The following is a 68,146-nucleotide window of genomic DNA, read 5'->3' on the forward strand; positions in this document are numbered from 1 at the left end:
TGCATATAGCAGCTCATATCTGGGGGCTGTGAAGCCAGACGCCCTGCTCACTGGGCTTTGAGACCCCTCCTGTGCAGAGCGCCTCTCCACACCCACTGGGGACTGGCCACTGTGTTAACCCTCTACCTCATCCTGTTCTCTGAACAACTCTGTTGGCCATTCACTGTAAGTTCCCTGAAGGCAAGAGCCGCGCCTGCATTGCTCATCCTGCACCTAGTAGGTGCTTGGCTCCCAATGGGTGCTCAGGACGGACTCGTGAAGGCCAGCTGTGGCGTGCGTGGCCGGGCATTGGTGGCATTCCCAGCCAGGCTCAGGAAAGTTGCACAAGTTGCCTAAGGATGCACCACTGGCGAGGTAAGGCAGGGGTGGAGCTCAGGTCTTCTGACTCTGAGTCCAGTAATTGCTCCTTCATAGCATATTTACCTTGTGTCCAAGCACCATGGAAACTTGTTGCTGTGGTACCCTCTGCCATGGGTGTTTTTTCCAAGAATAAATCCAGTTCTGTCTGTAGGCTCCCCACACCCCTCTGAAGCCCAACAAGGGGAGGGAGTGTGGAGAAGCCAGGTCTTGTTGATAGAGGGGGGCAGTGACAGAAAGGTGGGGACAGGGACAAAAGGGCAGGGGGTGAGACACAGGCGTGGCTGATGGGGGAGTCCGGAGAGGAGGCCGCAGGGAGCAAAGGGGCCTGGAGACAGGGAGGGCAGGGCTAACGGCTCCATGTGACCTCTGGCTCACGTCTGGTCCCCAGCCCCTCTTCCTGTTTCCTGCACCTGGCAGAGCAATGCTTGAGCCAAGGCTCTGGGGAAGGGGTGGAGGGGGGACAAGGGAATAAAGATGCATTTGGCATCTCTTAGCGCTCCCACACAAGGCTCTTTTGTGAGGGGGTTGAGAACGAAGTGTGGAGGGGCCCAAGAATGAGAGGTCTGGGGGTCGAATGTGTGCCAGAAATAGACCCCCCGAAGCCCTCCAGCTGTGGCTGCAGAGCCCAGCTCCTCCCCCATCCCCAGCCCATCCATCTGTGTGCCCAAAGCAGAAGCTCAGGCCTTCCCACACCATTGCCTGGGCTCCTGGTCACTCCCCAGCCCCCACCCTTGTCCCTTGGTTTTGTCTGAACCAAGAGAGATGCTTTCTCCTCAGCTTTCTCTTGGGCCCAGACTTGCTTCTCACTGCATCCTTCTCCCCTCTCTAACGAACCCCACACTCACCCACCTTACTCTTGTTTGCCTCCTCCTCCTCTCGCCTTTCTCAGCTGACCTATTTCCTCATTCCCTCTAACACGGTCCCTGCTCTAAGGATGGAAGCTTCTTCCTTACGCCACCGACATGCCAGCCACACCTCTGTATTACCACGTCAGAACGTGAACACCTCCTACGGAGCAGGTACTAGGGACACTAGAGAGCAGCAAGCTAGGGAGAGCAGCTCTTTGTTCTCAGGGGGTTAGAGACCAGCAGTTTCCCTTGACTGCAGGGCTCTGTTTCGTCCATTCGGTCTCTCCTTCATCTGAGATTTGGCTCACCCCTCGCTTCCTCTGCTCAGCTCCCGCCTGTTTCTACCATCTCCACCTTCTTGGGGTTCTACGGCAATGCCAGCTTGGGCCACCGTCTCTCCCCAGGTTCCGTGTTGACGGAGTTTCTTAACTGTCGCTCAGGTTGTTATCTATCTTTCCGACTAGGTACTAAGCTCCTGGGTGATCGGGAACCTGGTTTGTCACTGTTGCGTCCTCTTCGGTACCTAGCACGGTGCTGACTGTTCGTTGGTGTTCGGTGGCTACACGGTGATTGCAGGGTTCCTGCGCCTGGTGTTTCTTGAGCGTAGGCCCTCGATCTCTCCATTCGTTGCATCCTAGCATGGCCTGTTTCTTGGCTTATTCCTCATACTTTCCCGATCTTCTGCTCGTGTCGAGCTCTTGCCCATCTCAGCGATGCCAGCTGCTCTCATACATGACTCCATGTACCTCGGTGGATGCTCCTATACTGTACTAGAATCCCCGATCGCTGGAGAGTCCTGGGGGTAAAGTCACGTCCAATTTCCCTCCTATATGACGTCACAGGAACCAGACTTGGTCTTGGCTTGAGGCTGCTGGGGACCGAGACAGAGCAACAACACAGAAGAACCTTCAGATCCCTCTCCTGCAGAGCTTCGTTCCTATCTCTGGTCTACTGTATTTCCTGTAGATGGAGAAATCGTATCTCAGACAAAAGAACGGCCCAGACCCCCCACATTGCTAGGGCCAGAGCTGGGATGGTTCAGCAGGGTCCTGATTCCTAGCTGTCTTTCAGACTCCCGAATGCCAGAGCGTGCAAGTGGGGGCCACCGATGCCCACGTGTTGCAGCACCTCACGGTTGGGTCTTCGGCCTTGTGTAAGCAAGAGCATACCCAGGTGGGCCGGAGTTGCCTAGGAATCCTGCAAATCATATTTTCTATGAATGACGCAGCCCTTGGCAAAGTGAGTGATTGGTGAAGACTGATGGTCTCATAATGTGTGGGGCCTTCATAAGGAGGGCTGTTATTAGGGTACCTGAGTTTTGTGGACAAATTTGATGCCAACAGAGAACCTCCTTTCTGCATTCTTAGATTAAGCCACAGAAACATGAAACACGCCCTCTTTGAGATTGTTCGGAGCTGTCCTGGAAAGACAAGAAGAAAGAGGGAAGGGTAAAAATAATAATAATAATAATAAAAATAAAAATAATAAAAATAAAATAAAATAAAAAAAAAAATAAAATAAAATAATAAAAAAATAAAAATAAATTAAAAAAAAAGAAAGAGGGAAGGGGTTGGGATGGCTGAGGGGACTATCTATCTGGTTTTCAGATAGACTAATCTTAAACTGTGGACCCACTTTCTTCCCTGGGCAAGAACTTGTTCCCTTGTCAGCCAGACAAAAGATGAATATAGTGTGGCTAAAATTCCAGGAACTGGTACCTGTGCACACACATACGGCCAGGGCAGATTGTGGGGGTGTCATCTCCTACCCCCTCACTGGTGTGCTGTATCTACTATATGCACACGGTGGCGAGGGCACTGCCCTGTCATACTGGCCCTCGGTAATGGGAGGGGTTCTGATAGCCCCTCTTCCCTGTGCTTGGGGACTCAGCTGGATGAGATACCATAAGGTGACCCTACAGTGACCAGAACAAGGGCTAGATGTGTCTTTGGGCTGGTCACCACCACCTAACCAAGATGTGGCCTTTAAGGGAAATTGCAATAGAATAGGGAAAGTCTGGATCCTCTGAAAAATTTGAATCAGAAGTCAGTTTGAGTTTTATTAAGACAAAGTCTTGAGGAATTTATTTTTGGAGAGGGCAAAGTAGACTGTTAGAATAGCTACTTGTGTCCAGAAAAACAATTCGTGACCAGAGGCCACCTGCCCAAGAGTCAAGCAGTGATCTGGGCGAGAAGTAAGCCAAGCAAGGGCGCCTGTAAAATTCTGTGAGCATTTTGAGCCTAGATGGAAAATTCTTAAGATAAGAAGGCTTGAGAATCCTGTAAAGCTTTTCTCCACTTTTCCCGTATCAGATCTTAAGATTAGATATTTATATTTTGGAAATCCAATTTCCTTTGTTTATTTTCTTCTCTCCTTCCAAGTTCTTTTAGAACATGCTGACTGGTCTCTGGTGTATTAAGAGAAAACAAGGTGAGAGGATTTGCTTCACACATGGGCTAGACTTTTATAAGGGTCAAGCTTACATTCCTCTGTGCCTGGGACTAGAGGCAGCAGCTTGAATTGAAGTGAGAAAATTCTAAGATCTAGCGTTTGCAAATCCTTTCTTTTTTAGGGATTTTTCTCTAATGTTCATTTTTGTCTTAATTTTGGAAATTGTGTCATCTCCAAGTGGCTGCAACATGACCGGCCTCCCACCCCAATCCCATGAGCTCTTCTTACAATGGGATGTGGACACTGCTGCTGTAGGGATCTATACTCTCTGCCTTGAAACTGGGGCAGAGTTTTGACTCTTGCAGCAGGAGTGACGCTACCGCATCTTCTAAAGTTGGACATAAGGGTAATACATCTTCCCCTTGGATCTGTTGGGATGCCAGCTCTTGGAACCTGGCCTCCATGCTGTGAGGAAGCCCAAGCAGCCTGTGGAGAAGCCCATATGGAGAACTACGGCCGTGCCTACAGCATTGGCTACCGGCCAGCACCACCTTGCAAGCCGTGTAAGTGAGGCGTGTATCCTGAGATACAACCTCCATCCCCCAGTTGGTCAGATACAAGAACTGCCCCCACCAAGCTCTGTCCAAATGGCAGATTTGTTAGCAAATAAATGACTCTTGCTGTTTTAAGTCACTACCTTTTGGGGTGTGTGTGTGTGTGTGTGTGTGCGCGTGTGTGTTTTATATGGCAAGATAACTGATACAGTTCTTTGATTATATAAACACTAAACATGCTTTCTGGTGCTTATTTTGGGTAAATTGCTTTGACTTAGAGCTGCCTCTCTTCCTCACAAGCAGCTGTCCCAACAACTGTTCTAACCTAGATTCTACAGAGACGTCTAGAACTGCTGAGGACACTAAGTGGTGACAGGTGAATGGAGTCACGTTTGATGATGATGATGATGATGATGATGCTAACTTTTCCCTTCGTATCTCAATTTTCTTCCTTTTTCTCTCTGCCTTTGCTCTCTTGTTCCACTTCATCTCCAACAGTCTTATTCAGAAGAAGTTTAGTCTTGGGGTATCTGGGTGGCTTGGTAGGTTGAGCGTCCGACTCTTGGTTTCAGCTCAGGTCATGATGTCGCCGTTGTAGGATTGTGCCCCACTCCCAGCTCTGTGCTCAGTGTGGAGTCTGCTTCAGATTCTTTCTCCTTCTCCCTCTGCCCCTCCCTGCTCATGCTCTCTCTTTGAAATGAATAAGGAAAATCTTTAAAAAAATAAAAAAAGAAGAAATTTAGTCTCTTTTTTATTTTATTTTTTATTTATTATTATTTTTTTTAGTCTCTTTTTTAGATAGTTCCTTCGTACACCTTCCTAACCCAACTCCTGCTTTTAAGCTCTTTATGTGTGTGTGTTCTCTCCTATTGCTAACCTGACAGTTATAATTCCCTAGCGGACTTCGAGCTGCCTAGCAGCTTCTGCCTAGCAGAAACCACCACACGGAGTAGGACAGACTAGATGACCAAGCAGATACAGTCAAGATGGTGGCTCCACCTTTTCCCTGAACTCTGAAGGCCATTGGAAGAATGGTTTCCTGAGCACAGATGCTCCCCACTCCTCTGCCTTCTTGATGCAACTGGGGCCAGTGCTTGGGAATCTACCATTTCTCTCCACGCCAGTTAGTTGCTTAGAGGTTTTGGGAGGGGAAGAATTCTGCTATCACTGCTTCTGCACATGGATCCCTGTAAGGCTTTACAGCCCTCGAACCCTGGGAAAGTATGTGTATGTGTGTTTATGGATATGTCAAGGGTGAAGTTGTCATTCTACGGCATGCTGGCTGGAAATTAGCCCATCAGTGGGGACTCAGAGCTTCTAATCCATTTCATATTCCCAAGAAGGGCATCTGAGCAGAGAAAGAGCCTACAGCAAAGGCTCAAGGGGGGGCTGTCCTCAGTGTTTTGCATCTTGGGTTTGCATGACTGGAGGGGATGGGCGGGGTCGGATGTTCTGGTTCTCCAGGTTACACCCACAAGCTAAAACTTTACCAAAGGGTTTGTTACTCTGCCGGGGGTCCCAATTTTCCGTCTCCTGGCTGACTGTGAGCTCAAAGGGCTCAGGTTTCAGGGAAGGCAGTTCCTTCAGTACTCAAGGCCAGTTCTGATGCGTGTTGTGTGTGGACGTGTTTTCCCAGAAACAAGTCCCCTTCTCTTTCTTTTAGGAGCTTCAATGCCCTAAAGCCAGTACTTTGTGACCAATGTGTGCTTTAAGAGGGTGAAATTCCTGAACTCTTCCTTTGCTACCCCTACGTCTTCCTTCCTTGGCCCATAGCCCATCCTAGGGAACGGTGCCACTCTCACATTGCTTTCGCTCCTTGAAAGAACAAACATCTTCACTGCAGCCTCAGAACACTGGTGTGAGGTGATTGTTTATAGTAGATGTTTCCATGACACTCATTTATTTCTTCTGCAGATACAACTGTGTTGGGGGAAGGGATGAGAAGTTAGAGTAGAGAGACCGAGAAAGATGGAGACCTTCCCGTCGCTTCTTCACCTATCATCTTCCTCTGTAGGGATAAGTCCATCTGCCTGCCCCTTTCCCTGGGTCCCTCCATCTCAAGGCCCTAAACTATTCCACAAATCCGTCTTGGCTTCCTGATGCTGAGATGCGCCTAGGTGCCCAGATGGGTGGGGAGGGGAGGAATTTTGTGCATAAAGAGGCAGGCTTTTTTAAGAGAAGGGAAAGAAAAAAAATAAAAAAAAAACTTTTATTGCCCAAAGTAGGGATTTAGTAATGATGAGCAACGATGACCTCCGCTGGGGGTGGCAGTGTGAGTACGTGTGTTCCGGGGGGGTGGGGGGTGGGGTCTCTGACACTCCCTTAGCTGAGCCAATGACTCATTCTACATCGGAGCGACTTTTGGAGGTCATTTTAGTCATCCCCCTGCCTTCGGGGCCGGATGGAGTTGGACTCCACGGCATCATGTTTGAGGGTGGGAGGGGGTCGACCGCTGGGGCGGGGGGGGGAGGGGGGGGAGAGTGTCCTTGCGTGGACAGGAGTGGGGCAGGGCGTCGTGTGACCTGGACGCGCCCCAGCCCTCCCGCTCCGGGGCTTCCCCATGCCTGAATCAGCATCCTTCTCCAGGGAAACAGCTTTCTGCAGGTGGAGAACCGGATGTTGGGTTTCCGGGGTGGGCGGGGGCGACGTCCCCTCGGGCCCGGCCGGGGAGACTGGGGCATTCCCGGGGTCCCGTCTGCAAGCCCGAGGGGCCCCCGGCGCCCCCCGGGTCGCCCAGAAACTTGCCCTGCGGCGCGAGCCGAGGAGGGAGCCGCGCGGAGACGCCGCGACGCCCTCTCCCTGGCAATGCGCATGATTCTGCGGCTCTGGGCTCGCCACACTTCAACGCACCTTGAAATGGGCTCGCCTCCTGCGCGCCGCGACGGACGGGCGGCCGAGCCAATGGGCTGGCGCGCTGGCGGGCGGCGGCCAATGGGCGCGCGGCGGGGGCGGGGCCGGGGTCCGGCCCGCTAGGCTTCACCGCGGCGAGGGCTGCGCTGCGCCCGGGCGAGGAGTGCAGGTGCCGCCGCGCCGGGGCCGGAGGCTGCGCGCCGAGCGAGCCGAGCCGCGCCGCGGAGGATGGGGAGCGGGCCGCCCGGGCTGCAGGGGCACCGGCGCGGGGCGTAGCGGGCGGGGCCGGGGCGCGGGAGCGTTCGGGTAGGATGAGGCTCCTGGCTGGCGCGCGGTAGTACTATGATTTGGTATGTGGCCACTTTGATAGCAAGTGTGATCGGCACCCGAGGTCTCGCGGCTCAAGGTGAGTTGAAGTGCAGCGCCCGGCCCGGCGCCCGGCGCCCCGCCGCCCCGCCGCCCCGCCGCCCCGCCGCCCCGCCGAGGTGGGGTCCCGCGGGGCGCGCCCCGGCTGCACCCGCGCGTGCCGACACCCGGGCTCCGGCGGGGCGCGCCGGCGGCTCCCCAACTCCGGCCGCCGCGGGCCGGGGGAGTCCGCGGGCCGGGGCGGCGCAGCAGCCTTGCAGCGGGGGGGCGCCCCAGCCCCGCGACCCCTGGCGCCCACGGCCCCCGGAGGCGCAGCGGTGCCCGCCTCCCGCTCGCCGGCGCACGCCCCCCGGGCCCGTCCCGGCCGCCGTGTCCGCGCGCCCAGCCCTCCGGTGCCCGCGCCCCCTGCCCGCACCCGCGCCCCGGCCGCCAAAGTTCCCCGAGCGCGGGCCGCGCAGGGCCGACCCCGCCGCCGCCGCCCGCCCGGGCGCGGGACCCGCTCCGCTGCTGGAGAGGGCGGCGGGGCGCGCGGCGGGCTGGGGTCCCCCTCCCTCTGCAGCATCTCGGAGCCCGGGAGCGTTTTCTTTCTGCGACTTCCCCGGGTCTGAGCCCGGGATGCGACGGCCGGGAAGCCGGCGAGTTGGGTGCTGCGTGCGTGAGCGCGCGCGCGCTTTTGCCTGGAGACGGGCCGAGCGACCCGCAAGGCTCCGGGCGGCACCGCAGGCTCCCGGCCCCCCGAGGGGGTGAGCGGAGCGGGCGCTGGGACTCCGAGCTCACCGTCTGCAGCGCACGGACGCGACCCGGCTGCGGGCAAGTCCCCCAGGCCCCGAGGAGGGGACAGGGGCCGAGAACCGGCGGGGGCGGAGGTGGGCGCGGAGGGCAGGGGGCCTGGGCGGAGAGGACCCGCGCTGGGGCACAGCGCTGGCGAGGGGCGCCCCCCCGCCCCGGGGCCCTCGGCTCCTCTGGGCGGTGCAGGGGGAGAGCGGAGCGATCGGGAAAGTTTCTAGGATGGAACGTCTCCCGTGCTATTCGAGGAAGGGAGTGAGTCTGGAAACGGAACCAGAGGAGGGCCAAGGAAGGGTGATTTGGTGAAACGCTATGTCGACACGGGTGGTCTTCAAACTCCATTTGTCAGTTGGGAAAACTGAGGCCGGGGAGCCCCAGGAGCGTGTGGGATGGCGGTGGGTGTGACGTGGGTCGGGCCGTGTGTGAGAATCTGCCCTTAGCTTCAGCCTCCTCCGATCCCCGGTTCCTTGTAGTCTTCCGATGCCCTCGTCCTCCTCCCCTCCAGGTTTTGGTACGTTCCTGCTATGGGACTGTCGCTGAAAGCACAAAAGGAGCTGCTGGGGATCTTTGAATAAAAAAAAGAAAAAAGAAAAAAGAAAAAAAAAAAAAAAACAGATACTGAAAGGAGGCTCTGAAATAGCCTCCACCCTGAGAAGTCAGGGTGAGGGGAATGGACTTTGGGCAAGTTTAAACACAGATTGAAGGCAGGTGGGTTTATACCTGCAGCAACACACAGAATGGCCAGACAGAAGGAAGGACTTCCCACCGTCGAAGGTTGTTGGGCATGAAGCTTATGGGTGTGGAGAGGTCCCTCTGTCGGGGCTGGCTTGACATGCACCCCTGAGCCTGCCCCTCTTGTTGGTCTTGGGGTCCTTTTAGCTTAAAAAGGCTATTTGCATATTAGTCAAGGACCTAGGTACAGAGGCAAATGATCTGGTTCCAAGTCCTGGCTCTGCCACTTGCTGGCCCCGTGACCTTGGACAAGCTGCCCAACCTTTGAAATGTCATTTGCCTCAATGGAAGTGTAGGGTTAACAGTATGAGCTTGTGGGGTTTTCTGGTGAACGTTAGCGCTGTAAAGAACTGAACGACTACCTGATGTATATACTAGGTGCTCAATAAATGTTAACATGGCTATTATTCTTATATTCGGTATTTCCGGGGTTCCCGGCTGCTGCTCAGTTTCTGTCCCTGCGGCCAGTCAGGGCATTGGGACCTGGGAGTATCTTGGGGGAAGTTCAGAAGGCTGCCTCTGTCAGGAACCAGGTAGCGGCTGCGGCTGACCTTGTCTGAGGAGAACCTCTTGTTCCCCTGAATCCCAGGGAGGTGTGCCGAGGGCGTGCTTGGAAATCCTTTGAAAGATCTGCAGAACTGCGAGTTGTATCCGCGGTCAGAGGCTTGTGGGAAGGATGCAGGAGCTCGGGAGGCACGCAGCCTCTGGAGTGGGGGGGGAGGGGGGGGCCTGTGTGTCAGGCCTTTGCTCACACGGGAAATGCCAGCCACTGTTCCACGCTGGCTCTGGGTGAGAGCTCAGCTGCTCTCTGGCTGGCTTTAAAGGCGACTTCTGGGGAGATTCCTGAGAGCCAGGGGCTTGGAGATGCCCCCTTTAGGGCTTGGCTGAAGCAGAGGCTGCTCCAACAGAGGGGTAAAAGGGAATGTGGGTTGGGACAGTTAGGGATGGGCTCCCCTTTTGCCTTAGAACGTGTGTGTGTGTGTGTGTGTGTGTGTGTGTGTGTGTGTGTGTATGGTGAGTAGGGTCCCTGGAGAGGTCGGAGAGGGTACGGAGAACATAGGTATCTGGCGTCTGGGAGATAGATGGTGCCTGGCTCTCGGCATTCCAGGCTGAGCAAGCTCAGGGGGGACCCTGGGCCATGCCTGGGTGACTGTGGACCTGCCGTCGAGGTCTTATTCCCAAGGCCGCCGCCTCCTGTCCACCCAGATGCTGCGGTTGGGTTACCCCTGCTACGGTGACCCCACACCCACGGGGGTTCTGACTCCCATCCTCCGGGTAGGGTACCTCTACCTGCCTGGCCTTGACTCTCCCTTCTTCCCTTTGCTGCTGAAGGTGGGAGGGAGGAGATGGCGACCAGGAGGCTCTAGCAGGACCCCACGGGCAGTCCCTCCGCAAAGAAGGACTCTGTTGGGCAAGTGGCCAAGCGGTCCGTGCGCGCTCCAGTCCCCTGCACACGCGCCAGAGGCAGGGGTGTGTCTGGCAGCCTGCACCCCGGCAGAAGCTGAGGACGGGATGTGATGGAAAGGGCACGGCCCAGGGGCAGTGGGAAGACTCCGCTTCCAGCTCCTGGCCTGAGGCCCAACGTGTGCCAGACTTGGAGTGGGCAGGTCCCAGAGCCCGGGTTTCGTGTTTATGGCTCGGAGGCGGAAAGCGGAGGTCTGGTTACCCGAGGAGCAGAGGCTGCGCAGCTGGGCGGCGCCGAAGCTCAGCATCTCCCTCCTCCCTCCCTCCTGGCTCCTGCTCTGCTCTCCTGAGGCCCGCCTCTCCTCCCCCTGGCCCGCCCGGCCAGGGTGCGGCTCTCTCCCTCTCTCCTCTCCCTGCCCTGTCCGTCTTGGGCCTGCAGGCTGCTGGCTTCTCCCCCAGCCTTCCTGTGCTGGGGTGGGGGTGGGGAGCTACGTCCCAAAGGGGGCTAGGCCTGAGATTTAACACACTTCTCCTCTCGGAAGCCTCCTCCCTCCCCAGACACTTCCTGTGACCTTCTTAGGCTGGGGCCCCGGTCTCAGGGGGCAGTTTCTGTCTGTCTGCTGCCTACGATGAGTTCAGCAGCTTGACGAAGAGTGGATCTGAATTATGAGAAGAGCTGTAATTGGTGTGAGCCGTCTGCGGTTGTGCGCACATGCCTGTAGAGGCATGTGTGTTTGCACACGTGTGTATACATGCCTGTGCTTGCGTGTGCATGCACTGTGTCTGCATGCACATATGTAGGGGGCAGCGGGACGGGGAGGGGAGGCTCCATGTGCGGAGGCCCTCCCCTCCCCTCCGGGTGCTGTGGGTGGCAGTGTGACTACACTCGGAGCAGACACCTCACTCTCCTCACCCCTGCTCTTCACCTGAGTCGAGGCAGCCCAGAAGTTTTCCAAGTTGCAGGCTCAGCCCAAGGGCCCGATTAAAAGATGCCTGAGGTCCCAGAGAGAACGACTGAATGGGGGCAGAGCCGGGCACTGGGGGGCCAGACCCCGAGCTCCAGGGGCCCAGGAGCTCCAGCGGGCCCGGGTAGAGCAGGGGCTGGGCCCTGGGGACAGGGCCACGGCTCCCGGGGCGCACAGGCAGCTGTGGCCTGGCCGCCCAGGGGCCCTGCCCGCGGGGCCAGCGCGGTCTGCCCCAGGCAGCTGACCTATTTTTCCTAGGAATCTTCCTGCTTTTCTGTTCTCTCTTGCGTGAATAAGCAGGAGCCTGGTGAGCAGAGAAGGGCCTCCATCAGGGCTCTGGACAGCAGTTCCATGCGGGCCAAAGCCAAAGCAAGGAGGGAGGTGCCCGCAGGCTAGGGGTCCTCCTGGGAGGAGGGGGCACTGGGCCAGGGAGGAGGGGGACTGGGCCAGTGCCCTCAGCCGACATGGCCTCCCCCGTGCCCTAACCCGTCCGGGTCACAGGCGGCCACAGGGAGCTCGGGCCGCACCTGCACATGGGCTCTGGGACATGAGCCTCGGTCCTCATTCTCTGGCTTCAGCCCCGGGGTGCTGGGCTTCTCCGGGAGTAAGCACGGGCTTAGGTGCCCACAGGCCCATCTTGTCTTCCCCAGGAGCCCCGGGGCCCTCACCTGCCTGTCTGCGGGCCCTGGGGTACACGCGTGCGCTTGGCCGCGGGGCTTGCGGGGCGTGTGCGGGGCGCGTGCGGGGCGTGTGCGGGGCGCAGGCTTCCTGGGCGCGTGCGGGGCTTGCGGGGTGTGTATGCGGGGTGCAGGCCTCCCGTGGTGCGTGCGGGGCCTGCGGGGTGCTGCGGGGCTTGCGGGATGTATGCGGGGCGCATGCGGGGCGCAGGCCTCCCGTGGTGCGTGCGGGGCGCGTGGGGCGCGTGCAGGGTGTGGGGCGGGGCGTGGCCGTGCCCTTCCGCGGAGGAGCCCCTGCAGGAGCCGAGGTTGAATTACGACTGCTTCCTGCCAGGGGCTCCTGGGGAAAAGGCTCTTGGAAATACAATCTAGCCGAGAGCAAATTAAGGTTGCTAATAGCAGGGCTGCAGCCTCGAGGGCTGCGGCGGGGAGCAGGCCCAGCCCGGGGTGAGTGGGGGGCAGCCCCAGGGGAGGCGCCCTCCGTCCTGCCCTCGGTCTGGAGCCCTGTGGGGTGGGCTGGGAGCCAGCACCCTGAGAGGGGGAGGGGGCGGGGGCGGGGGCGGAGGACTGGAGCCCGCCTGGCCGTGGCCTTGCTGGAGGCAGAAGGGTGGCCCCGACCTCCAGCCCACCTGCCTCCTGTCACCTGCGCTCTGCAGTGGTCCCTGCTCTGGGCCGTGGGGCGCCTGCCCCTGCTTCCTCAGGCCACCCCTCTGGGTGTGTGCTGGTGTGGGAGGCTCCCTGGAATCTCCTGGAGCCTCCTGGCTTGTTGGGGAGGAGTGATTGGGGGACTATTGGGGGCTGTGCCTTTTTTGGACTCAGCAGGGATTATTTTTAGGCTGGCAGATGGAGGTGGCGGTGGCTGTCGCTGGTATTATTAGACAACAGGCCTGTGGTTTGGGAGTCTGGTGCCCAGAGGAGGAGGGGGCGGGGGGACGAGGAAGAGGAGGAGGAGGAGGAGGAGGATCAGGAACAGGAGGCTCCGGGAGGACCTTGTACTGGAGGATGATGGGGCTGGTGGCCCCTCCGCCCGTGCTCCCCCCTTGTCAGGGCTGCTACCTGCAGAGTGATGCTGAGCCCAGGCCTCTCGAGGCCAGCAGCTGCCTTCTGCCGGGCCCACCCTGTCTCCTGTGTGGCTACGGGGCCCTGAGCCACAGGGGGTGGGGAGGGACCACCCCTTGGCCGGGTAGGGTGTGGGGTGCCGCGGGGAGAGGCCTTGGGGCCTGGGCCTGGGCTCGGCAGGGGGGTGCCCCCCCCCCCTCCCGAGTGAGTCCCAGGTTGCTCCTTAGTGAAAAGGAGCCCATTGCGTTTTGTTCAGGTGGGCATCTGGACATCGGGGGACGTTTGTGGCCTGGCCCAGGGCCTGCCGTGCGCTGGGTACTCAGGACGCGAGGTGGCTGGCGTGGACGCTGCCCTGCCCTGCCCTCCTAGAGCTCCTGGGGTGCGCGGGGTGCTCCTCCTCTGCCAGCCACTGGGCAGGAGCCCATCCTGGGGCAGGACTGGTGGGGCCAGGCTCCATGCACCTGGATCCAAGCAGCCTGGGCCTGGCCGCCCACTGGGCACCACCTGCGTAGACAGGGGACTGGTCCCCTCGGGGTGCCCCAGAAGGTCAGCCAGACCACAGGGGCCACCTGGTCCCCCCTGCTCTCCTGCTGCTTCCCCCGGCAGAGCCCCAAGGGGCAGGCTTGTTGCCCTCGGTCCGCAGTTTCCTGCCTCTTCCCAGACCCACCGCGGCTCCGAGGGTCCAGGGCAGCTCCTGCGCCCTCAGCGCCACAGCCTCCTCTCTTGGCTGCCCAGGCTCTTTGCTGGGAAAGGGGCCTGCCCCCCCCCACCCCTTGCAGCCCTTCCTCACCCAGTCGCTCTAGGTCCTTCCTCCCCCTCCCTCTTCCCATACCCTCCCCCATCTCCCCTCCCCTTTCCCATCCCCTCCCCCTTCTCCTCTGCTGCTTCCCATCCCCTCTCCCCCTCCCCATCCCCTCTCCTCCTTCCCCCCTCTTCTCCTTCCCTCCTCCCCTCCTCCTCTCCCCTTCCCATCCCCTCCCCCCTCTCCCCTCCCCTTTCCCATCCCTTCCCCCTTCTCTGCTGCTTCCCATCCCCTCTCCCCCTCCCCATCCCCTCTCCCCCTTTCCCCCATCTTCTCCTACCCTCCTCCCCTCCTCCTCTCCCCCTTCCCATCCCCTCCTTCCCTCCTCCCTTCCTCCTTTCCCCCTTTCCCATCCCCTCTCCTCCCCCTTCCCATCCCCTCTCCTCCTTCCCCTCCCCTCCCTTCCCCTCCCTTCCCCTTCCCCCTCCCCCTTCCCATCTCCTCTCCTCCTTCCCCCCCTTCTCCCTTCTCCCTTCCCATCCACTCCCCTCCTCCCTTCTCATCCCCTCCCCCCTTCCCATCCTCTCCCCCCCTCCCCCTCCCCCTTCCCCCCCATTCCTGCTCTCAGTTGCTGCAGGCAGCCCTGCTGGGAAGAAGCCCACTTGCTTCCTGAGGAATCCTCCACTCTCTCCCCTCCCGGTTCCGGGTCCATGAAGCCCGTGTCTCTGTGTCCCCTGTGCCCGGAGTCCTGTGTCCTGCCCTGGGCCGGGCTCTGCCTGCGTCCCTGCCTCTCTCTCCTGGTTTCTTGAGTCCCTTTCACTCTTAGGTTTGGGTTTGGTGTCCTCCTGGGTTACAGCTCATCTCTCTCCTCCATCAAGCCCCTCTTCCCTTTTTGCTGCCAGCTTGTTTACTTTTTTTTTTTCCTTGTTGGAGCTTTTCTGGGGAAAGTGTTTTATTAGACATGCTTTGGCTCGGAAAGGATCGGGCTCAGGAAGGAGTGCTTGTAGGTGTTGAGTGAGAGTGCTGTGTGTTGACGAGTTGAGGAAGCTGATAAATATTTTAGGGCTCAGCAAACCAGGAGCGTTGGACGGAGTGCAGAGGCTGGGGCAGGGCTCCCACCCCTCCGCTTTCTTCTTGGGAAACTCTCTCCTTTTGCTTTCCTCAGAATCCTTGGGGTGCTCCTCTTGCCCTTCCCCTCTGCCCCTGCTCGTCCAGGCCGGAAGGGGTCCTTCTGCAGAGATGCCAGTGGGGCTGACTGGCTTGGGGGCAGGTCTAGGGTCGGCCTTGGGTGGGTGCTGCGTCCTGAGCCCCAGGCAAGCTGGGGAGGGGATGGAAACCTGGAGCCTGGAGCCTGGCGGTGCTGGGGGAGGTGTGAGAGGCCGCCTCATTGCTCTGTGGTGAGGATGAGGCAGGCATTGATTGTACTGTGGGAACCCGCTTCCGCGCCCACCCACCTCCTGGCATTGCCCCGCCCCCCCGCCCTCAATCCCCTGTAGCTGGGGAGCTACCGAGCTGCAGACCCCAGCTTCCCCGCTAAAGGGGGCAACCGTCAGCCCCTCTGCCTCCTGTCTTCAGATGTAGGGCCCGAGCCCTGGGCAGGGGCCCCCTTCCATGGTCAGCCTCTGTCCCCCATGCCGGGTACCCAGGCCCTGGGATAACTCCTTCCTCTTCCTGAGGCTCCTGTCTTTCCTCTTTTCACCACCTGGAAAGTCCATGCAACACACAGTCCCGTATTCACAGGCACACTCACATCCCCCCAGGCACACACTCACCCGTGTGGTTTTGCCAAGAGCTCACATATGCATCATGCACACACATACACTCCCCCGTGCACACACACATGGCTCCCCCTGCTGGCTCCTGGTGCCTGCCGTCTGTCCTGTCCTTCTGGGTCCAGGATCAGCCTTTGTGCTCCTAGAGGCGGGGAGGCAGGCTCTGTCCCCTTCTGGGTGCCCCTGGGGTTGTGGGGGAGGGGCCTGCGGCAGCTGAGCCCTCTCCTTGCTTTCCCCGAGGGGCTGGAATTCAAACCTAGCCTGAAGCAAGGTTGGGGGTGGGGGGAGTTGGGAAACCTGCTGGGCCTTAGGCAGGTGAGTGCAACACTGTGCTCTGCTCCAAAAATACTCTGTGATCTTAGCTCTTTCTCTAGAAAACAGTGATGTCACCAGTAGCCAATCAGCTTCTAGAAGAGCTTGCCTCCTCCTCCTTCCGCAACTTCGGGAGGAGAGGGAGAGGGGGATGGGAAGGGAGAGAAGGAGAGACACAGAGATGAACAGACAACATGTAGGCAGCCGCGGAGCGGGATGCAAACATAGCAACCCAAGCACACGGAGGTCCCTCCACAGAAAAGCAGGCAAAATCCCTCCCCGGTGCAGAGGGACAGGAAATCCACATATTTCCCCCAACACAACACACACACACACACCCCACACACTGATGGAGACATGAAAACCGAGAAAGACAGACCAGTATAGAAGAATTCACACAGGGTGGGAGCTAAGAGGAAAAGACAGAGACACAGAGACCTGAAGAGAGACAGAGCAGCACAGAGAGACCCAGAGAAGGAGCAGGGGAGAGAGGGACCTGGGAAGAGTCAGAGAGACAGACGCACAGCAGGACCAGAGACACAGAGACATGAAGGGAAGCCAGAGACAATAGGAGACAGGGACACACGGGGGGTCAGAGATGCAGTAAAAGTCTGTGTGAGAGGCCCCACAACAGATGGGAGGCTGGACAGAGGGACGAGGGACTGAGGGACGGAGCCCCCCCCCCCCCCCCCCCCCCCCCCCCCCCCCGCCGGAGGCCCTCAGCTCTAGGCTTGGCGCCCCAGCTGCGCAGCTGCTGTCCGTGGTGCTGCCCGTGGTGCTGCCCGGAGCCGGGCTGGGGGGAGGCGGAGCCGGGCTGGGGGGAGGCGAGCTGAGGGCCAGCCGAGGCCTAGGCCCAGCAGCGGTGGGTAGTGTGGGGAAGGGGCCGGAGAGCCTCTCCAGGGCCATCCCTTTCCCTGGGAAGCCAGCTGGACAAGGTGACTTTGTGAGCATGGAGTCCTTGTGTGGGAGGGAGCAGTTTTGGGCTGAAGTGGGGGTGGCACGCGTCCTGTGGGGGCTCAGGTGTGGTGGCCAGGGGCCGCCAGGCGGGAGTAGCTGCACCTGAGCTGACCTGTCCTCTGTGTCCTCCAGCTCAGGCCGCGGCTGGGTCCTCCACTCTGCCTCCTGCTGCAGGGTGGGGGGGATGCACCCTTGCCAGCTGTGTGTTTGGTCATCTGCCAGAGGTGGGATGATCTCCCCTGAGCAGGCAGGCACAGCAGTCCCAGCGTCCCCGCGTCGTCCCCAGCATCCTGCCTGCCTGCTGGGGATGCTGGGCTCGGCAGTTGGAGGGCTGGAGGCTGCGCCTGCGCCCCTCTCCACAGCAGGTGCCAGTGGGGCAAGGGAGGAGGGGCCCAGAGAGGCCGGTCAGGCCTGCGGGCTTTTCCCTCGGGGTTGCCACAGCAGCCTGAGCTGGCTGGCTCGGGATTCCCCGCTCCTGGGTGGAGTACTCGTGTTTTGTGCTGCGAACCTCCTCAGGCTGAGCTGGGGGTGGGGCGTGGGAGGAGGCTGGCTCTGCGGCTCTTACCAGGCTCTGGTGGGAAGCCTCCTGCGCAGGGAGGCATCGAGTATCTACTCCCTGTGGCCCAGGCTGCGGCCCCTCCACTTCCTCGGTAGCCAGAGTCCTGAGAACTGTTGGGGGCTGGGGGGTGGGGGGGGGACATGGTCATGGCTGTGCTCCTCGGGACTGCGGAGGGAGGATTTGGCTTGCACGACTGGATGGAACCGCTTCTTCCTCTTCCTCTCTCCTTCCACCCATCTCAAGTTCTTGGGTGCCCGGGGCTCCAGGGCCCCCCGGAGGTGTGAACAGAGGGGGGTGAGAGGGTTCGGGGGCACCGGGACCCTCTGGGGGGTGACGGAGCTCTTAAGGGGGCGGCCTGGGGCCGTGGGGAAGGGTGGGGGCTAGAGGGCCTGGGACATGGTGGGGGCTGCTGGAGCGGGACCTCCGCCCACCTCCCTTGTGCACTCCCTGTGCCACCCGCAGCTGCCCACGGCCTGCGAGAGGAACCTGAGTTTGTGACCGCGAGAGCCGGCGAGGGCGTCGTCCTGCGATGCGATGTGATTCACCCCGTGACGGGCCAGCCCCCGCCCTATGTCGTGGAGTGGTTCAAGTTTGGGGTGCCCATCCCTATCTTCATCAAGTTTGGCTACTACCCACCCCACGTGGATCCTGAGTATGCAGGTAAGGGCTGGGCTGCTGTGCGCCCGCTCCTGGCTCAGCCACGGCCTGCCTGCCCTTGCGGTCGTGGTCACAGTTGCGGTCACGGTCATGGTCGCAGTCGCGGTCACCGTTGCGGTCACTGTTGCGGTCGAGGCTCCTCCAGCCTTCCTCTCTGTGGCCGCTCATCGTTTCCCGACTGGTGTGTTACCTGTTCCCCATAGTCCCTGCCTCTTCCATGCCCTCCTTTGGGCTTCAGTAGGTTTTCATTAAGTGGGAGTTGAGGGAGGAGGGGCCGCAGATGGGCGTGGGGGGGTGGGGGGGTGGGGGGGCCCGGAGGGGAGGCTGCGCCAGGGCCGTGGTGGGAGCGCGCAGCATGCAGGTCAGTGGGACAGAGGGACAGCAGGAGAGAGGGACAGCGGGACAGTGGGAGAGAGGGACAGAGGGACAGTGGGAGTATGGGAGAGTGGGACAGAGGGACAGCAGGAGCGTGGGACAGAGGGACAGTGGGAGAGTGGGACAGCGGGAGAGCAGAACAGAGGGACAGCGGGAGAGCAGGACAGAGGGACAGCTGGAGAGCGGGACAGCGGGACAGTGGAGAGCAGGATAGTGAGAGAGCGGAACAGTGGACAGTGGGTCAGCGAGAAAATAGGACAGTGGGAGAGCGGGATAGAGACAGCGGAGAGCGGGACAGTGGAGAGCAGGACAGCGGGAGAATGGGACAGCAGGACAGCGGAGAGCGGGACAGCGGGAGAATGGGACAGCAGGAGAGTGGAGAGCGGGAGAGCAGGACAGTGGGACAGCAGGAGAGTGGGAGAGCAGACACCGGGACAGCGGGAGCGCGGTATAGCAGGACAGCGGGAGAGCGGGACAGTAGGAGAGCGGGGAGCGGGAGCACAGGACAGCGGGACAGTGGGAGAGGACAGCGGGAACACGTGCCAGGCTGCAGGGCAGCTGTGCACAGGAGGGGCCGAGGCACAGCCCTGTGCCCTGGGCCAGGTGGCCTCGTGGCTGACACTTTGCTCTCCCTCCCTCGGCGTGAGCCCTCATGCCCTCAGGCCGGGCGCCCCATCCCGCATCCCTGGTGGTGGTGCACCCGCCCTCTGGCCCCTCTGCACCCGCCTCCTGTCCTGCCCTGTCCTGTCCCGGGGTGTCTTGCTCGGGCTCTTCCTGCCAGCGGGGGCCTCTCCGGGAGTCACTGCCAGCGTCTGTGTGCCAGTCTGCCGGCGAGGAGAGCACAGGGCCTGAGCCTGAGCACGTGAACCTGAGTGTATGTGGGTATGAGCATGAGTGTGTGAACGTGCGAATGTGTGAGCGTGTGTGTGAGTGTGAGTGGTGTGGGAGCATGTGTGTCGTGAGCGTGTGTGTGAGCATCAGCATGTGAGCATGTGAGCATGAGTGTGAGTGGGAGCATGTGTGTGAGCGTGTGTGTGAGCATCAGCATGTGAGCATGTGAGCATGAGTGTGAGTGGGAGCATGTGTGTGTGAGCGTGAATGTTGTGCACATGATTGAGCAGTGTGAGCACGTGTGTCCTGAGCATGTGTGACCATTAGTGTGTGAATGTGAGTGTGAGCATGTGTGTGAGCATGCGAATGTTGTGAGCATGAGTGTGTGTGAGTGCTGTGCACGCGAGTGAGCAGTGTGAGAGCATGTGTGTGAGCATCAGTGTGTGTGAGTGAGTGTCTGAGTGGGAGCATGTGTGAGCATGTGTGTGCATGAGTGTTGAGTGTGTGTGCAAGTGCTGGATATGTGTGTGTGCGTGTGTGTGCACGTGAGCCTGAGTGTGACCATGAGGTGTGAGTGTGAGCGTGTGTCTAAGTGAGCATGAGGTGTGCAAGTGTGTATGTGTGAGCATGTGTGCCTGAGTGTGAGAGTGTTGTGAGCCTGTGTGTGAGAGCGTGAGTGTGAGCTGTGAGCGTGCGTGTGAGTGTGTGTGAGCAGGAGAGGTGTGTGTGTGTGTGTGCGCGCGAGTGCTGGGAGTGCTGGGATGCTAAAGGAAGGCAGGGAGATGGCAGGGCCTTGCTTCTGCATCTACTTCCCTTTACCCCGTCCTCCCTCGAGGCCCACCATGCGCTCTCTCTGTCTCTGTGTCGCTCTGGCGGCGGTTGGTTTTGACTCTAGTTTTTGAGTGGATTGTCAGTGTTGAGATGGGCGGGGTGAGGGCGGAGGCCGGGGGGAGGCCCGAATACAGGGTGAAGGACGAGGACGACTGGAGGGCGGAGGACAGGGTCGAGGGCAGAGGATGGGGTGAGGGCCCAGGACGGGGTGAGGGAGGAGGACGGTGTAAGGGAGGAGGTTGGGGGAAAGGACCAGGATGGGGTGAGGGACCAGGATGGGGTGAGGGAGGATGACGGGGTGAGGGAGGAGGTTGAGGTGAGGGACCAGGACGGGGTGAGGGAGGAGGACGGTGTAAGGGAGGAGGTTGGGGGGAAGGACCAGGATGGGGTGAGGGACCACGATGGGGTGAGGGAGGATGACGGGGTGAGGGAGGAGGTTGAGGTGAGGGACCAAGATGGGGTGAGGGACCAGGACAGGGTGAGGGAGGAGGACGGGATAAGGGAGGAGGTTGGGGGGGAAGGACCAGGATGGGGTGAGGGCCCAGGACGGGGTGAGGGAAGAGGTTGGGGTGAAGGACCAGGACGGGGTGAGGGCCCAGGATGGGGTGAGGGAGGAGGACAGGGTAAGGGAAGAGGATGGGGGAAGGACCAGGATGGGGTGAGGGAGGACGACGGGGTGAGGGAGGAGGATGGGGTGAGGGACCAGGCCGTCGGGGGGAGGCAAGGAGGCAGGACGAGGGCCCCAGGCAAGGCAGCGCACCGTCTCCTGTGCCCCCTGCCACCGGGGGGTGCCAGCCGCTCCCTGGGGGTCTGCTGGCGGCGCCGTGACGGCCCGTCCTGTCCCTGTCCCTGTCCCACAGGCCGGGCCAGCCTTCACGATAAAGCCTCCCTGCGGCTGGAGCAGGTTCGCTCTGAGGACCAGGGCTGGTACGAGTGCAAAGTGCTCATGCTGGACCAGCAGTATGACACCTTCCACAACGGCAGCTGGGTCCACCTCACCATCAACGGTGCGTCCGGGTCGCTTCCTGGGGCCGCGCGGGCCGGGGCCGGGGTGGGGGAGCACGGTCAGGGGAGGCCTGTTTCCCGACTCTTCTGTCCCTGCTGCGGAGATGAGTCGGCGGGGCTGGGCCCTGGTCAGCAGCTCCCACTGCCTGCCCCCTCGGGGGTCTCCTGGGGCCTCTGGGGCCCGTGGGGTGCACAGGATGGGCTTGTTGCGGGTGGGCGTCCTTGGAGGGAGCAGGGGATGTGGCTCGGGGAGACCGTGCCAGCCCAGGGGTGCCTTCCCGTGCTAGTGGCATTCTTGGGGTCCCAACACGACAGGGTTCCTTCCCAGGTTACTATTTTGGTTTCTTGTTCAGTATGTTCACGTGAGCGACACGTGGTGAGCGTCTGCTGTGCACTAGCGTGCACGAGGCGCTGGGAGGCGCTGGGGGAACGAGGGTGACGCAGCCCAGACGCGGTCCCTGCTCGTCCCGGGTTTGCCGTCTAGGAAACTAGGAATCCTGCGGAGCGTCCCCAGCTTACCGGCGCCCGGCGTTTACGGCGCCCACGAAGCGGATCCGCTGCGTGTTGACGATGCTTTTTGAGTGTTTGGACAAAGGCAGCAAAGCGCTTTGTGGGGGCGCCGGCGGCCTGGCCCCGAGCCTGGCCCTGCTGTGGGCGGGGGTGGGCGGGGGCCTGGGTCCGAGGCTGTGACCCCAGCAGGCGCTGGGCCCTTGTGTGTCCCCACGTGGGGAGTCTCGCGTGTCCCTGGGAGTCCTCCCTTGGGCGGAGATACTCCGGAGGAGCCAGGAGAAGCTGGAACCGTGCAGAGAAATCTGGAGAAGTGGCATGTGTGCTGTGGATGTGCCACACACAGCTTGGGTCCTTCTGGGTTTGGTGTCTGTGACTGTCGGCGCTGTGGGTGGGAGGGAGATTGCTGTCGCTCCTGGCCCGGAAGCTTCTCGCCGTGTCAGTCTGCCCGAGGGGTGGCCCTGCGTGCCCTGGCGCGTGGGCTCGGGCCGTGCTCCCCGGCGGGGCAGCCTCTCGGGGGCCAGGGAGGACGGGACGTGGCCGGGCGCCGGAGGCCCAGGGCTGATCCGGGCTGCCCGGTCCATGGGGAGCACTTGGCTCCTGTCCGGCGCCAGCGACTGATCGGAGGCTTATTTTAAGTCTTTGGTGCGCTGTCCCCACCACACAGCAAGCGTTTGAGTCACCTCCTTTTGATGCCAGCTGTTGTGTGTGCCGAGAATGAAAACTCATCTTAATATTAGCCCAAGCAAAACATAATTAGGAAGGTAAATCTGTTGCTAAAAGCTTCACTGACTGAACGCCGCGCCAAGAGGCCCCACGTCGAATCCTGAGGCTCTCGCGCCCCTCCCGCGCTGGGCTGGATCTCCACGCCCTTTCCCTTGCCTGCCTCCCGTCCCCCCGCAGCGTCCTAAGCCACCTGGTCAGCCACCTGGGTTGCGGCCGTGGCGGGGAGGCACTCCCACACCTGGGAAGTAGAATTTAGCTGGAAGTTGCGCGTCGTGTTCCCGGCCCGTCTGGGTTCGCCCGCGCGGAAGTCGGTTCTTGGAAGATTCCTGATTGCTCTGGCGGGGACGAGTGTGGGCCGGGACCCGAGAAGGTTGGGTCCAGGGCACGGAGTGAGAGCCGGGTGATGGCAGGCGGCCATCTGCAGAGGCGGCAGGAGGACGGGACCGTCTTGCGCCGCGTCTGGGCCGCGAGTTGCCTGTGGGGCTGACGCTGGCCCTCCTCCTCCTTGGGACAGGGAAGCGAGGACCTCAGAGGAGCACGTCGAGGCCGGGAGGCCGTCGCACAGGCAGGTCTTCAGCGTGGACCGTGCAGAGGCCTGCGGTAGTGTGAGGGTGCTCGCGGCGCCGGTACTTACGCCGTGGGGCGCAACCTGGATCCTGGCTTTTGGGGTTGGCGTGAGTGACCCGCACACCTGGGCCTGGACACGGGGCTGCAGTGCTCTTTGTCTCATAATGAAATGAAGTAATGCACACATGCCCACGCACAGATACACGTGCACACACATGCATGTGTGTACACACCCGTGGCACATATGCACACATACGCACACATGCGTGCACACAGCCCACACATAGATGCATGCACACACATGTGTGCACACGCGCACACACATGCCCATGCACAGATGCACATGCAGTGCACACCCACCCATGTGCACATGCACACTTGCATGTACACACATATGCAGGCCCATGCACACACCCATGCACAGATGCACACGTATAAACATGTGCGTGCACACACGTTCATGCACAGACACATGCACACTCAAACGCACACACGTGCACACACACCCACGCACAGATGCACACGTACACACATGCACATGCGCCCATACAGGAGTGCACACACCCACGTGCACACAGATGCACACGTACACACATGCACATGTGCTCACACGTGTGCACGCACAGCCATGTGCACACTCAGATGCACACGTACACACCTGCACATGTGCTCACACATGTGTGCACACGCCCATGTATGCATGTGCCCACATGCATGTATCCACACGTGTGCACACCCACCCACACACAGATGTGCACGTGCACACACGCACATGCCCACGCGCTCACACGTGTGCACACACGCCCACACACAGATGCACACGTACACACACGGCCATGCAGATGCACATGCATGTGCACACACGCAAACTCACATGCACACACACGCCCATGCATAGATGCACACACACGCACCCCTTGAGTGTTTCTCCTGTGGCAGGCTGTGGGGATACAGCAGTGGGGTGGGTGGAACCCAGACCCGGAAGGCCGCACACAGTTGCCGCAGGGCCTTGGGGAAACGGGAGGGGGAGCTTCCGTGAGGGGGCCCTTGCGGAGAGCGGACTGGGGAGCAGGACTTACCCAGCTCAGGGCTGGCAGGTGCAGAGGGGCCTTCCAGGCAAAGGGAACAGCGTGCCTGGAAGCCCAGAGGAAGGGAGTCGGTACTCCGGGAAGGCGGCCAGGCTGTTCCGAGGGAGGTGTCGGCGGAAAGGCTAAGGACGTGGTGCCCTCTGCCGCAGGCGCCAGGACCAGGGCCCGCACACCCTGGGACGCCTTCCCTTACCAGGAGCCCAGCTCCCAAACGGGGAGAACACAACACGCACCTTCCAGGTGAGGGCTCTCTCCCTTCATCCCCCTCCTCCACCCCGAGTTCTGAGGGCGAATATTTCCTTTATGGGTGGAGAGAGCCTGTACTGCCCACACACCGTTGCTTCCAAACCAGAATGCTCAGTGTCAGGCATTTTCTGACGGAGATCACCTCTGGAAAATGAAAGGCCCGTGAGAAATTAGAATTACAAATGGTCTCATTCTCCGTCTGTGTTTTCCCGAAGACCAGTTGGGTGGAAACAAACCCAATTATGCCTTTATCACATAGAAAATACCCCAAAAGCCCAAGCCAAGTCTTGCTTTAGGTTGGTGAATTACTTGGAGGAAAGGCCAGCCTATTTCTAACCTGCACTATTAATTATAGGGCACTTGTAAAAAAAGAATTAAGCCTGGAAATGCAGCTGGCACGCTAACACCTAATTCTGTAAATAATCGAGAGTCAAACCATTATTTTCCTGAAAACTCGAGATTGTTCAGAGTACTTTCCTGATTAGCACCTAAATAATAAAGTAATTATGTAATTAGTAATTAATTTGTCACTTCAGGACGTAATTTAATTTATTTTCTTTTCTTTTAAGCTTGACACCGGAGGTAATAGAGGCTGTGGCTGTATTAACTGTATTTTGAGGGGCGGGCTTGGCAAGAGGGGCTCTGTTGGAGATGCACACGTTCCAGGGCAGGAGGAGAGGCCTGGGAGCTGAGATTCCTGAATCCCTTTGTCAGGATTGGGAAGGCTGTTTGCCATCATTTTTATTAGATTAGACGTTGGATGAGGATTGATGCACTTGAAGGGCGACCGTTGTGTGAGTTCTGTGCGAGATGAAGGATGCTTGATTCACTCAGTATCCACGCCCGCCCCGAGCCCTGGAGCCCCCGCGTGCCCCTGCGTGCCCCTGCGTGCCCACGCTGAGCCAAGGGCTCTGGAAGTGACTGAAGAAAGTGGTCATGTCACGGTCTGGCCCCTGGGAGGTTTTATGGGTTTGAACGTGCGTGGTCTGTAGGTAGGTGTGTGTCTGCGTGTACGCTTCGTCCGTCCGTCCCTTCAACACGCATTTGCCGCGTGCTCTCTTACGTGCCAGGAACTGTGCTGGAAGCTGGGCGTGCAGTGAGATGGACAGAAAAGCTCTTTGTTCTCAGGGACAGTCCATGATCGTGGCTTTAAGGAGAATTAAGGAGTCCAAGGGGGTGGAGAATGCTGGAAGCTGGGTCACGCACGTAAGGCAGAGATGGCGTTCTAGCAAAGATTTGCCTGAACCAGAGGAGCGAGGTCTGGGTACAGACAGGACAGCAGAGGCCAAGGCCCTGCGGTAGGAAGACCAGGATGGCCGGTGGGCTGGTGCGCAGGGAAGGGGGTACGCGGTAGCAGACGGGTGGGCGAGTGAGGGGCGGCGGGACCCAGTCTCAGGCACTCCGGCTGGTTCTCTGGAGAGGCCATAGCGCCTGAGCGTCCCGGAGGTCTCAGGTGTCTGGGGAGGTGGTGCCGTGAGAGTGATGGTGGGAGAGCCAGCCTTCCACGCCTGCTGACGTGGGGAGATGCCTTTCACACACTTTGTCTCTTATTCCTCCCTCGATCCTGGAGGGCCCCCTGTAGGTAGAGCCCTGGGGGGGCCGGGAGTAACGTGCCGGCTACCCCACCAGTGGGGCGAGCACTTTAACTGGGGCTTGACCTCAAGATGAGCTGCACTTGTGCCGCCCCCGCCTGGCCCGGGCCCCAGGGCTGGGGTCCCCGGTGGGGCCTCCTGCTGGTCCACAGGGGACGTGGACCCGGTTGACTCTCCAGGCAGCTTGCACGGACGAGCTGAGGCTGTGACAGCTGCGGGTGCGTATCTGAACCGGGTGGAACTTTGGTCTAAGCTCCAGTCTGCGCAGGTGGAGGTGGGGGGACCAGGTGCAAACTCCGGAGAGCGCTCAGAAGGGAGTCGCCCTGTCTTTTTGCTGGATGTTGGGAGGATGCTGGTAAGGGAGGAGCGGAAAGGGAGGATAGTGCAGGATGCTCACGGGATCCCCCACAGCAGCCAGGCCGGCGGTCGCTGTGGGCCCAGGGGGAGCTCAGATAGCAGGTGCCTTGGAAGTGGGGCCTGGTGGGGGGTGGGGGTGGGGGGGGCGGTGGGCATGTCAGGGGGGACGGGGGGAGGACCAGGGAGGACGGAGCTGGTGTGCGCAGGCTGCGCGAGAGCTCCTGTCCGTGCGGGGCACAGAGGCTCAGCAAACCCCTGGGGGCTGTGCATCAGCCCAGTAGGCCCGGCGAAGGTCAGCGATGTGCACCCCGCCAGGCGCACTTTAGACTTTGGGTCTTGCCTCCCTGTGTAAGACTCCCGGGCACGGGGCTAGCCTGTGTCCCCGTTCCTCCACGTGCCCCAGCACCTCGTGAGGCTCTCGTGGGCACATGGCGCGGTGCCGGGCTAGCGCCATCCTGCGTCTCTCTGCAGCCCCTCCCACCTTCACGGAAACACCCCCCCAGTACATCGAGGCCAAGGAGGGTGGCAGTGTGACCATGACCTGCACAGCTTTTGGGAACCCCAAGCCCATTGTCACCTGGCTCAAGGAGGGGACACTCCTAGGTGCTAGTGGGAAATACCAGGTAAGCGTGGTCCTCCTGGCTTACCCTTCCTTCGCCCCGGCCCTCCCTCCACGACGGCTTCCCACTTCCCGTGACCTGTGTGCTCGGAGGGAGAGGGGCAGGAGGTGCCTGGCTCCGTGTGCCCCCAGTGCTCCATGCCCACCTGGGACTGGCGTTGCTGGGGCCCCACGGGGGGTACTGAGCTCCATCTCCCCTTGGCCCCAGGTGAGTGATGGCAGCCTGACGGTGACGTCGGTCAGCAGAGAGGACAGAGGTGCCTACACCTGTCGTGCATATAGCATCCAGGGGGAGGCCGTCCACACCACCCACCTGCTTGTCCAAGGTGAGAGCGCTTTCTCTCCTCTCTGTGCCCCAGACCTTTCGCAGGGCCTCCCGGCCCATCTGAGGTGCTCTGGGGTTTCCCCAGGGCACGGCTGGGGTGGCTGGAGAGGTGGGCAGCCCGTGGGGACCGGGGTGGGCTCCCCCTGACTGTCATGTAGCTCGCGGCAGGTGGCACTGTGTCGAGTGGGTTTTGGGTTTCCCCATCTGTCCACATAGTGTCCTGCTGTGCCTCACTCTTCCCGGGGGAGGGGGCGTCCCTCAGGCTCCCACCCATGGGTGATGGCGTCCGTAAATCTAGACAGACCCCAGGCGTTTGGACAGTACCGAGGGCGTGGGCAGAGCCGGGGTCCGCACGGTCAGCCCCGGGACGTCGCCATGTGCCCCCCAAGAGGTGGATTCGGGCACTGGGGAGGCTGGCTGGGCCGCCAGGGCTGCCGGGGCCGAGTCCTCTCTGTCTCCCTCAACTGGCAGTGCCACCCAGGTCCCTCTGCTGCCAGGAGAGCCGCCCCCTCAGGATGCGGCCAGCGCCAGGAGGCCTGGGGTCTCCCCCCATCTTGACTCCGCTTGCCCCTGCCTCTCCCCCCATCTGCCTCCCTGACCTCCGGCTGCTAAGCGGCACCAGCGTCTTCACTGCTTCAGAGGCCAGATCCTTGCTCAGGACTGAGAGGAGTGGCCTTTGCCCTCCTTTGAGTCCCCCGCTCGGGTTCTGGAGGGCAGGTCGGGGCGTGGGGGGTCGGATGGCCGGTCTGGGAGCCCGGGTTTTATGGAGGCCACATGCCTGGCGGGGGTGCAGGTGTGCCCAGGCAGGGGCCTGCAGCTGGCGCGGAGGGGGGGTGGGGGGGCATGTCGTGACCCTGCCCCAGGACCTTTGCATCTGTTGGGTCTGTCAGGAGACTGAGAACCTAAGCCCTGGCGGCCGCTAGGGGGGCATCTCCACGACAGCTCCCTCCCCGGGGTCCAGACACCCCGTCCTGCGGCCCCGCGGGCCCGGCTGGGAGGCCTCAGAGCTGTTGCTCTCCCCTCCTGCACCACGTAAGGTCCTGTTTGTTTCCTGTCCGCCCCCCCCTCCCCCCCAGGGCCTCCGTTCATTGTTTCGCCTCCTGAGAACATCACGGTCAACATCTCCCAGGATGCGCTGCTCACCTGCCGGGCAGAGGCGTACCCTGGCAACCTCACCTACACCTGGTACTGGCAGGATGAGAACGTCTACTTCCAGAAGTGAGCGAGCTGCCCTGCCCTGTGGGGTCCCCAGCCACCCGGCCTCCCAGGGGCGGGGCCTCTGAGCGGGGCGGCCACAGTGGCCCTGGGGCACGGGGAGCCTGCAGCGGGGTGGCCGCCCCCGAGGCCTGGCCCTGCTGGCTCGGAGGGATCCTCTTCCCCTCCGTGCCGACCCGCCCCTGCTTGTCTCCTTGTGGGTTCGCAGCGACCTGAAGTTGAGAGTGCGGATCTTGATCGACGGGACCCTGATCATCTTCCGGGTGAAGCCTGAGGATGCCGGGAAGTACACCTGCGTCCCCAGCAACAGCCTGGGGCGCTCCCCTTCTGCCTCGGCGTACCTAACCGTGCAGTGTGAGTAGGGATGGGCGGCGGCCACACGTGGTGGGGTTCCCGAGAGGCCGGCCCCGTGGGCACCCTCGAGAGTGAGGGTCACTGGACGGGGTGGGGCGGAGGCCTGACGGGACGCAGGGGGAGACCAAGGCCCGGGCTGCTGGGCCGAGGGAGGGTAGCTCTGGTCGGGCCGAGGATGCCCTGTGAGCCGGGCTCCGTGGGGGCTCTGGGATGGGCAGACCCGAGCGGTCGTGCCTGTGCCGGTGACTGGCCCACCCTCCCCCTGGACCGTGAGCGAGATGCTCTCTGGCGCTTCTACCCTCAGGTGTGCGAGGGAGGGCAGGTGCACGTGGTGTTGGCTTAGGCTTCCTGCCAGCCCCGCGCGTCCCCCGCCGTGGACGGGCGTTCGGGGAGGAGGGGGCAGACCGTCTCCTGGGGCCACTGGGCCCGGGGCCTCCGACACCCGGCTCGCCCTTGGCTCTCTGCTCGCTCTTCTCCGGAGCTGCCAGGGATCCAAATGGATGGGCCGCCCCTCACGCCAGCACAGCCGAGGGCTTTTGTGCAAAAGCACAATAATTCAGTTGCTCATCTTGAATCCGTCAGCGTCGTCCGTGCCTTCCCACCCCCTGGCAAGCGGTGGTGAGACAGAGAGAGGAGGACGAGCGACGAGGATTAATGACTTCCTTTGGTTTGCGGATGGCCCTGTTGCTGTGACTGGGGGCGACAGGCTCCCCATCGCGTGAGGGCTGGTGCGGGACGCGGGACAGTGGCTCGCCCCCAGGGGCGGCCGGGCCAGCACCGAGCTGCGGGCGAGCGCCACAGCGGAGACCCTGGGCCGCGGGGCGGGTCTTCCGAGGCCTCTGCACGGCTGCTGCGCCCCAGGCTGGTGACTGTCCCGTGAGTGGCTGCCGCGGCGTCGGGACCAGGCCAGCCTGCGAGCCCTGCTCCGCCGCTCACCGCACACGGTCGCCGTGTCGGTGTCGATGTGGCGGTTCTGGCCGCGCGGGCCAAGGTGTCCCCGTGCCGCCCCTGCCGTTGGCCGTCGTCAGCAGCGGACGGGCTCTCGGCGCGATGTCCCGAGTCCCCGGGCGTCGAAGACCCTGAGGCCCAAGAAACAATGTGACGTGACTGGGACGTCGGGCCAGTCCCGCCCAGACCTGCAGTCAGGAACACGGTTTACATGCGACTTTGCCAGTGCCCTGCACTGGGCTGGGCCTTTGTGAAGGGGCCTGGGAAGGGACGGGCCCACCTGCAGGAGCAGAGACCCGAGGGGCGGCCTCCGGAGGAAGACGAGTCCAGGCGGGAGGAAGCCCCACGGGGGAAGCCGTGGGCTGCCGTGCCCTCCCCGTGCCTCCCCGTGTCCCCCCGGTGCCATCTCCCGCTCCCGCGTGTCCCTTTTTACCTCCTTCTTGCCTCCAAGGAGAATCCGGGATGGGGGGAGGGGCGAGGTTTTCAGGTGGGTGAGACAAGGATCTTTATTTCTGCTAAAAAGTGGTTGTTCAGAGGATTTCCCATTCATAAACCTTTTGAAGATCTTGGAGAAAAAAAAACCCCTACATACAAAAGTAGGAAGCTGTGTCTAAATATACACCTCGGCCTGGTATTTATGTAATGCTGTTCTCTGAAGAGCTCCGAGTGCTCATTCATTCTCGCCGCCTCACGGGAAGTTCTGGATCTTTCTCCCTGGTAGCCCTCGGGGGACGTTGGGCAAAGAGTTGAAAGGTGATGAGTCACCCACATCACAGGAAGCACTGCGCGCTCTTCTCCCGGGGACCGCCGAGGTCGATTCTTCATCCCAACCACATGGAAGGGAAACTGAGGCTGGGGGGGTTGGACAGCGAGCACCATGGAGAGGAGAGAAAAGAAGCGCCACTGGTCCCACCTCGCAGCACCTGGTGCCTAGGGTGACGCTCCTCTTCGGCTTAGGGCGTGGATGGAGAGGTCGGAGAGGTCAGAAGACCCCGAGCCCGGGTCGAGGAGCTGCTGCTGGGGGGTGCGGTCAAATGTCCACTTGGAGTTTGGGGTCCGGGGGAGGAGCCTCTGGAGCCCTTGCTGTGCCAGGAGCATCGGAGGAGCGTCTGGCTGGGGCCAGCTCCGGGGCCTCCTGACTGGAAACAGGACTCGTGGGGGACGCCGGCGGCGGGCAGCCTGCACGGCCCCTGGGGCATCCGTCTTGTCCCTCGTGGTGGCCGGCAACTGGCCCCATTGGGAGCACTGGGGACACGTGGTGCTTACTGGACGGGGGAGGGGGTGGGGGTGGGGGGTGGCAGGCCCTGGGAGGCGCGCCGTCTGTGTGGCCCCTGGGCCGGGGTGCGCAGGGCCCTGGCCGCTGCCTGGGATCCTCGCTCCTGCACGTCCTTGTGCCCTCGTGTCTCACCCCACATTGTCACCCTGCAGACCCAGCCCGCGTCCTCAACATGCCCCCTGTCATCTACGTGCCCGTGGGAATTCACGGCTACATCCGCTGCCCTGTGGACGCAGAGCCGCCAGCCACCGTGGTCAAGTGGAACAAGGATGGCCGCCCGCTGCAGGTCGAGAAGGTGCTAGAGGGAAGCCCGTGGGGTCCCAGCGCTGCGCGCCTCCCGATGGCCAAGGCTGCCCCCGAGGGTCCGGTTCCCTGCCCGGGCTCCTGCACTCCCCACCCCACCTCTGGGGGTGCAAAGCTGCTTGGGGGGGGTGGTCTGCGGGGCCTGAGCCCTTGGCCCAGGCTGGCTGCTGCTCTGCCCGGCCCGGCCGGCCAGAGCCCCTGCCCTGACCCTGGCTCCCCGCTGTGCTGTCTGCTTGGGCAGAACCTGGGCTGGACCCTGATGGAGGATGGCTCCATTCGGATTGAGGAGGCCACAGAGGAGGCCCTTGGCACTTACACCTGTGTGCCTTACAACACCCTGGGGACCATGGGCCAGTCTGCTCCCGCGCGGCTTGTCCTGAAGGTGAGTCCGGGGCTGAGCGGCCGTGGAGCGGGTGCCCCGAGCGCTGGGCGTCACGAGGTGGCCGTGTCCTCCCTAGGACCCCCCGTATTTTACGGTGCTACCAGGCTGGGAATATCGGCAGGAGGCTGGCCGGGAGCTGCTCATTCCCTGCGCCGCCGCGGGGGACCCCTTCCCCGTCATCACGTGGAGAAAGGTACCCCCGGGTTCTGGAGCCTGGGAAGTGGGGCGGCTGGGGGGGGCGGGCAGTGAGGGGGAGAGGAGAGGACGGGGCTTGGTGGGGGGAGGGGGGGAGGGGAGGAGCAGGTTGCGGGGCCTGGTAGCAGCTCTGCTGGGAGAAGGTGGGGTGCAGAGGAGCGGGGTGGGCCCCCTGCGGGAGGGGCAGCAGGGGCGGGCTGAGACTTGGGGTGCCCCTTGCTCCTCCAGCCTCTGACGTGTGGGTGGCTTCTCTTCCTCCCTGCTGACCTGGCTCCTCCCCTGGTGCCCTGCCCTGCCTTCCTCCTGCCCCCTTGTTGGCCAAGGTAGGGAAGCCCAGCAGAAGCAAGCACAACGCCCTGCCCAGCGGGAGCCTCCAGTTTCGAGCCCTGAGTAAGGAGGACCACGGGGAGTGGGAGTGCATCGCCACCAACGTGGTCACCAGCATCACTGCCAGTACCCACCTGACTGTCATCGGTACGGGGGCTGCAGGCAGGAGGGCTGCGGTCTGGGTGCTGCACACGGTTGCCCACTCTGGGTGCTGTGCACAGTCGCCTGCTCTGGGTGCTGCGCACAGTCTGCCCGCTCTGGGTGCTGCACACAGTCACCTGCTCTGGGTGCTGCGCACGGTTGCCCGCTCTGGGCGTCTCTCCTGAATCGGCCCGCCTCGGAACTGGAAGCCTGCCACGTGCAGCCCTAGCCCTCTAGACGCTGCCCGAGGGAAGGGGCCAGGGGGCCTGTCCTGGGGGATCTTCCTCGGGCGAGATGCCCCCAGCAACACCCCCAGGCAGACTGAGGCACATGCGTGGGCAGGAGCAGCTGCTGGGGGTCTGTGTCCAGAGCCTGGGAGGGGTCTCAGGAGGGCCCAGCGTGGAGGTTCCTGGTGCTGCCACATCCCCATGTAGCCGCCCACGGGCAGAGGCGGTGGCGCCAACCGAGGCCAAGGCAGCAGGTGTTGCCGCCGTCTCAGGCCCTGTACCCGGTGGTGCCCGTCCCCTATAACCCAAGGCGAGAGCGGATAGCCCGGTGCACCCCGTAGGGCCCGGGCCTGGCATGGGTCGCACACCTCGCGGGCATCGCACCACCGGGCAGCGCGGGCTCAGGACGCACAGGCGGGAAGCTCTTAACAGTCGTGTTGCGCGGCCTGTCACACTGGCGGTCGGGTGGTTTGTGGCTCTCGTGGGGCCCGAGGACCTGGCGGGTCGGGGGCTTTCTGGCTTTGCCTGTGAGCTCCGGGGAGAGTGTGTGCTCGGGGGGAGCCCAGGACTTTGGCCCGGGGTGACGCAGGCTCCGGGTTCCCTTTGCTCAGGCCGAGTGCTCCGGGAGGCACGGGGCGGGTTTCCTGCCGCAGCCCTGCTGCGCGGGCGTCGGTTCCTCCAGGGTCCCTGAGGGCCCCGAGCGCCCCCCTTGGGCACTACCCTCGACACCACGCGGTGCCGCTGCGGCCCAGCTCGCTGGGCCCAGCTCGTTTCGGTCTGAGAGGACTCCGCTTGGTCTCCAGGCACCAGCCCCCATGCCCCGGGCAGTGTCCGGGTCCAGGTCTCCATGACAACTGCCAACGTGTCCTGGGAGCCAGGCTATGATGGAGGATTCGAGCAGACATTCTCAGTTTGGTACGGACCTCTGTGAGTCACCCCCGCATGCTTTGCTCTCTGCTTCTCCCTCCCCGACCCTCGACTTCAGGCAGCCCCCTGGGGGGTGTAGACGTTAGGAGGAGGAGACGGTTCTTGGCCTGCTAGGCCTCCCGGCCGCGAGGTGTGTGGACGCGGTGACTAGGTCTCGGGGATTCCGGGCCCTCTCTGCCTTCCAGCCTGGAAGGTTTGGGACGCCAGCTTAGCTTGTGGCCCGACGTGACCACTGGCCTCTGTTGCTCCTTCCCCAGCTTATCTCCCGGCCCCCTTTTGTGTCCTTGGATCATGCTCCTTTGAGGTTCCTCTGGCCTCTGGAGTCTGGAGGAGACTCCGGATCTTCAAGGGCGTTGTGAAATGGCCGGCAGGAGGCCTGGACTCTAATTGTTATGCCGTGGCTTCCCCAGGGGTTCCAGGAACCCGTTGGAAGTGGTGCTTGCCTTCGGGCCTGGTCTTCAGCATCTCCTTTCCTCCAGGACCCTGTGTCTCTATCTGTGTTTATGTCTCTCCTGCTCAGTTGGCCGGATGTAGCGATGGGAGATCTTTGCCCGAACCTCGGGGGTAGGCTAGGGAATCTCACAGATGCACAAATCAGGCTGAGGTTGGGCTGAGGCCGGGGGCACCGCAGGGGTGGAGGGGGGACCCGTAGCTGAGCTCCTTCCCGATCCCCACGGAATTCCCTCCCTGTCCTGAGCCGGGGACCGGCCCCTGCAGCGTGGGACACCGCTGAGCAGGAGGATGGGTCCGCTCACGTCCTCCTTTCAGACCTGCCTCATCTGGGGGTGCACACGTAGTCAGGCTCACCTGGAGCCTGGGAGGGAGGAGACACCCCTGCAGAGGGCAACGCAGGGACATTCAGGGAAGGTCCTCGATGCGCTTCTTGACAGCCGGGGAGCTGCCCCATCTCCCGCCATCAAACATGGGGCCCGTGCCCCGAGCTTCCCAGGGGCCCGAGCTCTGGATGGGCGGGTTCCCTGGGCCTCCGGGGGGAGTGTGGGGGGCTCTGCGAGTTGCAGCCAGAACATCCTCCCACCTTTACCTCTGCTCCTCCTGAGGCAGGGGGCAGGGGCGGCGGGGGGCACAACTCCGCAGGTGGCTCTGCAAGCATCGCTGTGAGGCCAGGTGGCTGAGTGTCCAGGGCAGAGCGTTTGGCCGGGCTGAGCCGTGTCTGGGGACAGCCAAGTGGCAGGTGTGGGCGTAGATGGGGTTTCCCTCACTGCTTGCGGTCCTGCTCCACGCTGCTGCTCATCTGCACCGCTCTGTTACACTCCGCTCACTTGCTTTGGTGCGGGGGGGGGGGGGGGGGGGGGGGGGGGGGGCTGGGTGGTTGTGAAGTGGGGGAGGTCGCCTCCCCCCCTCACTGAGTGGCTCTGACTCCCGGGACTGACTCAGACGTTTGGCACTAGCTTCCTTTCTCGGCTGTGCTTTCTGCTGCCTCAGCGTCCAGGGTGGTGAGCCCTTCCTTGCGGGGGGAGCCTGCTGGGGGCGGGCGGGCGTCCACCAGGCGGCTGGGGGAAACGGAGGAGGCCAGGGAAACGGACGAGGCCGGCCGGCCGGGTCCCGCGGGGTGATGTCTCCTCCCCGTGGCGAGGCCGGGGCACTGCACCTGCACACAGGCCGCGGCCGAGCCAGGTGAGGTGGGCGGTCTGCAGCAAGGTCTGCAGCAAGGCCTCACCCTCGCCCCAGGGCATCTCCATGCTGGGGACCACCCCCCCATGGTGAGTTCTAACCGTTAAAGCCTGAAGGATCCTTGTGCTCACCATGGGGAAACCCCTGCTTATTTTCGTCACACGCCCTCGGCTTCCTCAGATGACTCAAACCTGCTCGGGGCCGGGGAGCCGTCTGGCTTCCCTGACGCCCCAGCATGGGCTGCCCCAGGGGACGGGGGGGGGGGGGGGGGGCGGTGTTCTTCCCCTGGGTCGCTGCCGCTCGCTGTCCAACGATGGCCCCTGCCTTGCTCCCGGAGCCTGGACCCTCCCGAGGCAGAGCCACTATCGGGGTGGTGCTCGGGGCGACGCTGTCCCCAGATGCACTTGCTACTTCGACCGGGGCCTTGAGCACCACGTATACCTAAGGGTCCCGTTCGTAGCAGCGGTACTGGCCGTGGCTGGCGACCTGCGTTCTGGGACTGGCACGGCCACGTTGGGTAGGTCACCCCGCCTTGGTCGGCACCCGTCTCCGTGCCGACGCCCCGGGAGGCCAGGTCTGTCCGCCGCCGCCTCCTGGAGGACCTTGCACGCGCGCCTGTGTCTCCAGTGTGACCCACCCCACCCCCTCGTCCCCGATCCTCTCTCTTTCTTTCGGCCAGGATGAAGCGGGCGCAGTTTGGGCCGCACGACTGGCTGTCTTTGCCCGTGCCGCCGGGACCCAGCTGGCTGCTGGTGGACGCGCTGGAGCCCGAGACGGCCTACCAGTTCAGCGTCCTGGCCCAGAACAAGCTGGGAACGAGCGCCTTCAGTGAGGTGGTCACTGTGAACACTTTAGGTGAGGGCCGCAGGCTGCGCGGCTGTGGGGGCTTCCCGGGGAGCCGGGTGGGCCACTGCCGACCGCGTGCTCTGTGCCGTTGTGCGGGGCTTGCCCCGGCCCGGATGCCTTGTCCCCCGTCGCAGCGCTCGGGGCCGGGTTCCCGTCTGGAAGAGGCTTGGCATTTGTCCTTCCTTGCCAGGCCGGGGCTTTGCAACGTCCCGTGGCTTTGCAGGGCAGGCTCGGAGGCGCTCCCCTGTCTGCCCTTCCCGATTCCTTCCTTTGGCCTTGGCCTCACTTGCTGGCGGGCGTGTGGCCGGTTCTTGCCATCGACTCCTGGTCCTCCGTGGGCTCCAGGGCTCCGTCCATGCCGCGCGAACAGGGGCGCCCCTCCGGCCCGCCCCGGGGCCTCTGCTGCCTCCAGGGCCTGCGGCTCTGATGGGACACTCGGCCCCGCTCTGCAGCCTTCCTCTCTGGCCCTTGGTTCCCTCCCGGGGCCGAGAGGGCGGCTGAGGGCGGGCGGCGAGCCCTGGGACGGGGGCCCCGGCATCCTTAGAGGAGGTCGCGGGATGCGATGCTCAGTGTCCTCATAAAGATGCCGCGTTGTTTAGAGGATCACATTCAAACATTCAACTGCTCCACCTTCCCCCCCTTCCCGTTTGTTGGCGTGTTTTTTTATCTGTCCCCCCCCACCCCGTCCTTTCGAGGAACTGCGTTCTCTCGTCTGTGTGCGTGGATCACGGGGCCGCTTCCGTGGGTGTCGAGGGCTCTTGCTGTGCGAGCCTCGTCTCTGAAACGACCTCCGCGTGGGTGTGTGGCCCTCACCGTGGGGCCGCGGCCCAGCGGCGTGCAGGGAGGCGGGGGTGCCTGGCCCCGCAGGCCCCGCCACGTACCCTCTGTGTCTCCCCCCGCTGCAGCATTCCCTGTCACAACTCCAGAACCCCTGGTGCTGGTTACCCCACCGAGGTGCCTCACAGCCAACCGGACCCAGCAGGGCGTGCTCCTGTCCTGGCTGCCCCCTGCCAACCACAGCTTCCCCATCGACCGCTACATCATGGAGTACCGCGTCGGGGAGCACTGGGAGACGCTGGACGGTGCCATCCCGGGCACCGAGGGAGACTTCTTTGCCAAGGATTTGTCGCAGGTGAGGGGCCCGGCTTTTCCCAAATTCTGAAAGTGACGTGAGCCTGGAGGCATCAAAAGCTTCCAGTGACCAAGGCAGGTGTGCTGCCCCCCACGCTCTCCAATCTGCTGCCGAGGTCTGGAATCCTCAGGCCCCGCAGGCTCAGGGCCATTGTGTGGCCACAGAGACTTCTATTGCCTTGAGGGCTTTTCCCACACACGGACGTGAGCTGGGGCCGCGCGGGGCAGGTGAGGAGCCCCACCTGTGACCCTGGACGTCGACCTCCGCTCCTTGCAGGACTGACGCGCGCTGGGCAAAGGGTTTCCCAGAAGGGCTGTCTTCTGTTTTGCCCCCTGCTTTAACAAGTTAGAGTCCCCGGAGGAAGATGCATTATCTTTTTTTTAGCAGCTGGTCCCCTGTAAACTTTGCTGTGTCTCTCTCTCGCTAGAGGGAGGAAGCAGCTTATTTCATGGAAACGGACAGTCTTTTTTTTTCCTTTTTTTTTAAAGATTTTATTTATTTATTCATGAGAGACATACAGAGAGAGGCAGAGACACAGGCAGAGGGAGAAGCAGGCTCCATGCAGGGAGACTGATGCGGGACTCGATCCCAGATCTGGGGATCTTGCCCTGAGCCGAAGGCAGAGGCTCAACCCCCGAGCCACCCAGGTGTCCCGAAACAGACAGTCTCATCTGTCTTTCTGTCTTCCTTCCCTGGACACTTATTCCGCGGTACAACTGGCCCCCGGGGGCCCATGAGAGTCCATGTGTGCGTCCCTCTCCACCTCTGTTTTCCGCGACCTCACAGCCCTAGATTGAAATCCACCGCGGTGGGAGTATTTTTTTTTTTTTTTTTAACTTATTCATGAGAGACACAGGCAGAGGGAGAAGCAGGCTCCATGCAGGGAGCCCAACACGGGACTCGATCCCGGGTCTCTAGGATCAGGCCCTGGCTGAAGGCGGCGCTAAACCGCTGAGCCACCCAGGCTGCCCAGTGGGAGTATTTTTACCACGGAAATGGAAGTTGGTAAATGCTGCAAATGAGGACTTTGTTTTTTCTTTTTCTTTTCTTTTTTTTTTTTTTTTGGTAACCCGAGAGCTGGTTGTTCATCACTTCCAGTCTGCCACGGCTTTGGGTACCTATTCCCCCTTGGGGGAGGGTCTGCGGTAGGTCAGCGTCTGCCTGGGGTCCCAGGCTGACTAGAGTCTTGTCCCTGGGGCTGCAGGACACCTGGTACGAATTCCGGGTTCTGGCCGTCATGCAGGATCTGATCAGCGAGCCCAGCAACATCGCCGGCGTCTCCAGCACAGGTACGTGGGCTCGGCTCTCGTATAAGCCGAGGGTTTAGGGCCGCACGGAGTCCCTTGTGAGGGAGCTAGTCCCGGAGGGAGGCTGAGTCGGAAACGAGCAAGGGCTCTGGTTGAGACCAGAGCGTTTCTTCAGGCCCTCCAGCCCGTCGGAGGACGGGACAGGCGCTCCCCTGTGGAGCTGCGGGCACAGCCCTGCCTGCGGGGCAGCCGTCGCCGGAACTGGCGCTGGCCCCCTCCTCGTAGTAGTCGAAAAGGACCTGGCTCACGTTCCTTTGCTGTGACATCCCTGTTTCTGCCAGTGCATCCTCTGTAAGGGACTGGGGCGGTGAACTGGAGAGACCACAGGTCAGCACATACTTGCTGAAGGCCTGGGATGAGACTGCTTTCTAATTATGGTGGTTTTATTTGGAAAATTGCTGTTTGGTGTTGTTTCCTCCACTCCTTCGTCTCCCTAGGTTTTTTTTTTTTTTTCAGGCTAAATAAAGCCAACTCCCTAGCATTTTCCACATTTATCTTTCTTTCTCTTGGCCCTGGTCCCACTTCTATGCATCTTCCTCCGGCTACAGGTCCCGAAACCCAGCAGAGCCCCTCCCTCGCCCGGTCAAGCGGCTCCCTCGGTATGGGAGGAGGCTTTCACTTAGTGATTAAGCGGGGGCGTCGTTTCCGGGGGCGCTGCTCCTCCAAGGACCCCTGGGGCCGGCGGCAGGGGCTTGGCCAGGGCGCTCGTGCAGTAGGACAGCTCCAGAGGCACTGGGCAGGCCGATGTGGGGAAGCAGGGGAGGCGGTGGCCAAGCCCTGGGGCGGAGGGGCATCACTCCTGCCTCACTTTAGGCACCGTGGCACCGAGGGTGTTTTCTTGTTTTTCCCCATAGAGCGGTACCCTGTCTTGGCTTCCCTCCAGGGAGGGGACTCTAGAGCGAGGGAGGAACAGGGACTCGAGGGCTCACAGCTGAGGCCACAGTAAAAGACGCAAGGGTTTGCATCGGCAGGCTCTTCTGTGTTCAGTGGCTTTATGTCTGGCACCCGAATGGAAGACATGTACCGGGGCGCAGTGGCCTCAGCCCCCGTCTCAGCCCCCCACTCCCAAGGGCTCATAGCTTTCCATCGGCCCACGCCACTCGTCAGGGTGATCCAGGCTGTTTCGGCTCTGGCCCAAGACATCCGTGTACACAGAACGTAAAGAGTGGCGCATTCCGGCGTCACCGACTGTGAAGTAGGGCCTGGCGGGTGGGGGTCCAGCCCTGGCTCCATCACTAACGAGCTGGGCACAAAGCGAACTGCGGTTCTTTACCTGTAAGAGGAGGTTGGACTAGTGTGGAGTGTCCTGCGGGCTCCGGAGTTGTGAGCCAAGGTGTCGGGGACACGCTAACTCTCCCTGCAGAAATCGCTCAGCCATGATGCGGTGGCTCGGAATCTCTGGTCACAGCCCCTTTTCCCCTCTGTGGCATTTGACTCCCAAGGTGCCTTCACAGCCAGGGTCTCATTTTGTCGGGATGGCAGGAAGCAGCAATCCCCCCTCCCCCAGGAGGCCGAGTAGCAGGGGTGTAGACCGGATAGGCTGTGTTTGTTGGCCAGTCCGTGATGGCGTCTTTACGTCAGAGTGAGCGCATGTGCCCCGTGTGCCCCCTGTGAGGGCGTCTGGTAGTGTGCACCATGGCCAAGTGGATGTTACTGTCGGAGTCATGCCCGCCATGTGGTCACCGTGGCTGTGACTTTTTCGCAAGCCCTGTGGACGTCACTTGACTTCCATCCACCCATCCGCGGTCCCTCTCCTTGGCCGTCCCCCTCTCTCCAAACCTCAAGTGCTAGACTTGCGCGTCGTCTATTCCACGGGGCTAGCAGAGACGCCTGGGAGCTCGGCGTCAGAGTGGGGGGGCTCTTGCAGGAGGGAGGGGAGGGAGTCATGCATGTTCCTCGCCCCCCTGCAGACATCTTCCCACAGCCGGACCTGACTGATGACGGGCTAGCCCGGCCCGTGTTGGCTGGAATCGTAGCTACCATCTGCTTCTTGGCAGCTGCCATCCTGTTCAGCACCCTGGCCGCCTGCTTTGTCAACAAGCAGCGCAAGCGTAAGCTCAAGCGCAAAAAAGGTGGGTGTCTGCCCCCACCACCCTCCTCTGCCTGGCTCGGTTCCCAGTGCTCCCTGTTGGAAGAGGCAGCTCTCCTTGAGTGTGGGCCCCCTTGCCAATAGGGAAATGGGGTCTTATGGGTACAACTGCCAATGGGACCGGATGGGCAAGAGGGAGTAAGGAAGGTGGATGCTGGGGAGGGGGTGATGGGCCCAGGCCACGAGAGGGCAGGTCTGTGGCTCTGCTCCGGGCCCCATGGACCTGAGGCGAGTTTTGGGTCCCTGGCCTCAGCGGGCTCTCCTCCCCCTTCTTCTTTCTTGTAGATCCTCCACTGTCCATCACTCACTGCAGAAAGAGCCTAGAGTCTCCGTAAGTGCCCCCGCGGTCATGCTGAGTGCACGGAGGGCGGAGGGTGGATGCGGGCAGGTGGTTTGCCCGGCTCGGCCCCCAGATGAGCGTGTCTAGACTGTTTGCTGTCCACTGCTCTGCACGTGCACAGAGGGAGCAGTGGCGTAGACCATCACAATAGCGGTTAATCCATTGCTCTTTAGCTTCGGAATGTTTCCATGGGTTTCTTTCACCCTAATAGATGCGCCTTCTTGGCGTGTCTTGCGTAAGTCAACCTTAAGGTGGGCTTGCATTTCTTGAGCACGCCGGGAACGATGCTAGAGGTGTGACCGCACGGAGTGGGGCAGGCAGGAAGGGCCAGAACAAGGGCAGACGTGCGCGTTCATTCAAAAGCCGGCTGGCACCCGCCTAGATGGTTTCACGCCAGAGTGTTTCACGCCCAAGTACACAGCCCATCGGCACCCCCTTCTCTTGAGCATCCTCTTAGGTGTTTGTGGTTGTTTGTTAAGAGGAGGAAAAGAAGTGCCTGAGCGGGCGTCCGCAGCCTCACGCTCCTGCCCCCTCGCTCACCCTCACAGCTTGTCGTCTGGCAAGGTGAGCCCCGAGAGCATCCGCACGCTCCGGGCCCCATCGGAGTCCTCTGATGACCAAGGCCAGCCGGCCGCCAAGAGGATGCTAAGTCCCACCCGGGAGAAGGAGCTGTCGTTGTACAAGAAGACCAAGAGGGCCATCAGCAGCAAGAAGTACAGCGTGGCCAAGGCCGAGGCCGAGGCCGAGGCCACCACGCCCATCGAGCTCATCAGCAGAGGCCCCGATGGCCGCTTCGTGATGGATCCCTCTGAGATGGAGCCCTCGATGAAGAGCAGGCGCATCGAGGGCTTTCCCTTTGCCGAGGAGACGGACATGTACCCCGAGTTCCGCCAGTCGGACGAGGAGAACGAGGACCCGCTGGTGCCCACGTCTGTGGCTGCCCTCAAGTCCCAGCTGACCCCTCTGTCGTCCAGCCAGGAGTCCTACCTGCCACCACCAGCATACAGCCCTCGGTTCCAGCCCCGTGGGCTGGAGGGCCCCGGCGGCCTGGAGGGGCGGCTGCAGGCCACGGGCCAGGCCAGGCCTCCCGCGCCCCGGCCCTTCCACCATGGCCAGTATTATGGGTACCTCAGCAGCAGCAGCCCCGGGGAGGTGGAGCCGCCGCCCTTCTACATGCCGGAGGTGGGCAGCCCCCTGAGCTCCGTCATGTCCTCCCCGCCCCTGCACGCCGAGGGGCCCTTCGGCCACCCCACCATTCCCGAGGAGAACGGAGAGAACGCTTCCAACAGCACGCTGCCCTTGACTCAGACGCCCACAGGCGGCCGCTCCCCTGAGCCCTGGGGCCGGCCGGAGTTCCCCTTTGGGGGCCTGGAGACTCCGGCCATGATGTTCCCCCACCAGCTGCACCCCTGTGACGTCGCCGAGAGTCTGCAGCCCAAGGCCTGCCTCCCCCGAGGACTGCCCCCCACCTCCCTGCAGGTGCCCTCGGCCTACCCGGGCATCCTGTCCCTGGAGGCGCCCAAGGGCTGGGCGGGCAAGTCGCCAGGCCGAGGCCCCGTCCCGGGGCCCCCCTCCGCCAAGTGGCAGGACAGACCTATGCAACCTCTGGTGAGCCAAGGGCAGCTAAGACATACCAGCCAAGGTATGGGCATACCCGTGTTGCCTTACCCCGAGCCGGCCGAGCCGGGGGGGCACAGCGGCCCCAGCACGTTTGGCCTGGACACCCGGTGGTACGAGCCCCAGCCCCGGCCCCGGCCCAGCCCCCGGCAGGCCAGGCGTGCCGAGCCCAGTTTACATCAAGTGGTGCTACAGCCGTCCCGGCTTTCGCCTCTCACCCAAAGCCCCCTGAGCTCGCGCACCGGCTCCCCCGAGCTGGCGGCCCGCGCCCGGCCCCGCCCGGGGCTCCTGCAGCAGGCCGAGATGGAGATCGCGCTGCAGCCGCCGGCCGCTGGCAGCTTCTCCCACAAGTCCACGCCGTCCACGGGCTCCCCGTCCCAGAGCAGCCGCAGCGGCAGCCCCAGCTACCGGCCCGCCGCGGGCTTCCCGGCCCTGGCCGCCGCCTACCCTGCGCCCCCGCCCGCGCCCGCGGGGCCTGCCGACAGCCTGGACGTGTTTGGACCCACGGCCTCCCCTCGCAGGGGGGGGGAGGAGCTGCTGCGGCCGGAGCCCCCCCCGCCGCCGTTACCTACTTCGGGGTGAGTGCCGGCCGGTTGCCCTGCCCGCGTCCGCCTGGTCATCCTCGCCCCCATTCCCCACCTGCCCCCACCCCTCCATCACCCCGAATGACAGGGCTTGTGTGGACATGCTGCAGCATCCCTTCCGGAGAGTTCTGGTCTTGGCATCGGCGGGGTGTGCTCGTGGGGTCCAGCGCGGGGCGGACCTGGTCCCCCCGCCCCTCCCCTCCCGTGACGGGTCGGACACGCATGGGCAGGGGAGGGGCGTGCCGTGCAGGCCGATCGGCCCCCAGGTCCTCTTGCAGTGCAGAGCGCTCCCGTGCCGTGACCCTGGCTTGGGGCGGGGGGTCCAGGGCTCCCCAGACACTTCGGATCCAGCCTCCTTGCTGCCCCGGCCCATCCTCCCCGCCAGGCAGGACCCCAGAGCCCCCCCTCCACCCAGGATGGGCCGCCAGGCCAGGGCTCCTCCCCCCGCCCCCCCCCACCCCCCTGCCCTTAGCAGCCTAGAGAGCCGGAGGGGCCGTCTCCCAGACCGCCCCCTGGGTGGGGAGCAAGGTCTCAGGCCTGTGAACCCTGTGCCCGGAGCCACACACCCTACCCCGACCTGTGTGCCTCGCAGGAAGCTGCAGACAGACAGACAGACAGACAGACAAGCTCCTGCGATCAGCCTGCCCGAGAGAGCACACTCTAAACTGTAGCAGCTGGTATTCCAGGTACCAGAGTCGGCCTGGACGCCCGTCTGTGCCTCCTTCTCTCGCCTCTCTTGCCCCATCCCTTGTCCCTCCTCCCCCTCGCCCCTCCCCCCTCCTCAAGTCTGCCTTTCTTTCTGTCTGTCCTCCTTCCTTCTCCATCTTCTTCGGGTTGGCCCGACTTGCTCCGAAGGGCTGGGAGCGTCTCCATAGTGCCCCTCACCCCTCCTGGCCTCTCCTCCCCGCCCCTCTCCGCCCCTCCCTCCCCCCCCCCCCCCCCCCCTCTCTCTCTCTCTCTCTCTCTGGTTCCGTCCTTTGGTCTCTCTTGATGTGGCCGCCTGTGCAGGGGAGCAGAGTGTTCCAGAGGAGGCTGGCCTGCTGGTAGGCAGGATGGGAGGCGGTCGGAGAGGAGGGAGCCCAGCGCCCTTCCCCTGCCCCACGCACTCCCACCCTCTCTGGTACCTGGAAGCACAGCCTCCCCTCCCGCTGCCCCTGCTCCTGGCGGGCGGGGAAGGCGAGGCGAGCTCTAGCTAGGACGCCAGGCGCGGCGCCCACGGAGCCGGGCCTCTGTCTGTGCAGGAGATGCTGTGCGCCGCAGCCCTGTCGTCTGTGCTTTGTGCAGCGCTCATCTGCCTCGTCCATCGTGCCGTCTGGTTCTCTGTCTCTCTCCTCTCCTTCCCCTCACCCCATTCTCTGGCCTCGCTTGTGGTTCTCTGGCCCCCGTGCTCCTCCCCTCCTCCCCTCTGGGTGTGCGTGGGTGGTTGCCCCACGGCCCGTGTTGATAACTGCTTTGTTTCTGATTGATCTCAGCTATCTGGGCAGTGTTGTCGAGACAAGCCTCTCCTCAGCTCAATAGGTAAGGGAGCTCCGCGGCTGGGGCGGGGCGGGGGGTGGACAGGCGGACGGGGCTTCGGCAGGGCCATCGCTTCCTTTACAGGGGAATCCAGGCCATGTCCCCTCCCACCCGCGTGGGCGGCAGCTCCGCTGCTCCGGGCCCCACGGCTTCTGGGTTCCCCACATCATGCTGCTCCCACAGCCTCACCGGGCCGCGCTCGGGCACCGCCTAGCTGCAGCTTCTGATGCCCGCCCCACACGCCACGCCTGCCCCAGAGCCTCCCTGCAGTTCCCCTCACTCAGACCCCTGCTGCCCACACACCCAGGGCCTCCCACAGACGCCCCCGGGGACCCTGCATGCTCCCCGAGGGGCCTAGAATGCCTACGATCCGCTTTGCATCTCTGCACCTCTGGAAACACCAGGGCCACACTCAGATCCAGAAACATCCAGAAACACCGCCTCTCCCCTGTCCCCCCGCAGCCTCAGGCAGGGTGTCCCCCGCCCCATCCTGGCCCCCCAGAGACTCAGGTCTTCCTCGGGGGTTGCTGGTCCCTCCCAGTCTTCTCAGGCTCGCTCTGATATTGTCAGGGAGCCAGGGTTGGGGTGCGGCCCCGTTCCTTCCCTCAACGGCTGGGTCGTCCCCAGGACCAGGTCACCTGTAGTCCTGTGAGGTCAGGGGCGGGGAGACGCCACCGCTTGCCGTGCCCCTTGCCTGCCGGAGCCCGTTGGGGGCTGTTACAAGACTGACACGTGGACCTCGCCCTCGGGTCAGATTGCCCCCAGACCCCGTAGTGGCCACTCCCGATCCCACTGGGTCACAGCTCCAGGGGCCTGGGAGGAGTTCCCGAGCGCAGAGGACAGGCTGGCCCTGGGGCAGTGCCGCGCTCCTTCCTCTGCCCTCCTCCGAGGGCGTCCCTGCCCCCAAGCCCTGCCCCCAAGCCCTGTCCCCTGCCCCCAAGCCCTGTCCCTCCCGCGTCCTTGCAGGTGGAGGTGTCAGGAATCTGGGGGCTCCCAGAGGGATGTGAGGTCTCCTGCAGAGGCTTGGGGTCACCCGAGACTCACTGTCTCCCACGGTGGCTGCGACACTCCTATTTGCCGTGGACGCCCCTGCCTGTGCTTCTGGGCACTAGCAGCGTGGGAGCTTCCCATGGGGAGAAGCACCTGCGTCCCCTGCCTACCTAGAGATGCCAGAGGGCTCAGGACGCTATGCTCAGGCGTAGGACTGGCCGCCCGTGAGGAGGGCTGTGCTGCGTGGCCGTGTCCTTGTGCTCTGCAGCCGCAGGCTTGTTAGCAGCTGAGGCCCCGGGGGGCGTGTGAGGCTGGTTGGGTGTCACGCTGCGGCCGCGAGCAGTGGCGAGCGGGGCCGGCGTCGGGCCGTAGGTGTGAGCCCACCCTCACCTGCCGACGGCCGCCCGTCCCCACCGTCCGTGCTCGCCCTCCCTCCCTCCCTCCCTTCCTGAGTCCCAGTTCTGACCCCCGCCACCCCCAGAGAGGAGGGAGCTCCAGGCCCAGCCGTCACTGCACTCCCGGACAGTGCCTGGACCCCCGCCCTGCGGTGACCGCCACGCCCTCACCCGGCTGTCGCCCTGCACCCCCAGCATGCCCCACCCGCCCCCGCCGAGGGCCGGGCCCCTGTACCCTCACTGCTGTGGCAAACCCAGAAACCAAGGGCAGTGGTGGGGGACCGTGGGATCCTTGGGGCCTGGCCGGGTCCCCAGCCGAGGAGAGTCAGGTGCCCCCCGCAGCCCGGAGCCGGGCCTTGGTGGTGCTGGGCAGCACGAGCCACCCTAGTCCTGCTTGCTGAGAGCTCCCCGGGCGCGGGAGCTGCTGGGGCCATCGGGAGGCGTTAGGCTCCTCTTCAGACGCTGTCTTCATGCTGCGCCTTTGCATGTGTCTCCACTCGGTCTTGCTTGGAGAGGATGTGATGCGTCTTGTCTACGTGCGTTCTCGCTCTGTTCCTGTTTCCTTCAGTCTGTCTCCCGCTCCTTCTCCCCTGGGCCCGCAGCGGTCCTCCTCCTCTCCCCCTCTCTGCCTCCCCTCCCTCTCCTCTTCCCAACTCCCATCTCGGAGCGGGAGTTGTACTATGTGGACCTGCCCTGTGTGGGGCCGGCGGGCTCCTGGGCTCGTCTCTGTAGCAGGCCTCTTCTCCCCTCGCCCTCGAGCCCTGTCCCTCAGCACTGACTTTGGCCTGTCGGATGGAGTGGGTCTGGGGGGCGGACCCCAGGAAGGAGCTCCTGAGTCCCGAGTCCTGAGGCCAGACCCTGGGTTTGTCCCAACCCCATGGGGAACGCTGCTGTCGGTCGTCCGGCTTGGGGGTGGGGCACGACCTCCGCGGTCCGGACTTTCTCTGTTGTAAGGGGGGGGCGGTGGCAGGACTTGTTCCCGGCTCACCTTGGGCACCACTGGATTTCCTGCCCCCGCCCCCCACCCCGGGTCTGGTCAGGTGGTTACGCAGAGGAGGAAAGCTCCCCTTCCCTCTCGGCCACCGACTGTCGGGGTGCCCGGCCCTGGGGGGCAGGCGCTGGCCTGCGGTTCTCACCTCTCTGTCTGCCTACTTTTGGAACCTTTTTTGTCTGTGTCTTTTCTCCACTGTTTTGGGTGAGCACAGAGCTAAGCAACCATTAGCCAACCCTGGGCTAAATGCTTGATTTGTATGGATTTTATGAAAACAGAGAGAGAAGATTCCAGGCAGTTCCTAGGAGTCGTGACCCTCAGTGAAGCATCAGTGGGCTGGAGCGCTGGGGTTCAGGGGAGCTCCACAGACACGGAAGATCTAGGGAGACCCTGGGCTTTTAGGGTTGTACCCCCCCCCCCCCAACTTCTTGGGATCAGGAGAGCCTGGTCTGCTGGGCTCCTGTAGGTTTTCGGAGGACCGGGCCTGACGGGGAAGGGGGCTGCCCGAGAGCCCGGTGGCTGCTGTTGTGGGGTGCACCCTGCTGGTGCACCGCAGACTCCCGGGCCGAGGCCGCGGCAGGGCTGAAGTCGCATAGCCCAGGCCTCCCACCGTCTCCCGGCAGCACGAAGCTCCGTTGTCCATGGTCCCCCATGGGCCTGGGACGTGGTCCCCTTCTAGAGCACAGAGGCAACTTGATTCCAAAGGGCGTCACGGGCTGCAAGTCAAGTGTGTTGGGCCGCATTTCACGGTTTTTTTTTCTGTATAATTTGCTAAAAATAATTCAATTTTTGCCCTCCCCTCCCCGTCTGCCCCATCCGTTCGCCCCGTCCGCCCCGTCCTTCCAGACACTTGCTGTTATTTCTCCCTCCTGCATCGGCAGAGTGTCTCGGGGCCTCCAGGAGCCTTCGGTCACGTTTCTGTGTTTGTGCTGAGCCCAGCGCGGAGGCGCGTGGACAGCAGGCGTCCCATCCCGGAGGGGCTGCGGCTCGGCTGTTCCACAAGGGGAAGTTGGCCCGTCCTCCTCAGCGGGTCATCATGGTTTGGGAACTTTGGCCTGAACACAGACCTTGAGCACCCCTTCCCTACCCCTGGCGCGTCTTCCCGGGGGCGCACGGGGTTCCCAGGTGGAGCACGGGAGCGCGGCCCTCTGCTAGGTGGCTTCCGAACCTGTTTCCTTCAGGAAGAACTCGGAAGAGCCCTTTGATGTTCTCAGCCTCGGCTCTGTGTCGTGGAGCTGGATCCTTAGGCGAGCTGCTTCAGTTTGCCCCTCTGAGAAATGGGGTCAGTCCAGTATTCACCCGGTAGGGTTCTCGTAAGGACGGGAGAGAACAGTCAGTGCGGCCTGGTAAGTGGTGACTAACCGCCGCGTGACAGAGGCGATGAAGGCCGCGACACGTTGATTTTAGTGAGGACGTCCTTGGAGGTTTCACCCTGCTGGGAGGGTCCCCAGGAACGACCCCGGGCGCCTTGGCCAGTTTCTCTCGCAGCCTCTGGGTCGCTCACCCTGGATTATGTGGTTTAAGCCCTGCCCCCTGGGGCCTTGCATCCCTCACCTCGTGTGGTCCCTTTGAAGAGGCTGGCCTGGACCGGACACAGGTAAACCCAACGGCTGATTCACACCTTTGATTCTCCTTTTAGGAGCTGGAGAAGCCCTAGTCAAGGATGAGAAGGGGGTGAGCACTGCCCGCCAGCATTGCAAACTCATGCTCCCTCATCCCCTAGCCATCTCCACCCGTTGCCCGCCTTCCAGATTCCCTTGCGGCCGCGCGGCCGCCCTGTCGGGTCCGTGCGGGTGGAGTCGAAGGAGGAGGGGACGGGGATTTGCAGGTTGGGTCTCTGGGGGCAGAAGACCTGACTCCTAACGGTGAGTCGGACTTCCCTCCGAGACCTCTGTGTGCTGCCTGCTCGCGTGTGCGTGGACGTGAGGCCCCCGCGCTCTGTGCTGTCAGGGCCTATGGGAAACCCAGGAGCCGCCTCTGACCTGGACTTCGGAGGAGCTTCTGGGTACTTTACGTGCCGAGAGGCTATGGAGTGACGGCATCCATCAGGGAAGGTGGAGGTGGCTTCATTGCCACTTACTGAGGAGGCCCCAGAGACCAGAGGCTTACCACCAGTCAGCCTGTGGGTGGCTTCTTGCTCCTTCCCTGCAAGTCCCACCGGTCCCGGGAGACCCGGGAGACGGGCTGCAGACCTCTCTCCCTCCCTCCCTCCCTGCGTTGTCGGTTCCTCCTCGGATTGTCGGCTCACCGCTGGCCGCTTCTCCCCCCCAGGGTTGGCCGTCCTCCTGCTAATCAGGACTTACCCAAAATCCATGTGCTGCAGTTGGAAGAGGCTGGAGGAAGAGCGTGGTCGCCTCCGTGGGTGGCCCCGGGGGGGCACGCTGCACCCAGCGCTCTCCCTGCCTCTCCTTCTTGGGCTCCTCCTTCCCGGGGAGCAGTGACACTGATAACTCGCCTTCTAGGTTTTCCTTTATGACCCGCGGGCAGTTCTCTCCCGTCCAGTGTGCACCGGTTGCCTCGGCCCAGCCTCGCAGTGGCCTGGGGTCCCCCGGGTCGCAGAGGCCACACGGCTCCAGCAGAATCATGGGCTTCGTTCTAACTGCAGGGTTGATCCATCAGGCGAATGACCGCGTCCGCCCGCGGCGGGGGGACTGGGAGACCGCGGCGCGCGTGGCGTCTCTCCCATCCCTGCTTTTCCCACCGAGCCTGAAAGCGTAGACAGTCCTTGGACGTTTGCCACCAAAGGCAAGGGCTTCACGAGGCTGCCGGATTTGGACGCCCGGCGTCCGGGTCGACGTCCACCTTCTTTTGGACTCTGAGCCTAGGCCGCGGGAGGTCTGGGCGCCCGCCCGCCGAGGTGCTGCTGGATGACCATGCCGCCACCCCTGGCTGCTGGGTGCCGCCTGGCTCCGGTGGGCGCCGGGAAGACCCCCGGTGAAGTGGGTTGTACGCACCCCCCTGCCTCACGGGGTGTGGGGCTCCTCGTGGGCCTGGCCTTCTCCTCCCCGGAGGATGAGGTTCAGCGGCGGTCCTCACCTGCTCTAACCTGCCCTCTTACTTTCCACTTTAAGGTCTCGGTCGTGGTGATTTCTGGCAGCTTGGGGCACGGATGCCGCCTTCTCGCGTTGAGTGACACGTGATGCGGCCCCCTACTAAAGCCTGTCTCCCCCTTTCTTAGGTCTTCTCGTTGCTCCACACGGTGGTTTCCATCCGAGGTAGGCCTCCCGCGGCTCGAGCCTTCTACCGGCTTTTCTCCCTTTCAGGAACAACCGAGAGGCGGGTGCCCGGGACTGCCCAGCACTGTGCCTGTCCTCCTGTGGGCCGGTGCTGTGGTTTTCTTCCAGCCGCTCTTCGGACACTCCCTCTCTGGGGGCTGACCTGTGCCTCTCTGATTGTCCTTCCAGAACACATCCACCTGCACCCGGGAACGCTGCTACACCTGAGAGGCTGGAGGCTCTGAAATACCAACGGATAAAGAAGCCCAAAAAGTCATCCAAGGGCTCCTCGAAGTCAAAGAAACGATCCGGTAAATGGCGGATCCTCTCTTTCCTCCTCTCTCCGCCGTCATTGTGGGGTTGTTCGGCTCGGGATCCCATCCCTGGGTTGTCTCCAGAATTGAATCCAGCAGTTTATGTCACTGTTTCTTTTTAATATTAGTTACTAAGTAATATGTAAGTATGATTTCCATGTAAACGTTAGAAAGACAGAGTCTCGGATTGTCCTCTCAATCGTTTCCTCCCCACTGGGAACCATTCTTTTGTTCTTTTTTTTTTTTTTTTTTTAGATTTTATTTCTTTATTTGACAGACAGCAGGGGAGCACAAGCAGGGGGAGCAGGAAGGGGGGAAGGGGAAGCAGGCTCTTTGCTGAGCAGGGAGCTTGGTGCGGGGCTGGACCCAGGACCCCAGGATCATGACCTGACCCAAGGCAGACGCTTCACCGACGGAGTCCCCCAGGCGCCCCGGGAGCCACCTTCTTGGTTGTAAATGTGCTTTCAGAGCGTTCTGTGCATTTGCCTCCAGGAGATACAGCGTGTTGCCTCAATGCGTTTCCAGACGACATAAGTAGCATCTTGATCCCTTTCCCTTCTGCCATAGGCCTTTTGGAACTCTCTTTATTTCCTTATATATTTCTTCTCTGTTATTTCAGACCGTCTAGTTGGACGTGGGATTTGTGGGGTCCTACTCAGTGCTTAGGGCACCTGGTGGCATGGACCCGCCCTCTGCGGGATGACCGAGATGATAGAATGAAATCTTACGGTAGAGAGAACATTCCTGCTGACATGTCTGATGTTTTCATCCCACACGGAGGGGTAGCTGCTAAGGTAGTGCAAAAATAATTCAGCCCTTTCCTACACTTAGAAAATTCTTTGGTATTTATCACGTCCTCTTTATTTATTTATTTCACCAATGGTTTTACGAATCTTGTCCCAGGCTGTCAAAAGAGACAGCTGGACAGCTTCCTCGCCGATCTTTAGTAACCACGGACAGTGTTACTACTTTCTTTGGAGGCGGGGTCACAAGTGAGCCTTCTACCAGGCTGCCGGGATCTTTGGAAGACAGGGAGCCTTTGGGTGGTGCTCGTATCCTGTTGGTTTATAGATGGGCGAACTGAGGCAGAAGAGAAGATGATGTTTTTAGGGCTTGAGTGAGGAATGGGAGCCCGAAGCTTGAGTGTTCAACCCACTTAAGCTCGTTGCAGTTGAGGACGCACGTACCCACCCACCTACCTATGTTTTTTTTTTTTTTAATTAAAAATTTTTTTTTAAAAGATTTTATTTATTCTTAAGAGACAGAGAAAGAGGCAGAGACACAGGCAGAAGGAGAAGCAGGCTCCATGCAGGGAGCCCAACGTGGGACTCGATCCTGGGTCTCCAGGATCATGCCCTGGGCCAAAGGTGGCGCTAAACCGCTGGGCCACCTGGGCTCCCCTGTTTTATTTTTTTATTTGCTTTTTTTTTTTTTTTTTTTTTTTGCTTATGTATTTTTAACAAAAAGAGCCACACCAGATCCCTGTGTTCCCTCCCGCTCTGCCCCGGCGTCCTGTTCCTGTAAGACGTTGATGGCTCCCAAACGTCTCTTCCAAGGCCCAGTCTCTTCCAAGAGCTCACGTCTCATGTTTCCAGCTGCCTGCTGAACATGCACTTAGATGTTTTATAAGCCTCCAAAACGTCCAAAATAGAGTTATCGATCGTCACCCTCTCCAAATGTGCGTCTCCTACCTCCTCCCCACCTTCTTGCATAGCACTGCTACGGGCCTCGCCACTCAGCCTTGCTCCTTGTCTGGCCTCACGGGTCCTGTCCAGCCACTTGGTAAGGTCTGCGGGACCAACTTTTATAGCACGTCCTCCATCCGACTCTTTCCCACTTCAGTTGCTAAAACTAAAGCCATTCCCACCCTGATTCTCGCAGTGGCCTCCTTGCTGGTTGTCTCACTCCCTCCTTACTCCTACAGTGCAGTCTACACTCAGCAACTGGAGAGATCTTCAGACCATGCGGTAGCGTCCTCTTGGCAATGCACACACACATGCACCTGGAGAAAACCTTCTAGAAGCTTCCTGCTGCAGCCAGAGCAGATTCCAAGCTCTTTAGGATTCCCGCCTCCATCTTCCTTGCCTCACTGTCCTTTGCTCGCTCTGCTTCAGCTACATTGGCCTCCTTCCTTCCTTCCTTCCTTCCTTCCTTCCTTCCTTCCTTCCTTCCTTCCTTCCTTCTGTCTCTGAAACATGGCAGTTGGCTCATCAGCCATGGGTCTCACTTTCGCCCATCCTCCTTCTGTTGGGAAACTCCTCCCTTGGGGCTTCAGAAAGCTCGTCGGCCTTTCAAGAGTAGAACCATGCTTTATTTTTTGGTTTATTTTTTAAGATTTTAGTCGTTTACTTGAGAGAGAGAGAGAGAGAGAGAGAGAGAACGAGTGAGAGGGAGAAGCAGGCTGCCTGCCAAGCAGGGAGCCCGAGGTGGGGCTCGATCCCAGGACCCCCGAGATCACGCCCCGAGCTGAAGGCAGACGCTAACTCACCGAGCTGCCCAGGCACCCCAGGACCGTGCTTAGTCATTTGCTCTCACGTGGCCTTCTTTTTGTCTTTCTTTGTAGGACTTTCAGTATCTGGAAATTGTATTTCTGTATTTTTTAAGTCCACACTAAAGTATAATTTTCTAGAAACCCAGCCCTTTACTGCCGTATCTGCAGAAGAGCCACGAGGCAGCGTGGTGGCCCTGGCCATCTAGGAAGGGCCTCGCCTGGCTCTACGGCAAGGATTGAAGTCTTGGGTAGAGTCCATCACTGCTGGGGGGCGGGGAGTGACAGCACGTGTTGAGGTCCACCCATCCTTGGAAGCCCCAGTCCCCAGCTCCTACAATGATGTTTGGTACCTCGGAGGCATGGAAGGAGAAACATTGATATTACTCTGATAAAAGTTAAAATACTAGATAACAGGTTTTAAATCAAAACATTTAATATTACATAAAAGATAAGTGCTGGTGGACTGGGCGCATCCTGCTTCCCTCCGCTCTCCGTGCACCCAGGGGAGCGGATGCGGGTCATTGTTTCCCAGCAAGGACCCCCTTGGCCACAGGGCCCCCAGCCCTGGCTGCACCACAAGGGGCTGAGGGGTCACTGGTGGTGAGGACGGGGTTGTCTGCTGCAGTCACCCCCGGCCCGGCTACACTGATGAGTCTCGTCCTGCTAGAAAGCCGGGGTGTGAGTCTCCGCGGATGGAAGAGGTGAGTGAGTGGGGTTTCCATCTTCCCTTTCACCCACTTTATTTTCTTCCCGTTTGTTTGCTGTACCTGTTCCCTCCTCCCTAGACGGTCCTGCCTCCCAGGCTCAGCAGCTTCCAGACTCCCAGGTTCTGTGGCCCGATGAAGCCGTCTGCCTCCGAAAGAAGAAGAGACATTCTCGGCCTGACCCCTTTGCCCGCCTCTCAGACCTGTGCCACCGCCAGCTCCCGGAAGACCAGACGGCGATTCTCAACAGCGTGGATCACGACGACCCCGGCCACGCCACCTTGCTGTGACACCATGAGCGCTGAGCGGTCCCGGAGCGGTGCGGCGGCCCTGGGCTGAGGGGCCGGGGAGGGGGCCGGGGTGTGCCGGCAGGGGGGCAGCTGGGGGGCTGCTTCCCCTGCGGCCTGGCCGGCGGGCGTCGCCATGGGGACAGAGGGCTGGGGCTCGTGGGAGCGATTAGGAAGCGATCGGGGGTCAGGGAGGGACCCGCCTTGCCCCCCTCGGCTCTCCGGCGGCGGGATGTTTCTCGCCTCCGCAGATCCCTTGGGAGCGAGGAAGGGAAAGTGATGGCTCTTACTGCTCTCCGCTCTGTGGGGTGTTCGGGTCCTGGAGGAGGGCTGGGCTCCCCTCCCCTCTTCTGAATCTACATATACATAGATATAGATACAAATGCATCGTATGTAGTTTGTGGGCCTCTCTATGTATATATATGTACATTGAAGCAAAGTGCTGTTTATTTCTGTGGTCAGTGGAGGAAGGAGGAGGAGCGCGGCGAAGGCGTGGGGTCCATGGGGGGGGCCCACAGGGCCAGCGGGCGTCCCCCCGCAGCCAGGAGCCGGGCCTCCTCCGCTGAACTCCCCGAGCACGGAGGGGCCGTGGCTGGGCTACCGCACAGCTAAACCCGAGCCTTGGGCCCGGCTCAGGCCACGCAGCGGGGGCTGCTCAGCAGCGAGGCGGCCCCCCCCGCAGCCCCCCGTCCTGCAGCCCCGGTGCTGAGCCCCGAGCTGCCGCGGCTCTATTTATATCCTGCTCGGCTCAGCGCCCTCCGGAGTGGAGGATTGGATCCCTCCTTTCCTTTTGTGGGAAGCTAATTCCCCAGATTGAGTAATTGCCACTTGCGGGCCCGCCTGCGGCTCCTCCCGCCTCCCCGTGTGCTGCCTGCGGGCTCCTCTCTGCCCGGGGCTCAGCTGCCAGGTCGGGTCGGGTCAGGCTGGGCTAAGGGATAAGGGAGCGCCCGGATTCCCAGTCCTGGGGGCACGCTGGGCCCCCTGCCGTCCCCTGGATTCATTTACGGGAACAGGCTGAAGCAGGGGTGGAGCTGGAAGGGGAGGTGGGCTGGGGCCTGGGCTCCGACCTTTTCTGCCACAATCTCGTCCTAGTTCACAGCATTAGCAGCAGAAGCGCCTGTGAGGCCGTGTTGCCGTGCCTGAGGGTGCGTCTGTGTCCCAGTGCGGTGGTGGTGCTGCCGGGCAGTGCCCCGCTCCGTGGGGCCCGCGCTCTTGCTGCCTGGGGATAAAGGTGCTGCGGGTCCTCGACGTGTCTCCTCCTGGTGCTCTGGTCCTGGCGGCTCTGGGCACCTGCCTCTCCCCGCCACCTGTGTGGCTGCCGCCTGGTCAAAGCGCCAGAGGCTCTGCACAGTTGCTAGCGGGAGAGCGGCGCAGGGGGAGGCCCCAAGGGCTGGGGAGCGGCGCCTCGCTGGGAGCCCCATCTTAGGGTCGGTTCTTCTCTGCCGCACAAGCTCTGGTGCTTCCGTCCTGTCACCCTGCCAGTGGGGCCCGACTCCGCCTTGGGGGTCTAGCCACAGGTTGCCCGAGGATGGGGAGGCGGAGGGGGAGGGCCTCACCCTGGGGACCTCCGTGCTCCCTGCCCTGGGCCTCGGGTGTCCGGGACCACCCGGCCAGGGTGAGGAGGAGCAGAGGCTGGGCCTCCGCCTGGCACCCCAGGGCAGCTCTACCTCCGCCCGGGCGTGTGGGAAGCGGTCGCAGGTCTCCCGCCGGGTCACTTGCAGCCTGTCCTGGTGAGCGGGGTGCGGGCCGACCGGGCGGATCCCAGCTGAAATGTGGGGGTGCGATCCGTGGGACCTTAGGGTGGGGGGGGCCCTTCCTGGGCGCTGTGCTCGAATTCTAGGTCCCAAGCGTGGAAAGGAAGAGGAGGAGGTGGGGAGGCATAGGCTCTTCGGGGCACCCTCGGGGCCCCCCTGGCTACAGCTCCCGGCTCCCGGCCGAGGGCCCACCCCAGGCGGTCTCGGAGCTTCCACGGTGCTGACTCCTGTCTTCCCTGCCTCTGGCGGGGCCCTTACCTCGGCACATCAGACCAAATGCTCGGGCTCTGCTTGCGTCCCCAGGCTGGGGGAGGGACACCACACAGCTCTTCACGGCCGCAGCCTCCTGTCCTCCCGCGGCCGTGTCCTGGAAGGCCGGCGGTCCCCTGCACCTGGGGCTCTCTCGGCCCTTTGGGCGCTGTCCCCCCGTCCACGTGACGGAGGGTAAAGGGGCCACGGGCACATGCTTCCATGCAGGGTGTGTGCCCGCGTGTGCATGACGGGGCCGTCGCCATCTCTAGGGCCCACTGTCCTCTCCTCCCCACTAGCAATCGCAGTGCACCCTCTTGAGCTCCCACGACCTCGTGCCCCACCGCGGGGCCAGCAGACACCCCCCAGACCCCTCCCTTCCAGGCCTGGTGCCTTCGCGGGGAGGCAGCCCCACAAAAGCCCATGCCTTGCATCCCGGGTTCCCGCCTGCGCCTGACTGAGCCCCGGGACTGCCTCGGGGGCCGGGGGCTCGTACAGCAGGACGGGGGCCACGGGTCCCGAGGGGCTCAGGCTGACAGCGTGGGGGGGTGGGGACTAGCAAGGAGGAGGAATCGGATCCTGGATCTCGGGAGCCAGCTGACCACACGGCGTGGCTCCGTGGCTCGTGTGGGGCCCTGCATGCAGGTAGGCGTCCGGGGCCCAGCGGAGCCCATGCGGGGAGCCCTGCCTGCCTCCTCCCTGACCCAGGGGTGGGCGCACGAGGCCCCTGGAGGGTCCCCTTTCTCCAGAGGGAGGATGCTTCAGCGCCAGCTGCTGTGAAGGGCCTGTGCCCGGCGGCCGTGCGCCGGGGCCTCTCAGGCAGGGGTGGGTGACCACTGACACTTCTCAATGCTCTCTCGTCTTTATTTTGGTTTGGGATCTAAAATATTTATAGAGTCGTGCCGATTCCAGTTGTTTTCCTGTGGCCTTTTTATGCAGAGGAAACCGGGTAGGGTTCAGATGTGAAATTTCCTGACTAGCTTGGTTCTTGTTTTTTACCTCGTTTTTGTTTTGTTTGTTGTTTTTGCTGAGTTGACAAAACAGTAGCTTCAAGGGAGAAACAGACTTCACAAAAAAACGTCAGGGCGACTTTGCCCCTCCCCGGGATTAGAATCCAGGGCCGAGGTGTGCGTGGCTGCAGCTGTTTCTTCCAGTTTTGTTAGAAAGCCTTCTGGGGGGTTGGGGTGGGCTGGGGGGAGAATTGTACATAAAGTACGTTTTATTACTATGTAGAAACATAAGAAAAGAGAAGCTAATGGTTAATCTCGGGCTTGCTTTGCTTGCATGTAGAGGAGCTTTGGGCGCCCTCACGGGTCGCTGGGGAGCAGTCGGAAGGAGTCAAAGGGTAGAGAGGGCGGGAGCAGGGAAGAGCGCGTGTCTTCATCCGCCCTCCTGGCCCGCCCTGCCATCCTGTCCTCTGTAGGACACAGGGAGGCAGGCTTGGGCAGGCCGGACGCTTGGAGCCCCAGGGGCCGCCCTTGTTACTCTGGGGGGACGGTCCGGATCTAAGGTGAATAAAGGACTTGGCGGGGTGGGGTGTTTCAGGAGCGGGAGTCAGAGAGGGGGAGCACAGAAAAGAGGTCAGAGCCTTTGTGTAGGGTCTGTAAGGCCGGAAGGGGGACAGAGGGCGAGGTCAATCCCATGGGAGGCGGTGGGGACCCTGAGATGTGATAGTGAGGCCAAGGCAGGATGGGGAACATCAAGCCTTACCTTTCTGTTTGCGGCATGTGGCAACTTACCCCTAAGGGTACCATGTACAAGTTGGGTAGGGATGGGGGTCATCCCAAGAAAGCAAAGAGGTGCCATTGCCCGGGGCGGGGCAGGCTGGGGAGCGGTGGCGGCAAGGATGGTTGGGGGGACAGGGTGGGAGGGTGATGGAGCCGTTGAAGACGGACTGAGGAGCGGGGTCTCGGCCGAGCGGCCCAGCCTGGCTCTCAGGACGGGTCTCGCTTCCTTAGCTGGCCTCCCTCGCGTCTCCTAGAATTAGCCTATAACACGAAGTGCCCGAGCCAAATGCAGTCATATCCTCTGTGATGTCCTTCAACTTCATCCGTCTGCTTTCCGGGGTTGCTCAGGCCCGGAGCTAGGAGATTTGTCCTGAGAGCCCCGTCGGATCGCCAGCTCTGTCGGGGGAGAAGGAAGACTCGTTCTCATGAGCTTCGTGCGCTCGTTTTCCTAAGCGGGAGCGTCGGGCGGCCTTTTCCCTCCCCTCTCCCGTGAGGAAGACGCGGTTGCTGGTGTAGGGAGGACGGGGGCGGGAGGGGGTGGCTGGTGCACCTGTCCCCTTTTCTTCTTGAGCACAGAGGCTGCCTTCGGACCGTGAAGCCACACAGTGGCTCCAGACCTGGAGATCTCGTTCTCACTTTCTCTCCTTCGACGGCGTGAGGCCAGAGTCTGGCGTCGAAGGACAAATGAGACCGGCCCTTCCTCTGTCCTCTCCGAGTCCGCAGCCCGGCTTCCTCTCACATCGAGAGGCAGAATGAAAAATCTCTTCTTTAGAAGAAGTCCATAAAAATCAAGCCCAGGCGGGATGCCAGCCCTCCTGGCACCTTGATGTTCGGTTAGGGAGGTGGGGGGGTCCCCATTACCCCCCGTCCTTCTGATTGGTGGTGAAATCATGCTGCTCTAGGGCTTTTTTTCTGGGCCCCCCTGTCCATAGTTTTCAAATAAGTTGTGAACAAATAGAATGTCCTCACCACATGTTCTGTGTTTTGGAAGTGGTTTCACAACCTCATTTTGAGCTGATCAAATAATTCCTAATAGATCAAATCTGATCCAAAGACACGCGCCCCCCGCCCCCCACCCTGGACCTTACCCCAAGGCTTTCTGGGTAGGATAAAGAAAACTGAAGTATCAGTGCAAATATCCTTAATGGCCTGCCACACCTTATGGAAGGGAGAGTTGGAGGATCTCTGTTAATAAATCCCTTGCTAGGACGGCAGCCAGCAGTCGAACTCACTTAGGTATTCTCTTCTGTCATGGGTCGGTAGTAGTAGTTGGGGTTGTTGAAGACGTTATGGGCAGCTCTGGACCCCTGGCTGGGGAGACTTAGGTTGGGGAGTGAGGGTGGTGCAGAGGCTCAGTTCCTGTCCCTGGTACCTTGGCTGTTGGCCTTTCCCATCCCGCTGGATGGGGACTTGGATGGCGGTCTTGGCCTGTTGTTCCTTTTGGTCTCGAAGGAATGTGCTTCACCGTCCCCACCTCTCCCTGGCACTGGATTTCCTGGATTTATTTTAGGAACTAGGGCAAGCTCTCCACCTCCACCCCATATACACACCAGCTAGGCCTTTCCTTCCTTACCCCACTTCTTTACGGCTCCAGGGATCTTAAATTTGTGCATGGTTTACAGATGGGGAGACGGTTGGGTGGGGAAGGGAATCTGGGAGGGGAGACGGGTTGGGCTGGGGGGGGCGGGATTTACATTTTCAGCCTTAGAAACACTGCGAGCATGTTTTTGGGGTTTTCACATATTAGGTGGAAGGGGCAAGTGCAGACCCTCCTCGTGGGCGATGAGGGCTTCGAGGCTTTGTGCTTCCTTTTGGCTTAGGGCATCCTTGAAACCTCATTTCTGATAGAGGGGAATAGACCTCCTCATGGGCATCTTGTAGTCCGTGGAAGGCAGTTGCCAGTCGCTTTGTCAGTGCGTATTCACTGCCCATGCGAGCAGAGAGGTCTGTCGGTGGACAGCGGCCTAGCTGGGCCAGGAACGGGGCCGTCTCCCCCGTCCCTCTAAGTTGCGGGGTCGTCTCCCTGGTTCTCCGGCCCCCGCCAGCTGTCTAGTCTGTGCTCCTTTCCTGGGCTCAGGAAGTGAGAATGTGTGTGCGCCGTGTGGGTGCGAGACTGGGGTTTGCGTGTGAGAGTGTGTGGGCGTGGTGTGTATGTGGTGTTTGGGGAGTGTGTGCTGTTGTGTTGTGTGATGTAGGTGTTTGTGTTTGGCGTGTTTGTGGTGTGTGTATGTGAGTGTGGTGTGTGTGTATGGGGTACGTGGGTGTTTGTGTCTGGCGTCTTTGCCGTATGTGGGTGTGTGGTTTGTGGTGCGTGCGGTGTGGGATGTGTTTGTGGTTTGAGGTGTGTGTGTGTGTGTGTCTAGAGGTTTATAAGGACACAACTAATTTGCCTGAGGAGCATCAGGCCTGGACGAACCCCTCTTTGGTTGACTCTTTGATAGGCAACTTCTGTGTAGGTAGGAGGGTGAAATTAGTGACACACCATCCTTAGTGTATTTTTTATGGAGATTGTATATAAAATTATATAAGTGCATATAATTTGTTCTATTTTAAGGAGAGAGGGAACTTATGTAATGGGTGGGTGGGTGCAAGGATCAGATGCAGTAGTCAGGAGTGGGAGGCTTCAGGCAAGTGGGGCATCTGGGGAGTGGGAAGCGGGAGGACAGGAGACTCAAGCTGGGCAGGAGGAGTGGGGCTCACGCCCTGGGCGCACATATATAAATATACAGAAAACCTATATAAAGTCTATCTAGCTAGCTTATCTATATATCTATATATCTATATGAAGTCATAGTTTGCTTTATTTTTGTACCTGTGCTTAGAGACGTCTTGAGCCGGACCGCCTTGCCCAGGTGGCCTGGAATACGAGCTCATGCCTTGATGCCCCCACCTCCCCCGTCCTCCCTCCTTGCCGCTCTTCCCCTGAGACGCTCTCTGCCCAGAGTTGCTGGGGTCTTCCGGATGGGAATGTGCGTACAGGAAGATTAAAAAAAAAAATAGCAAAACGAATGATCGACTCGCGGAAAGGACAAGTGAGCCGAGGGTTGTGGGAAGCTGCCGGATCTGATAGCCCCAAGGAACTGGGATTTGGGGAAGGACACTGAGGCTCGAACATGTTGGCACGGTGCCTACTGCGGTGAGGACGGAGAGTGACGACTGTGAGTCTGCCCTCCTGTTGCTAAGGGTTGGTACCCGGCTCTTCTGAAGGAACCCGGCTCAGCAACATTAGGAAGGAGGCCAGGGTTCCCTGCGGGCCTACAGCACCTAGGTTACAGCACCTTGACCCGCGCGCGCTCTCGGACGGTGTGGCAGCGGGAGGGAGGCGCCTCGAGACAGCTTGTCCAGGCCGCCTGCACGGGCTCAGGCCTGGAGACAAATACCCGGGTCGTTCTTGCTGCAGATTCTTGGAACCAGCGTGAATGTGATATATCTAATATAAACATGTCCTATATGCTTTCTTACAGTTATTATTTTGATCGGAAAAATACGGTGTCACTGGAAATGGGGTGGTCGAGTCCTGGGACACGGAGTGGAGGACGAGGTGCGGGAGAAGCACTCTGGGCGTGACGGGGAGGAGGGGGCTGGGTGGAACCTCCTGCTCCCTGGGAACTTAACAGAGCCAAACACCACCACGCTGGACGAACTTGGCCCAGAATTGGAGATTTTGGAGAGCGGGAGCTCACTTGCACTGGCGCAGGAAGCTTTGTGCGGCCTGAAGAATACCTCCTTGAGAATTCAAGACCTCACATACGCTGCAAGGGCTGTGCACCTTGCAGCCTCAGCAATTGTCTCTTGGGTGCTAGCTTTTCCTTCTGACTTGCCAGAGCTCAGAGTGATGTGTTTGAAGCTGGGAAAGGGCCAGATGGTACAGGCAGCCAGGAGAGACGTGTGCCTGCAGCCTTTCTGCTCTCATCCTTCTCGTCAACTAAAAAAAGGCAATACTAACCCTTCCTCCCCAACCAAAGTGTCGTGTTGTCCCAGAGTTTCTGTCTTAACGGAGTTTGATCATTAGAAGGACTCCGATGCTTTGGCCACCAGTAGGAGCTCTCTTTACCATTTGGGGATATTATGGGAAGAGTAGGTTGGGGTGGAGCTTGAGCCTGACTCCTGACCCTACTGCCCCCACGGTGTAGACCTTATGGGGCTTTGCCATCCACTCAGGCACTGTCCTAGAGGCCCCGGGAGTACTTTCTCAAAACACTTCTCATTTTCTAAGGACACCGAAGGAAAATGGGCTTTGTCCAGACAGTACTGGAAGGGCGCTAACACTGAGTCCAGTTGGCCATCGTGTCCATCCTTGACCAACTTTTTCTGCAGTCTTCCAGGAGGCCAAAGGAGGATATAGCCAGATGTTTCTTAGTAAGGTTTTTCAGGGAGGTTGGGCAAGAGACAAAGCAGCACATTCTATGTCCCTTCCCAGCTCGCGACCTAACCCCTTTCAACCCATCCAAGCCTCCACACAATGAGGGCTTCCCATTATTGGTTTTGTTTTGTTTTGTTTTGTTTTGGCTCTTAAAGTGGTCATCCCTTCTTTCTCCGTAGACTCCGTCCCATTTCTGGTACTCACGCGACCAGCAGAATAAATCACTTTAGCATCCCAGGCCTCTCAGAGGGATAGTAGTACCCTCCGTAGATCTACAGTCGCTCTAAAACTTACTTCTTCCCACATTAGACTCAAAGCTTAGAATCCTCAGCAGCATCAGAGTTACAAGGTCAAAAGTCACTGGCCACATTCCCATTTCATTCTTTAACCTCCAGTTGGACTCTTTCATGTATGGAAGGAAAAGTGAAGACAAGGGACGTGGACCCCACCTTGAAATTGTGGTGCTTGGAGGGGATCGGATGCTCACTTCGGCCCTTTCCACGGTCCTGGCCATCGGCCCTCAGAGAGAGGTGAAAGGCAGACAGCGGAGGGGGAGGGAGAGCGCCCGGGGTAGGGTTCCAGGCTCTCTGAAGAGCCAGCCTTCTACAAAGTCCCACGGAGCAAAATGGGTTGAGATCTGGTTCTATATGGAGTAGGCGGAAGTTCCTGTCTGGGGCCTGTCGGTTAGCGGGGCCGGTTGGTGATGGGTGCTCGGAGGAGGCCCGTGGCCCGCGCTGGGAGCCACGCTCCTTGGCCCCCGGTAGGAAGGATACTGCAGTTTGGCTTTTCACCTGGCGCCTGGTGGCTGGTGGCTGGCGGCTGGCGGCGGACCCCCGGGGGTTGTTGGACTTGTGCTGCCTCTGGCTGCTGGACAGGGCAAGGGCTGGGAGCAGACGGGTCCGGGACTGTGGGGGTCACAGGCTTCCCCCCTTTGTCATCAGCTGTGTGGGGAGCTCCTCCGCTGGAGATGCCCCTGCTGGCAGCCTGTGATGTCCGATGTCCGGAGTGGGGGGAGCAGGACAGGCCTCCATACCGACTGCTGAGCAAACCGGGCGCGGCGCCCGGGGCTGGGCGGGGGCGCTTCTGGAAGGGTCTCGGCTGCTGGAGCCCTGGGCGGAATGGTGCGGCAGGGAAGAAGAGCAGTGGGAAGCTCCGCTTACCCGTCTCCAAGGGTCTTGACCTGCCCCTTGGGCGTCACTTCCACGCCGCCGTCTGCGGGTCTGTGGGGCCGGCCGGGTGGTGTGGGCTTTCGGCCGCCGCGCCCCCCTTTGCAAAGCCCCGACCTGCTTCTTGCGGGGGGGGCGGGCGCCCTGCAGGTGCAGCGTCCTCTCTGCCGCCAGGACAGATGCTGCGTCCTGGGCACGTCTTCCACCGCACACCTGGAGGCCACGGGGTGTGACTTCCTTCTCCGTCTCCCCGGGGTCCGCGGACCGGGTGGGGCTCCTGGGGCTCCCTCCCCGAGGCCCCCAGCCTCCAGACGCCCGGTAGCCTCCCAGTCCTTTCCTGGCGAGTCTGGATGCGACCATCAGTTCTGTCACGGGAGCTCTTGCTCTCACTTTACCCTCTTTCTTTCCCTTCTTCAGCTTTCTTTGGGAGCCACGCCCCACCCATGCCGGGTCTTCTCGGGACACCATTCAAACCTCGTTTCCATTCTTGAATGTCAAGTATTAACCACATAACCGCGCTAGGGTGCTCTATGGTGCTGTTCCTGAAGAGGCCAGCTGGACTGAACCTCCTTCGTCCCACTGGTTCCTTAAATCCTTGCTGTATTTTGTCTTCTCTCTGATTTCTTTTCTCCCTGGGGGTTGGGGGTGGGAGACATGGGGGTGGCCTTTGTGTTCTCTCCCTCTCTTTTCTTTGTGTACGGGCTGGTGAAAGTCAGTTATCACAGGCAGCTGACTTCACGGCTTTGGTTGGCGGACTTTGGTTAATTATTAAAGACAAACCAACAAATTGTACAGCTGCACACAGAACACCTTTACGTGTGGATTTGAATGGCAACTAGAGGCTTACTTTTTGAACTTCAGGTATGTAACTCAAAAGTAAATAAAAACACTATTTTTTCAGTAAGCTTTTTTTTTTTCTTCTAAGAGACGATTTAGAGGTCAAACTGTAAGAACATTAAATCGGTGCTGTACCAAAGCCTTATGTGGACATACTTACACTCTGTACGGCCGGTCTCTGGTAGCTTCCTGCTCTCTCACCCTCTTCTCAAAAGCCTGGGGATGGATGCCAGCCTGTGCCAAGCCTGGGGCCGGGTCTCGAGGACCTGGGGGCCACGGGGATGCCTGGGAGCAGAGGATCCTGGTGAAGATGGGACACCGTGCTGCCTCCCGAGTAGACTGAAGGGAAACGAGGCATTTGTGTATGTGTGGGTGTGTACATGTGTGCGTGTGCATGTGCTTACAGGTGCACAATGCCAAAGTGAATGCGTTCCCCGGGGGTCTGCAAGGGAGACCCAGGTTGGCTCGGGGAGGGGGCCGGCTGTAATGAAAGGGGGAGCATCTCCTCTCCCCTATTTCCTGTCCTTCCCTCTCCCCTCCGTCAGGGAAGGGAGGTGTATGGAAACAGCTACACTCTTAACCAGGTGCTTTTCCCTCAAAATCTCCAAATGCTAAGCATCTATGAAGAGCCCATCCGAGAGGCAGGCACTCCGGCCACCGGATCCCGAGCTGCCGGGGCGGGGAGGAAGCGTTCCTCTCTCCAGCTCTGGCTTGTCCTCTTGGGGAAGGGGGCTCCTCGGGCAGGGTCCCTTGACCTCCATCCCAGGCCCTGGCCTGTTCGAGCTGCTGCCCCTCCAATGGGCTCCGATTGGCCGTCCTACCCCTTCCCCATCCGCAAAGAAGACTTGGCTTGAGACCACCCCTCAGCCACGCCCGCCCTCGGCCCTAAGCAATAAAGCCTGCCCTAGCTACCAAGGACTCCTTCGGCCTTAGACTCGCCAGTTAAAAAAACCGAGTGACACCCCGAATTCAATTAGGGAGAGGATCTATCTGCAGCCTGCGTTGGCTCCGGCTGCCATGCCAGGCTCCACTCGCTGGTACTTTCAGGCTTGCCAGATACTAACCAACTTATCTCCAGTAACACCGCATGTTCCTATAGTGAGTTAAAAATCAAAACAAGCAAACACGTGCATAAGCAAACAAACAAAAAAGAGGAAAAAGGGCACATCCGACGACGAGATGCGTAGCCAGTGAAGGTATCCTGGGAGTGTTGCAAGTTAAACTGATGAAAAGAAGTTTAGTATTTAACTGCTCCTCATGTAACATTACTCTGCTTCAGAAATGTTTTGTATTTTGATATAAATAAACATTTGCTAAAAAAGTTTATTTCCTAATTTTTATTTATGCCTAGGAAGTATTTTCCAATATATTCTAATCTCACCTCTGGCTTTGGGTCTCCCTAATTTAACCCTAAAATTTGAAACTTGTGACTCAGCTTGATTCTGGAAGGATTTGAGGCGTGGAGAGTAAGGAAGGACACCTCTCAGTGAGCAAACACGTCCTGAGGGTGCAGGATGTGGGAAGCCCTGTTCTCTTCAGCTGGAATCTTTTTTTTTTATATATAAATATTTTATTTATTCATGAGAGACACAGAGACACAGGCAGAGGGAGAAGCAGGCTCCATGCAGGGAGCCCGACGCGGGACTCGATCCCGGTCTCCAGGATCACACCCTGGGCTGGAGGTAGATGCTAAACCGCTGAGCCACCCGGGCTGCCCCCTTCAGCTGGAATCTATCGGTGAGCAAAACAGACTAGGTTTCCCTTCTTCTAGGGCTTCTGTTCTGGTGGTGGGGAGACAGACCATAAGCAATTATCGCAATGAGGAAATTGCATAGAATATAATAAGGTGATAAGTGCTTTAGGGAAACAAAAAATAGAGCAGGGTAAGGGACAGGTGGAGTGTGGAGGGAGGGGGTCGCTGCAGTTTAAGCCCGAGCGGGCCTCCCTGGGAAGGTAACACTTGCACATAAACTGACCGGGATGGCTCGGCTCAAGGTCTAATAAAGTTCTTTAACTCCGTAGATGTCTTTACAGTGCCTGAGAGCAACCGGAAGGCACACTGACTTTTCAGTTATGGGATGAAGGTAATTTTTTGTTTGATTCCATCTTTGTCTAACTGAGCTCCCACCCTAAGGGGGGCTGGCCCTGGGCGAAGTGTTACTACGGGAGCCGGAGGTGCCATGACTCCTCTCTGCTTGAATTACACCTTTCCTTCCACTTGAGGGGATTAGCTGACCTCCACATCTCATTCCGTCATCCCCGGGGTTGATTTGGTGGATTTGACGGCCCAAAGCAGCGAGCTTTCCCTCCTTTAACACGGTATCCTTCTTGTTTCTTTTTTCTTTTCTTTCTTTCCTTTCCTTTTTTCTTTTCTTTCCTTTCCTTTTTTCTTTTATTTTTCCTTTCCTTTCCTTTCCTTTCCTTTCCTTTCCTTTCCTTTCCTTTCCTTTCCTTTCTTTTTTCTTTTATTTTTCCTTTCCTTTCCTTTCCTTTCCTTTCCTTTCCTTTCCTTTCCTTTCCTTTCCTTTCCTTTCCTTTCCTTTCCTTTTTTCTTTCCTTTCCTTTCCTTTCCTTTCCTTTCCTTTCCTTTCCTTTCCTTTCCTTTCCTTTCCTTTCTTTTCCTTCCCTTTCCTTTTTCTTTTCTTTTCCTTTCTTTCCTTTTCTTTCTTCCCTTTTCTTTTTTAGAGAGTGAGAGCACTCATGCCATGGGGTGGGGACAAAGGGAGAGAGAGAGAGGGAGAGAGTCTTAAGCAGACTCTTGAGCCTAAATCAACAGCCAGAGGCTTAATGGACTGAGCCCCCCAGGCGCCCCGTCTTGTTTCTCGATGTCCTTCCTTGGGGTCTATCTCCGCAGCACTCCGATTATCGATCAACTCATAGGCTGCTTATTTTTAATTTCAGTTGGTCTTTGGACGGCAGATACCGTGATATCCTTGTTTATGCTCAAGGGTCCCAAGGGGAGCAAACAACCAACCCATCAGCCAAACAAAAACAAAAATAGGTCCATCTACAAATTTACACACGTTTGCCATGGAGTAAAAAGCCTCCACATAAAATTCCCTGAAGGCCACGAGACAGGGCCGTGATGCGGGGGTTGTCTAGCGTCCGTGTGCTGGCTTTGGCCTCACGCTCTGGTCTCGGTTCTCATCCCTACAGGTTCCATTTCGTGTCCTCTGCCCTCAGTCGTAGCAGGCCACGATGGAAATCTTTTTGGTACTTCTCACAGACTCTGCTGTTGGTTTTTAAAAGCCGATACATGAAGGAGCGTTTTGCAGTCCCCTACTCACATACACAAGTGTGGCCACGTCACCAAGCCCACGCTTGCAGGGGCCAGCCACCAGTGCCCGCTCATTGGGCGCCAGAGCCCGGCAGTCTGTTGATCCTCTCCCAGCGTGTGTATGTGGCAGGAGGAGCTTGTGGACAGAACGTTTCTGTTACATTTGTAAGTAGTGAGGAAAAAATAAGTAGTTTGGATCAAGAGGCCCTTCTCTGTGTTAAATGATGTTATTTTAGGGACTTCGATCTATTTTCAAAATTGGCCCTAACTTCACGTTGACCCAGGGCTCCATGCTTTAAGCAGTTCTCTCACATGTGTATCACTTGGTGCTCATGGTAACCTTATGGCTTAAGTAAAGTAGGTGTTTCCGTTTTTTAGAGACAGGAATGAGATGGTGAGAACCAACAAATGAGTCAACCCATCAATGCCCCTCGTTTCCTCTTCCCCTCTTCCCTCCTCTGTGTTCCCACCCCCATCACTTTCTCCTCCATTTTCCACCTTTCATCCAGCCCTTCCATACCCCTCCTCGTTCCACAGAGACCTTAAAAGCAGCAAGAAGTTGCCTAGAAAATAAGAAGAGGACTCAGACACTAGTCCTGGACCCATACTTTTCCCCTTAGTCTTCCTTTCAGATGGACGTGACCTAGTCCCTGGAAACCTGTATTTTCCCAATGAGGTCAAATAGCCCCTTGAGTCTGGAAGATGAGACTCTGGAACCCTATTGAGCAAAGCCAATACATGTATTAGTGGGGATTCGGCTAAATGTCAGTGACAAGAAAGGTGGGGAAGACCATGTGATAAACAAGCTTTATAAGCTTTATCCACCTCAAGACGCTACTGATTTCTGGGGTCAAGACTCTTTGCTTTTAGATATTAGGAATAAACCAGGCTGGTCTTGGGCAGTAAGGGACCTTCTGTCCTCATGCAGACAGCATGGTGCATGGTGAGCCCAGGTCAGACTTGTAATCC

At 60.6% G+C, this 68,146-nt stretch overlaps 1 protein-coding gene across 4 annotated transcripts; it reads left to right on the plus strand.

Annotated features, from left to right (window-relative positions):
* The first annotated feature begins 7,165 nt into the window (after positions 1 to 7,165).
* Positions 7,166 to 54,253, plus strand: IGSF9B (immunoglobulin superfamily member 9B). 4 transcript variants are annotated; one of them, XR_011995747.1, is made up of 21 exons: positions 7,166 to 7,409; positions 17,797 to 17,994; positions 20,889 to 21,035; positions 26,588 to 26,739; positions 26,944 to 27,061; positions 28,137 to 28,278; positions 28,484 to 28,629; positions 31,006 to 31,148; positions 31,398 to 31,538; positions 31,615 to 31,731; positions 32,057 to 32,207; positions 33,232 to 33,355; positions 35,667 to 35,842; positions 36,739 to 36,965; positions 38,170 to 38,254; positions 40,183 to 40,344; positions 40,647 to 40,692; positions 41,250 to 42,896; positions 44,375 to 44,420; positions 50,198 to 50,319; positions 53,599 to 53,783. XR_011995747.1 is itself a non-coding variant. In XM_072729296.1 (20 exons), exons 1-20 carry the CDS (start codon positions 7,346 to 7,348, stop codon positions 53,805 to 53,807), a joined length of 4,317 nt encoding a protein of 1,438 aa, XP_072585397.1. In that variant the 5' UTR covers positions 7,166 to 7,345; the 3' UTR covers positions 53,808 to 54,253. The 4 variants fall into 4 exon arrangements, 2 of the variants coding, with proteins under 2 accessions (XP_072585397.1, XP_072585398.1); XR_011995746.1 differs by lacking the exon at positions 53,599 to 53,783 and adding an exon at positions 43,495 to 43,588 and having other exon boundaries at positions 50,198 to 50,243; XM_072729296.1 differs by lacking the exon at positions 44,375 to 44,420 and having other exon boundaries at positions 53,599 to 54,253.
* The last annotated feature ends 13,893 nt before the right edge of the window (positions 54,254 to 68,146 follow it).

This window comes from Vulpes vulpes, chromosome 12 (genome assembly GCF_048418805.1).
Source record: "Vulpes vulpes isolate BD-2025 chromosome 12, VulVul3, whole genome shotgun sequence".
Lineage (NCBI taxonomy): Eukaryota > Metazoa > Chordata > Mammalia > Carnivora > Canidae > Vulpes > Vulpes vulpes.

Bases quoted from the DNA above. Each gene is read 5' to 3' on its own strand.
- IGSF9B (XM_072729296.1), top strand. From the start codon at position 7,346: ATGATTTGGTATGTGGCCACTTTGATAGCAAGTGTGATCGGCACCCGA. The intron at 7,410-17,796 runs GTGAGTTGAAGT...TGCCACCCGCAG, and splicing joins CCGAGGTCTCGCGGCTCAAG to CTGCCCACGGCCTGCGAGAG. The intron at 26,740-26,943 runs GTAAGCGTGGTC...CCTTGGCCCCAG, and splicing joins GTGCTAGTGGGAAATACCAG to GTGAGTGATGGCAGCCTGAC.